Below are 72,089 nucleotides of genomic sequence, written 5' to 3'. Positions count from 1 at the left end.
AGCTGGGATGCTACTGGCTGTGGTATTGTTGTCGGTTCAGCATTAACACACTTATAGAGCAGACTCCCCACAGGCAGATTCAGGTGTCTCAGGCTCCCATTCAATTCCTCCTGTGAGTGGAATGCAGGAGTGGGAGGCAGGGGTGGACATTCTGGACGTTTTTCTGCATATTGGTCACTGGCCTTATGGTGTGTAAAGTCAATGCTGTTTAAAACCTGTTGGGGCTAGGGGGCAGTATTTTCACGGCTGGATGAAAAACGTACCCAATTTAAACAGGTTACTACTCTGGCCCAGAAAATAGAATATGCACATTATTAATAGATTTGGATAAAAAACACTCTGAAGTTTCTAAAACTGTTTGAATGGTGTCTGTGAGTATAACAGAACTCATATGGCAGGCAAAAAACCTGAGAAAAATTTAATCAGGAAGTGGGGGAAATTAGAAATGTAGTTTTTCTTTTGAATCCCTTGAAAAACTACAGTGACATAGGATTTACATTGCACCTCCTAACTCTTCCATTGGCTGTCAACAATCTTTAGGAACTGGTTTTATCCGTCACCTGTTACTGGGCAGAAAATTATGGCTTTGTCAATCACTGGCCAGTCTGAGGACAGGTGTCTTATGACGCGCATGCACGTGACTTCGTTGATTTTTATTTTTCTTCTGGGATGAATACCTATTGCCCGGTTGTAAAATTATCGCAATTTTACGTAAAAAAATACCCTAAAGGATTGATTATAAACATCTGTTTCTACAAACGGTAATGGAACTTTGAACATTTCGTCTATGGATTTGCGTCCACGCCACATGGCATTGTAAAGTGTTCTGGATGGGTCAACAAAACGGACGTATTTGGACATAAATGATGGACTTTGCAGAACAAATGAACATTTCTTGTGGAAGTGGGTGCCCATCCGAGTGCATTCCGCCGAAGATCAGCAAAGGTAAGTAAATATTTCGAACATATTTTTAGAGATTTGTCGACGTCGTGGTTGTAGGCTAACTGTATATCTTAGCATTGAAGGCTAAGTTCTGTACTCAGAATATTGAACAATGTGCTTTTTCCGTAAAGTTATTTTGAAATCTGACAAAGTGGTTGCATAAAGGAGTAGATTATCTCTAATTCTTTAAATAATTGTTATAAATTCTGTCAACTTTTATGAGTTCTTCTGTAAATGTATGTGCCTATTCACCGGGGGTTATGGGGAGAAAACATTTTCTGAACGTCACGCGCCAATGTAAAAATGGGGTTTTTGGATATAAATATAAACTTGATCGAACAAGTGCATGTATTGTCTAACATGATGTCCTAGGAGTGTCATCTGATGAAGATTGTCAAAGGTTAGTGCTTAATCTTAGCTGTATATCTGGTTTTGTGACGGCTATCCGTGCTAGGAAAATTGCTTTTTTTTTTTGCTAATGTGCTATGCTAAAATAATCTAATGTTTTGCTTTCACCGTAAAGCCTTTTTGAAATCCGACAATGTGATTGGATTAACGAGTAGAGTATCTTTAAAATGCCATATAATACTTGAATTTTAATTTTGAGATTATTATTGTTTTGAATTTTGTGTCGTGCTATCTCACTGGTTGTTGTCCAACCAATCCCGTTAACGGGATTTTATCCTCTAGAGGTTAACCGCTTTGGCTCAAGGTTCCTCCGAGTCCCTGCATTCCATTGTCGCTGCTCACTGGACACTGCATTCTGCACCTGTGATAGAATGTTTGTTACAAAACTACATTCAGAGAAAATCCCATTATTAACAATTGTGTGACTGAGGACTGTGTGATCAACTTAATCAAAACACATGCAAGTTTCATCATCAACTTACCTTGCTATTGTTCCCAATGAGATGAGGCCACTTATACTTACCATACTTTCGGCATTACTCCCAACCACAATGATATTTTACCAACCTTATTCACCCAGAAAAGCTATAACACTAAAGAAATACATGTGATGCTGACATGTTTAAATACATTGTATACCCTACTCACCAGGACTCCATAAACCTACCTTGCTTCCCCAACATGAGATTTGACAGGATACTTACAGATTCCTCACATTAATACAGCAGTTCTATTGATCCACAAATACATGTTATAACAACAATAAATCATGACATTCTCAATTCAGCATTCATCCAACAAAACGTTTGGTCTAACTGCTATGTTAAGCCTGACTCTGTTATCATTCTGTGTCTAGATAAGGCAGTACTGCACACTCATATATAAAAGGAACAAAGAAAATAGGCTATCAACATCAGTTACAAGAGCAAGTAACCCAGAGATTGATCCAAGATATCATCTGAGAACTCTATCATAAAGTTAGCCTATGGATTATAGTAACTGTCACAACAACACATGTAGGCTGAAATGCAAGTGACTCTGCTTATTTGCCAACCTTCCACAAAATTGAGGCTGCATGACTTTCCAAGGCCAACGATGCAAGCACATCCAGCCGTCTCTACTGATCCGTTGTTGGATACAAGTACCCAAGCAGAGTGGTAAGAGCTGCTTGATTGGCTGGGCTGAACATCGGCCTTCAAAAATACCAATCCTTTTCTCTCATCCTGGTGAAGAAGAACTCTGCCCACCTTACCGCTGTGGAGGTACTGATAGGTCTTTTTCATAGTGGAAACATCCGCTCCCAAGGAGAGCACAAGGTAATTCAAATTGTCCCCATACGTCATTTTATCCACCCAATGATTAATCATGGATGGATGGGGTATGGTGATACCATCCAACCTCGGAAGAGCCATTTGTGTGTGTTCCCAAATGTGAGCAATGTTTTGTTTTTGTTTATTTGTTAAGATGTGTTAATGATGCACGTTTTGAAATTATTAGCTAGCCACCGCTCTGAGGTAATTCGCTAGCATTGACGGAAGTTATAAAACGGAAACACAAACACAATCGCGTTCGAATGGAACTGGGTCAAGTGGGCGGGGCTACATGAGGAGAATTAACTGCCTTAATTTTGCTTTACCCCAGGAAAAGCTAATGGGGAACCATAATAAATACAAATACCTTAAATACAAATCAATGAGTTAAAGTACTATCCATATGATGCAGTCTTGACTTGATGGTGATGATGATGGTGATTATGATGATGATGATGATGATGGTGATATAATGATGATCATGATGATGGTGATGATCACATCAGCAGAGCTACCATCAGTTTCCTTTCAGACAATGTCTTCCTATAATCTTTTTGACATGTAGGGATGGATGGTTCTTCCATTTCCGGATCTCCCATTGTGACGTATATATTGTTCTAATAATCACTGATCAACTGCTGTTTCTTAGAGTTCACCCCTCTGCCCCTCTGTAGAAGTGAGCGTATTTGGTGAGGAGGTTTTTGTCATGGTGTGTATCACTGTGATATGTTCTCATTGCCATCATGCGATCTCTATTCTCTGTATACATCAATGATGTCGCTCTTGCTGCTGGTGATTCTCTGATCCACCTCTACGCAGACGACACCATTCTGTATACTTCTGACCCTTCTTTGGACACTGTGTTAACTAACCTCCAGACAAGCTTCAATGCCTTAACACTCTCCTTCCGTGGCCTCCAACTGCTCTTAAATGCAAGTAAAACTAAATGCATGCTCTTCAATCGATAGCTGCCCACACCTGCCCGCCCGTCCAGCATCACTACTCTGGACGGTTCTGACTTAGAATATGTGGACATCTACAAATACCTAGGTGTCTGGTTAGACTGTAAACTCTCCTTCCAGACTCATATTAAGCATCTCCAATCCAAAATTAAATCTAGAATCGGCTTCCTATTTCACAACAAAGCATCCTTCACTCATGCTGCCAAATATACCCTCGTAAAACTGACTATCCTACCAATACTTGACTTCGGCGGTGTCATTTACAAAATAGCCTCCAACACTCTACTCAGCAAAATCGATGCAGTCTATCACAGTGCCATCCGTTTTGTCACCAAAGCCCCATATATTAGCCACCACTGCGACCTGTATGCTCTCGTTGGCTGGCCCTCGCTTCATATTCGTCGCCAAACCCACTGGCTCCAGATCATCTATAAGTCTTTGCTAGGTAAAGCCCCGCCTTATCTCAGCTCACTGGTCACCATAGCAGCATCCACCTGTAGCACGCGCTCCAGCAGGTATATTTCACTGGTCATCCCCAAAGCCAATTCCTCATTCGGCCGCCTTTCCTTCCAGTTCTCTGCTGCCAATGACTGCAACGAACTGCAAAAACCACTGAAGCTGGAGACTCATATCTCCCTCACTAGCTTTAAGCACCAGCTGTCAGAGCAGCTCACAGATCACTGCACCTGTACACAGCCCATCTGTAAATAGCCCATTCAACTACCTCATCCCCATACTGTTATTTATTTTATTTATTTATTTTATTTTATTTATTTTGCTCCTTTGCACCCCAGTATCTCTACTTGCACACTCATCTTCTGCACATCTATCACTCCAGTATTTAATTGTTATATTGTAATTATTTCGCCACTATGGCCTATTTATTGCCTTACCTCCCTAATCTTACCTCATTTGCACACACTATTTATAGACTTTTTCTATTGTATTATTGACTGTATGTTTGTTACTCCATGTGTAACTCTGTGTTGTTGTTTGTGTCGCACTGCTTTGCTTTATCTTAACCAGGTCACAGTTGTAAATGAGAACTTGTTCTCAACTAGCCTACCTGGTTAAATAAAGGTGAAATGAAATAAAATAAAAATGTTTCTGACAGTAATACACTGCTGAGTCTGTCTCCTCCACATTGTTAATAATCAAACTATAATCTGATTTAGACTGATGATTAGATGTGAATTTAGGAGAGGAGAAACCAGAACCTACAGTTACTAGAATACACAGCCATAACCATGATACCAAAACAAAACATACTGAGGGACTCCTCCTGGAACCTGTTAATACCAAACAGCACTATTATCAACAGTCCCCAGGTTACAGTCCATAGTGGCCGTCTCTCCTTTCTTCACTGTCACAACAGGAGGCTTCTGTGTCACCACAGTCACACCGCTGACACCTGGGAAATAAGAAGATGACATGTAGTAAAGAGAAACATACAGACTCATTATTAATAAACCAGGAAGTTAAACCTCCAGGAAGTCAGACTCCTTATTATGTTAGAGCAGTGATGAGAGTGCAGAGTGTCCCCAGCATGTTGTCAGTGTGTGATGTGAACGGCCCTTACTGTCCAGCTGACAGATGAGCAGGGTTGGAGTGTGAGGAGAGGAGAGGCTGCAGGACCCACCTATAAGGAGACAGACAGGGAGGACCAGAGGGAGGGGCCTCTATATCTCAGCCTATCAGCTTCTGTAATGATGGACTTCTGATAAATTTAAATTACTGTAACTATTAAACTATAAAAATATCAATATTGTTTATTGGACTAACAAAAACCATATGGGATCATTTTGGTTACACGGAAATAGCAGTATTTAGTTTCATGTGAGTTATGTTGGTAAGTTTCCTTACAATCAGCATGTCATAATATGTATAATAATATCATTCTAATAATATTATCTGGATGGTGGGGTTCTGAACTAACAGTATATCACTAAATGACTGTTGATGTAATATGTCTCTACTGTAAACCAGGGGACTGACTATCATGGAGGTTATCTGATACATGGAGTCTTCTGTTAGGACGGAACCATCTGGAATATCACTTTATCTGTCATGGTTTGTGACAACTAGGTGTAATTATTAATGACAACATTCTACTAAATGTGTGAAAGGTTTTGTGTAAAACACAAGCATGTCATGTTCTCATACTGCAGACACACTGGTTCAGGATGACTTGACATTCAGTTAGTGTCTATATTCAGAACATCTGAAAGCAGAAGTGAGTGTATTTGGTGAGTAGGTGTTTGTCATGGTGTATCACTGTGATACGTATTCTTTAACAGAGTTGTCCCATGTATGACAGTAATATACTGCTGAGTCTGTCTCCTCCACATTACTGATTATAAACTGATAATCCTTATCAGACGTGGCTTTAGATGTGAAACGATCAGAGGAGAAACCAGATCCATATCGATCAGGAGAGTTACAAGTATGGTGAAATCTTAACACACACTGAGGACCTCCTCCTGGAACCTGTTTATACCAGAATACAAACTTCTTTTCATCTTTGGAAATGTCACAGTGAAAAGTGACAGTTCCCTTTGTACTGACAGTCAGTACTGAAGGTGTCTGTATCACTGCTTTCTGGCAACTGACATCTGTGGGAATTAAAAACACAATTTATTAAGACAATTTATCATTACATGAATGTAAAACTTCAATGGCATTGTTTTTAGATTCAGATTGAACAAACAGTAAATTCCTTACATGTTAGAGCAGTGATAAGAGTGCAGTGTCCCCAGCATGTTGTCAGTGTGTGATGTGTCCAGTTGAGAGATGAGCAGGGTTGGAGTGTGAGGAGAGGAGAGGCTGCAGGACCCACCTATAAGGAGACAGACAGGGAGGAACAGAGGGAGGGGCCTCTACAGTTAACCTTCCACAAGCTACTTTCATTGTTGATTGACATATCTGGGGCTTCACAAGACCAACAGACAGGTTTTAAAATAATAATGTTATATATCATATATTTGTATAATTATTATTTTTCACTGTCATTTCTCTGAATGGTCAAAGTGACCAGATTGTATGAGAGACCAAGTAGTATGATCATTGCTCTACACGAGATTTTGTCTTCATCACTGAATCATATTCTACCTCCATTAAACCATAACTGGGGTTTAATATGCTATACTAGTTCTACATAGGGACAACATAATGATGTGGTATCTAATCTCCTACCTCCATCAAACCATAACTGGTGTTTAATATCCTATACTAGTTCTACACAGGACCAACATAATGATGTGGTATCTAATCTCCTACCTCCATCAAACCATAACTGGAGTTTAATATCCTATACTAGTTCTACACAGGACCAACATAATGATGTGGTATCTAATCTCCTACCTCCATCAAGCCATAACTGGAGTTTAATATCCTATACTAGTTCTACACAGGACCAACATAATGATGTGGTATCTAATCTCCTACCTCCATCAAGCCATAACTGGAGTTTAATATCCTATACTAGTTCGATTGACCATTGGGTTCTTGGTCACCTTCCTCACCAAGGCCCTTCTCCCCAGATTGCTCAGTTTGGCCGTGCGGCCAGCTCTAGGAAGAATCTTGGTGCTTCCAAACTTCTTCCATTTAAGAATGATGGAGGCCAATGTGTTCTTAGGGTCCTTCAATGCTGCAGAATTTTTTTTGTACCCTTCCCCAGATCTGTGCCACGACAATATCCTGTATTGTAGCTCTACGGACAATTTATTCGACCTCATGGGTTGGTTTTGCATGTCAGAGCAAAAAAAAAGACCGCCGCCTGGCCAAACTTAAAAATCGGGGGAGAAGAGCCTTGGTCAGGAAGGTGACCAAGAACCCGATGGTCAATCTGAAAGAGCTCCTGCCCGGTCAACTGTAAGTGCTGTTATTATGAAATGGAAACATCTAGGACATGGGTTTCCATGGCCGAGCAGCCGTACACAAGCATAAGATCACCATGCGCAATGCCAAGCATTGGCTGGAGTGGTGTAAAGCTCACCGCCATTGGACTCTGGAGCAGTGGAAACGTGTTCTCTGGAGTGATGAATCGCGCTTCACCATCTGGCAGTGTGACGGACGAATCTGGGTTTTGCGGATGCCAGGAGAACGCTACCTGCTCCAATGCATAGTGCTAACTGTAAAGTTTGGTGGAGGATAAATAATGGTCTGGGGCTATTTTTCATGGTTCAGGCTAGGCCCGTTAGTGAAATTAACGCTACAGCATACAATGACATTCTAGATGATTCTGTGCTTCCAACTTTGTGGCAACAGCTTGGGGAAGGCCCTTTCCTGTTTCAGCAATGCCCCCGTGCACAAAGCAAGGTCCGTTTAGAAATGGTTTGTCAAAATGGATGTGGAAGAACATGACTGGTCTGCACAGAACCCTGACATCAACCCAAATCAAACATCTTTCGGATGAATTGGAATGACGACTGCCAGCCAGGCCTAATCGCCCAACATCAGTGCCCGATCTCACTAATGCTCTTGTGGCTGAATGGAAGCAATTCCCCGCAGCAATGTTCCAACATCTAGTGGAAAGCCTTCCTAGAAGAGTGGAGGCTGTTAAAGCAGCAAAGTATGAGCCAGGCAAAGGGGTGTCGTGTCTTTGGCTATGCCGGATTAAGTGATATGACATGCTAACCTATAAAATCCTTTCTCTGTCATTAATATTACCTGATTAAGCTAATCATGTAAATGTAATTAACTAGAAAGTCGGGGCACCACGGAAGAACGTTTATAGAGCCGTTATCTTCCGAATAAACTCTTAAAATACTTAGTAATATTTTACATCGATAGCAGTCAATATTAACCCTTATCTTATTTTCAGTCTCATAATGAAAGTTGTAAATTCTTGGCTATCTTCACGAACCCTGGCTAACAACTTGAATCAGCAATACAAAATTGGGTTTAATTATTTATTTACTAAATACCTAAACTAATCACACAGAATTACAAATACACCGAATACAAATGATGTCATACATGATGGCTGGTTACACAAAGGAAAGGGGGTTGGGCTTGAATGAAAGAGCGGGAAGACTTAGGAACAAAGAAACAGCAGCTATGCTATCGTAAATACATTATCTTATGCATTCTAAATTACCGCCCATTTGGAAAAGGAAAATGCAATAAATATTTACTCTGAGCTGCGCTTCGGTAGATTGGTCGTAGATGCTGGCCGGGTTGGCCAACAGATCTTCCTGTCCTCGGAAGAATGTCTCTGGTGGTAAATGGGATACGTGGTGGTATCTTTGTCTGTCTGTTAGACTGGATCCGTCGTCCGTCCTTTCCTAGCCCCCGTCTACAGCGGCTGCTGCTAACTCAACGGCTAGGAAGTATCACTTCTGTAGTGAATAAGCTCAAAGTTCATACCATTCGCCACCAAAGCTCACGCCGAGGTTGGCTTAGTTCTGTACTTGACGTGTGTCCTTCTAACGTAGAGGCTGCAGACCTCACGTACTGGAACATGGTTATCTTTTCGTCAAAGGCTTATATAGTGGAGAGGGGGAAGGATGTGTTTCATCGTTTATAACCCCTGTCTCTTCACAGGGGTGGGCCACTGATCAAGCAGGGCACTTTCCTTATGAAAACCCAATTCTCTCATTTGGAAGCTAAAATTACATTTAATCTCCTAACAAACAATTTCAATATCAAACATTTCAATTGCATAACAATTCCATGTTACTCTGATAACTAGAGGGTGTATACTTTCTCAGGTACAGTTTATGTCGCCCTGTCATTAGTCATAATGTCTCAGATGACAACCGAACTGACATCCATACTCATTACGTTCCCAAGCATATTTCCAACTGGTTTTATTACCAAAATATGGTTCCTTTTCCCCATTTGTTTGTGATTCCCAGACTCTCTATATTTAACACAGGCTATTCAAGTCCTTCAGTAGGGTCAGAAAGAGAGGGGAAGGGAGAAAGGTTTTTATGGGGGGGTCATAAACCTTACCCACAGGCCAACGTCATGACAGGGGGGACCAACTCCATATTAATGTCCATGATTTTGGAATAAGATGTTCGACGAGTAGGTGTCCACATACTTTTAGTCATGTAGTGTAGCTAGCTAGCAAGCTAGCCAACTTTGGCAAGTTGGCTTTGTGTGCTTGGTTGTGCAAGCATGCATTGTTGGCAGGCAAGCTACAGAAGAGCGAGTAGGCTACAATTCCCCATCCTTTATCAGTGCAATTTTGACGGCCAACTAACTGAAAGTTTGGGAGGGTTCATCTAATGTTCCTTCGTTAGATTTTAGCTAATCTTCAATAGGACTGTAAAGTTCCCAAATGTAAGAGGACTCCCAAGTGGCATTGACATATTTGCTGAAATCCATTCAGTTGACTTTTGGCGAATGCGTTCTAATGATCTAAAGTCACACTATTGAAACTACCTGTAAACACACAGTCCAGTTCAAAGTGAATGATGGCAGGCCTGTGTTGCAAATAAAGGCCTACTGTAGCTATGTTTGGCTACGGTGCACAGTCCACAAGATGGGCAAAGGCCACTCTGGGACCTACAGACAGTGCTGGACTGGCTGTGACCGGTTGTAAGGACACTCACCACTTGCTTACCTCTGCGTTTTAGTTGTTGTTGCTATTGACATAATCTGAAATTGACAAAGTTGAAATGGGATGCATATTTTTTTTAAGTGATTTGCCAAAGTTTGTTTTTTCTTTTTATAGTGTCCAGTTGAATCTTTGTTTCTCTGTATGCTAAGGGAGTGAAGTTCAGTGTCTGTATGAAGAGCCTTAGAAGCTTGTTTGAAGTTTCTCCTGGGGTCTTGTTAAGATCAACTACATCATGAACTCAACTAATTAGTAGTACATTTATGGCAGAATTACCTTCTGGAACATGTGAACTTTCATGTACCTTAATAACAAACTTGTACGCCATCTTTAAATACGAATACAATTGTTAACCTGTTGGGGGTAGGGGGCAGTATTGACACGGCCGGATAAAAAACGTACCCGATTTAATCTGGTTACCACTCCTGCCCAGTAACTAGAATATGCATATAATTATTGGCTTTGGATAGAAAACACCCTAAAGTTTCTAAAACTGTTTGAATGGTGTCTGTGAGTATAACAGAACTCATATGGCAGGCAAAAACCTGAGAAGATTCCAAACAGGAAGCGCCCTCTCTGACAAGTTGTTGTTCATCTTGGCTCTTTTTATTGAAGACTGAGGATCTTTGCCGTAACGTGACATTTCCTACGGCTCCCATAGGCTCTCAGAACCCGGGAAAAAGCTGAATGATATCGAGGCAGCCTCTGGCTGAAACACATTATCGCGTTTGGATAGTGGCTGGTCAGAGTACTCTGAGACTCACGCTCGTGCACGAGGGCACGAGATGTATTTATTTTCTCTCTCTTTGTACGTATACAGGCTTTCCCGGTCGGAATAGTATCGCTTTTTTACGAGAAAAATGGCATAAAAATTGATTTTAAACAGCGGTTGACATGCTTCGAAGTACGGTAATGGAATATTTCGAATTTTTTGGTCACGAAATGCGCCATGCTCACCACCCTTATTTACCCTTTCGGATAGTGTATTGAACGCACGAACAAAACGCCGCTGTTTGGATATAACAATGGATTATTTGGGACCAAACCAACATTTGTTATTGAAGTAGCAGTCCTGGGAGTGCATTCTGACGAAGAACACCAAAGGTAATCAAACTTTTCTAATAGTAAATCGGAGTTTGGTGAAGGCTAAACTTGCTGGGTGTCTAAATAGCTAGCCCTGTGATGCCGGGCTATCTACTGAGAATATTGCAAAATGTGCTTTCACCGAAAAGCTATTTTAAAATCGGACATATCGAGTGCATAGAGGAGTTCTGTATCTATAATTCTTCAAATAATTGTTATGTTTTTTGTGAACGTTTATCGTGAGTAATTTAGTAAATTCACCGGCAGTGTTCGGTGGGAATGCTAGTCACATGCTAGTCACATGCTAATGTAAAAAGCTGTTTTTTGATATAAATATGAACTTGATTGAACAAAACATGCATGTATTGTATAACATAATGTCCTAGGGTTGTCATCTGATGAAGATCATCAAAGGTTAGTGCTGCATTTAGCTGTGGTTTGGGTTTATGTGACATTATATGCTAGCTTGAAAAATGGGTGTCTGATTATTTCTGGCTGGGTACTCTGCTGACATAATCTAATGTTTTGCTTTCGCTGTAAAGCCTTTTTGAAATCGGACAGTGTGGTTAGATTAACGAGAGTCTTGTCTTTAAAATGATGTAAAATAGTCATATGTTTGAAAAATTGAAGTTTTTGCATTTTTGAGGTATTTGAATAACGCGCCACGGGATTACACTGGCTGTTGAGTAGGTGGGACGCAAGCGTCCCACCTAGCCCATAGAGGTTAAGGAGATGGAGAAGATTCTGGCATTAGGGAGTCGAAAAGAGAACACTGTTGTATAAAACACCTGTCTCAGGATTACATCTTCAAACTAAGGGCAACCATGGCATCTGTGACAGAGAGGGAGAAGCATTCATCCATGTATATGGATATATATTGACCACAATGACCATCACAGTGTTCGGACTTGAACCCTATTGAAAACCTGTGGTTTGAATTGAGGAGGGCAGTCCATAAGCACGGACCGAAGCATATCAAGGATGTGGAAAGTTTCTTTATAGAGGAATGGTCTAAGATCCATCCCAACGTTTTCTTACAATCTCATTAAACATTATAGAAAAAGGCTAAGTGCCATTATCCTTACAAGGAGAGGGTGCACAAAGTATTGAAAACAAGGGTGTCACAGTATCTAACGAAGGTGGGGCCCCTCCTCGGTCGGGCGGCACCCGGTCGTTGTTTCTGTGTCTTTTGGTTTTGTCTGTCTATTCCGCACCTGTTTTGTGTCTGTAATTAGTGGGGGGTTATTTAGTGTGTATTTTCAGTTGGGATTCTCGTGCGGGATTGTTTATTGTCTACTCTAGACAGTCTGAGTGTAGCTGTTCCTTTTTTCGCTGATTATTGTCCAGTGTATTGCCGGGCTGCGCCCCATGCGCTTTTTCCAAAGTGTTATTTTTTGGGAATGTGTTTTCCCCTGGCGGACTTCGTCACGCGCCCTGTGCCCTACGGCTATTGCGTTCTGCATTTATCATTAAAACACTGTTGCTCCGGCCCTCTGTCTCCTGCTCCTGATTCCACATCTCCACCGGTCCTGGACAACCGTGACAAAGGGAGTCCATTTTTTTTTTATTGACTTGTTAAACAAAGTATTTTTCTCAGCATTTCAGCATTTCTCAGTATTTTTCTAAGTATATTATTTTATGCATAAGCATGAAATAATATACTTTCCATTTTTTTTTTGAACATACAATAGACAATAGCTCAGTATTTGTAATGTTTTACAACATTGTTTGTGGACATTTTTATCGAGGGTGCCAAACATTCCCAATGTAACTGTAAGTCAATCACCACCATTTACCATGTATTGCATTCATGTCCAAATCATCTCAAAATATTTTTTTACCAATTCATTAAGTAACACATTCTATTCAAGAGATGTGCTGTCACACTTGCTTTTGTTTCATATGCTAATAGTACCTTCCCGTGTTTTTGCAGGTAACTCGGTATATCTGGGAGAATATCCAAGGGACTCGTCTGAAGGGAGACCCAGAGCTGTGTACTGAGCCAAAGCACTCTCTCACTGCCCAACACAGTGCTACCACCCTCAGCCACCCTGCTCCCCTGTGTGTAGGTACCAGGTTTTGCTGTACTATACTGATCCATTCTTCACCACAGACCTGGGTCCAATCTCAGGATGACCTTATCCTCTTGGGGCTAGGTGGGACGCTAGCGTGCCACCCGTGGTGCACTCCATCAACAGCAGGTGCATTTCAAGAGCGGCAAATTTGAATCCAAATAAATGTCAAAATTCAAATTTTTCAAAAATACAACTATGTTACACCATTTGAAAGATAAACATCTCCTTAATCTAACCACGTTTTACGATTTCAAAAAGGTTTTACGGCGAAAGCATAAATTTAGAGTATGTTAGGACAGTACATTTACAAGAGTTGTGTGTAATGTTTTGTCAAGTCAAAGACAGGGTCACCAAAACCATAAAACCAGCTAAAATGATGCACTAACCTTTTACAATCTCCATCAGATGACACTCCTAGGACATTATGTTAGACAATGCATGCATTTTTAGTTCTATCAAGTTGATATTTATATACAAAAACAGCGTTTTACTATGGCATTGATGTTGAGGAAATCGTTTCCCTCCAATAACCGGCAGTCAAGTCAGCGTCACAAATTAAATAATTAAAATTAGAAAACATTGGTAAAATATTATATTGTCATTTAAAGAATTATAGATTTACATCTTTTGAACGCAATCAACTTGCCAGATTTAAAAATAACCTTACTGGGAAATCACACTTTGCAATAATCTGAGCACTGTGCCCAGAAAAATACGCGTTGCGATACAGACTAGACGTCATGTTGGGGAGATCTAAAATCGAAAATACTATGTAAATAATCCATTACCTTTGATTCTCTTCATCAGATGTCACTTCCAGGTATCACAGGTCCATAACGAATGTAGTTTTGTTCAAAAAAGCTCATCATTTATGTCCAAAAATCTCCGTCTCGTTAGCACATGATGTAAGCCAGCCGGACTTCTCGTCATGAACGAGGGGAAAAAATATATTTCCGTTCGTTCAAACATGTCAAACGTTGTATAGCATAAATCATTAGGGCCTTTTTTAACCAGAACATGAATAATATTCAAGGTGGACGAATGCATAGTCTTTTATAACGTATTGGAACGAGGGTACCCAACATGAAGTAGCGCGCCAGGTGTCTAATGGGACATCACCGTTCCATGGCTCTTGTTCGGTCAGATCTCCCTCCAGAAGACTCAAAACACTTTGTAAAGGCTGGTGACATCTAGTGGAAGCAATAGGAAGTGCCAAAATATTCCTAAACCCCTGTGTTTTTCAATGGGATAGGTTTAAAGTCAATACAACACATCAGGTATCCACTTCCTGTCAGAAAATGTCTCAGGGTTTTGCCTGCCAAATGAGTTCTGTTATACTCACAGACACCATTCAAACAGTTTTGGAAACTTTAGAGTGTTTTCTATCCATATATAATAAGTATATGCATATTCTAGTTACTGGGTAGGATTAGTAACCAGATTAAATCGGGTACATTTTTTTTATCCAGACGTGCAAATGCTGCCCCCTAGACCCAACAGGTTATTGTCCAAATCCTCTTTCCCTCTCAAACGTGATTTCAGATAACTCTCAAATCCTCTTCCAGTCCTTTACATTCTGGGTGAGAATCTTCAGCAGGCTACTTCCTCATACTGGAATTCTGTGTCACAGCGGCGTGCAGCTGCAGTCCTCAAGAGCCGTGTTGATGTCACACTTTTCTCCAGCCCCACAGCAGCACACCTGATGAAACCAATTGTGGGCTAAAATTAAGATGAGTTATTAGTTCATTTGAATCAGGTGTTGTTGTGTTGAGCTAAAAAGTGTGATGCCAAGCAACACTGCCGAGGTTGATTCAGAGGGAAGCTAAAACCATTCACTTGTAGTCTTAGAGTTACATCCAGTGGTTCCCAGCTCTAAGTACCAAGAATCAATTCAAACTTAATGAGACATATAAGGTGTTGCCGGAAGCATCCGGAAAATTCTAGCTACATGTACATCAGCTCCAGGTGACATGTCAGTCCCAGCTAATTGATCTGACAGTAATTACAGCAGTGGAGGCTCCTCAGAGGAGGAAGGAGAGGACCACAAAAAAATTGTGAAACACTGAAAAAGTTATCCTTTTTAGATAAAACTATACCAAATATATTCATATGTCACCAAATAATTTATTAAAACACACTGTTTTGCAATGAAGGTCTATAGTAACTTCAATAGCACTCTCTGGGGTAGCACCATGGTGTAACCGGAGGACAGCTAGCTTCTGTCCTCCTCTGGGTACATTTAGTTCAATACAAAGCTTAGGAGGCCCGTAGGCCTTGTCCCGTTCCATAGACTTACATGGAAATGATGATCACTTGCGGAGGACGTCCTCCAACCAATCAAAGCTTTTTTAGTACGAACTGGCATGTTGATGTCCTCCATCCAATCATAGGATTAGGATCAGAGAATTAACCTAGTGTGTTGTATTGTGGTTGTGCCGCAGAGCATTATGGGGGGGGTGTTCTATGTGACATAATTTGAGTCAATTGGTGGTGTACCTGTGGATGTATTTCAAGGCCTAACTTCCAAAGTTATCTAGCTGAATAAACTAAGTTTGAGCCTATTCCTGGAAACATTGAACCACTGTAGTTTACATCAATTATAATTTCAAAGTGGAAGCTAGAAAGTTATATTTTAGTGCTCTCTCGCTTCCCCAGTTGTTTAGTTAATTTTCATGACAATCTCCTTTGCATTAGCGTAGCCTCTCCTGTAGCCTATCAACTATGTGTCGGTCTATCCCTGTTCTCTCCTCTCTGCACAGGCCATACAAACGCTTCACATCGCGTGGCCGTTGCCACTCTAACCTGGTGGTCCCAGCGCGCACGACCCATGTGGAGTTCCAGGTCTCCGGCAGCCTCTGGAACTGCCGGTCTGCGGCCAACAAGGCAGAGTTAATCTCAGCCTATGCTACCCTCCAGTCCCTCGACTTCTTGGCACTGACGGAAACATGGATTACCACAGAAAACACTGCTACTCCTACTGCTCTCTCCTCGTCTGACCACGTGTTCTCGCACACCCCGAGAGCATCTGGTCAGCGGGGTGGTGGCACTGGAATCCTCATCTCTCCCAAGTGGACATTCTCTCTTTCTCCCCTGACCCATCTGTCTATCTCCTCCTTTGAACTCCATGCTGTCACAATCACTAGCCCATTCAAGCTTAACATCCTTACCATTTATCGCCCTCCAGGTTCCCTTGGAGAGTTCGTCAATGAGCTTGACGCCTTGATAAGTTCCTTTCCTGAGGATGGCTCACCCCTCACAGTTCTGGGTGACTTTAACCTCCCTACGTCTACCTTTGACTCATTTCTCTCTGCCTCCTTCTTTCCACTCCTCTCCTCTTTTGATCTCACCCTCTCACCGTCCCCCCCTACTCACAAGGCAGGCAATACGCTTGACCTCATCTTTACTAGATGCTGTTCTTCTACTAATCTCACTGCAACTCCCCTCCAAGTCTCCGATCACTACCTTGTATCCTTTTCCCTCTCGCTCTCCTCCAACACTACGCACTCTGCCCCTACTCAGATGGTATTGCGCCGTCGCAACCTTCGCTCTCTCTCTCCTGCTACTCTCTCCTCTTCCATCCTATCATCTCTTCCCTCTGCTCAATCCTTCTCCAACCAATCTCCTGATTCTGCCTCCTCAACCCTCCTCTCCTCCCTTTCTGCATCCTTTGACTCTCTATGTCCCCTATCCTCCCGGCCGGCTCAGTCCTCCCCTCCTGCTCCGTGGCTTGACGAATCATTGCGAGCTCACAGAACAGGGCTCCGGGCAGCCGAGCGAAAATGGAGGAAAACTAGCCTCCCTGCGGACCTGGCATCTTTTCACTCCCTCCTCTCTACATTTTCCTCCTCTGTTTCTGCTGCTAAAGCCACTTTCTACCACTCTAACTTCCAAGCATCTGCCTCTAACCCTAGGAAGCTCTTTGCCACCTTCTCCTCCCTCCTGAATCCTCCTCCCCCTCCCCCCTCCTCCCTCTCTGTGGATGACTTCGTCAACCATTTTGAAAAGAAGGTCGACGACATCCGATCCTCGTTTGTTAAGTCAAACGACACCGCTGGTCCTGCTCACATTGCCCTACCCTATGCTTTGACCTCTTTCACCCCTCTCTCTCCAGATGAAATCTTGCGTCTTGTGATGGCCGGCCGCCCAACAACCTGCCCGCTTGACCCTGTCCCCTCCTCTCTTCTCCAGACCATTTCCGGAGACCTTCTCCCTTACCTCACCTCGCTCATCAACTCATCCTTGACCGCTGGCTATGTCCCTTCCATCTTCAAGAGAGCGAGTTGCACCCCTTCTCAAAAAAACTACACTCGATCCAGTATGCCTTCTTTCTTTTCTCTCCATTAAAAGTCATTAAAACAATATTTATTGGCCTTATGTGTCATCCTGTGGACCTCATTTCTTAATTTCACGTTTTCTTAATATCATCTGACCTGGATATCCTGAACTCTAGAAAGTGTTCATTTCTACACTTAATTGCCTTTAAAATGTTATTGTTTATGCATGGTTCTGTTCTTTGCTTAATTCTAAAATTTTTTTACTGGAGCCAAAAATGTCCCCTGTTCACTCACAGTACATATTCAGGGGTTCCCGAGTGGCACAGTGGTCTAAGACACTGCATCTCAGTGCAAGAGGTGTCACTGCAGTACCTGGTTTGAATCCAGACTACATGACATCCAGCTGTGATTGGGTGGCCCAGTGTCTTCCAGGTTTGGCAGGGGTAGGCCGTCATTGTAAATAAGAATTTGTTCTTAACTGACTTGCCTAGTTAAATATATACAAATTAGGACCACATTATTTCCTGGCCAATATTTGCTTGTACTATTTCACTGTATGATGAAATAACATGATATATTCAATATAGTTACAATATTCAATAGTGTTATAAACTTGCATCTTTCTACGATGTACAATAACATTTGAGTCATTCATATTTTTGCCTGCAGTTGGAAAGAGGAGAAACATATTGTAATACGCTGCCGCTTTGTGGCTAAAAGAGATGTACTTTTCTGCCACCAAAGATGTATTTCAACAGAATACACTGAGCGGACAAATCATTAGGAACATCTGCTCTTTCCATGCCATAGAGTGACCATGTGAATCCAGGTGAAAGCTATTATCTCTTATTGATGTCACCTGTTAAATCCACTTCAATCAGTGTAGATGAAGGGGAGGAGACAGGTTAAATACGGATTGTTAAACCTTGAGATAATTGAGGCATGGATTGTTCATGTGTATATTTACCAGCAGGGGGAAAGAGGAAAGAGTTGTATTTCAACAGTACATTTGTGAAGTAGTCCTGTAGTACCTTACTCTGTATTTGCCGTATTTACAGATACTATACACAGACATATTGAGTATGGATACACTTATTATAATATGAGATGATGAATCCAATTATTAGAACATTTCTAGACTACATTATGTCTATCACATATCATCAACACACACCATCAATATGAAATCATCACAAATGACATTATGGAAGGTTAGTGTACTGTATCTTTGTTGCCATTACAAAGCTCTCATCAGTTTTGTGTTGATCTGGTTCAGAGAGGAGTGGTGATGGAGTTGAAACAAAATCATTTTAACTAAGGTTTAGGGACCCTCCTTCCTCTGGTCCGAGTGGACAGGTGTCGTAGAGAGACTATATCAGTCTAATTTAGGTTTAGGCACCCTCCCTCCTCTAGTCCTCGTGGACCCTGGTCCCATTCTATTTCCTCTCTCTGTGTCCTCATCTGTTCCCTCACATCTGTGCTTGTTGGTGCCCTCACTCTTAAGTTTGGTCTTGTTCACATTGGGGAGAATCCTAACTTCCAGTTCAGTCACATTTTCACTTAGTGTCCCTTCGACATCAATGCATGACTAAATAAAAGTAATCTTAATTGGAAGTTAGGATTCACCCCATTCTGCCTCAGTGATCAGAATAGATTCTGCAGTTCTGTCAATGTACACCAGAGGAGGACATAGGACCTACAATAATGACGGAGGAAAGATCTACATGTACAGTCGTGGCCAAAAGTTTTGAGAATGACACAAATATTAATTTCCACAAAGTTTGCTGCTTCAGTGTCTTTAGATATTTTTGTCAGATGTTACTATGGAATACTGAAGTATAATTACAAGCATTTCATAAGTGTCAAAGGCTTTTATTGACAATTACATGAAGTTGATGCAAAGAGTCAATATTTGCAGTGTTGACCCTTCTTTTTCAAGACCTCTGCAATCCGCCCTGGCATGCTGTCAATTAACTTCTGGGCCACATCCTGACTGATGGCAGCCCATTCTTGCATAATCAATGCTTGGAGAATTTTGGCATTTTTCTTTGTCCACCCGCCTCTTGAGTATTGACCACAAGTTCTCAATGGGATAAAGGTCTGGGGAGTTTCCTGGCCATGGACCAAAAATATCAATGTTTTGTTCACCGAGCCACTTAGTTATCACTATTGCCTTTTGCCTCCATCATGCTGGAAAAGGCATTGTTCGTCACCAAACTGTTCCTGGATGGTTGGGAGAAGTTGCTCTCGGAGGATGTGTTGGTACCATTCTTTATTCATGGCTGTGTTCTTAGGCAAAATTGTGAGTGAGACCACTCCCTTGGCTGAGAAGCAACTCCACACATGAATGGTCTCAGGATGCTTTACTGTTTGCATGACACAGGACTGATGGTAGCGCTCACCTTGTCTTCTCCGGACAAGCTTTTTTCCGGATGCCCCAAACAATCAGAAAGGGGATTCATCAGAGAATTCCTGAGCAAGCTTTGTAGTGGTGGTGCCCCGATCCCGCAGCTGAATCAACTTTAGGAGACGGTCCTGGCGCTTGCTGGACTTTCTTGGGCGCCCTGAAGCCTTCTTCACAACAATTTAACTGCTCTCCTTGAAGTTCTTGATGATCCGATAAATGGTTGATTTAGGTGCAATCTTACTGGCAGCAGTATATATAGTGCACTATATATGACCAGTGACCTTTGGGTTCTGGTCAACAGTAGTGCACTATAAAGGGAATAGGGTGACATTTGGGACTCATATTGAGTACCTCATCATTATGTTGGTCCTGTGTAGATCTAGTATAGGATATTAAACTCCAGTTATGGTTTGATGGAGGTAGGAGATTAGATACCACATCATTATGTTGTCCCTATGTAGAACTAGTATAGGATATTAAACTCCAGTTACGGTTTGATGGAGGTAGAATATGATTCAGTGATGAAGACAGGATCTCATGTAGAGCAATGATCATACTAGTTGGTCTCTCATACAATCTGGTTACTTTGACCATTCAGAGAAATGACAGTGAAAAATACTAATTATACAAATATATGATATATAACATTATTATTTTAAAATCAGTCTGTTGGTCTTGTGAAGCTCCAGATATGTCAATCAACAATGAAAGTAGCTGGTGGTAGGTTAATTGCAGAGGCCCCTCCCTCTGTTCCTCCCTGTCTGTCTCCTTATAGGTGGGTCCTGCAGCCTCTCCTCTCCTCACACTCCAACCCTGCTCATCTCTGAGCTGGACAGTAAGGGCCGTTCACACCACACACTGACCTTATGTAGGGGACACTGCACTCTCATCACTGCTATAACATGTAAGGAATTTACTGTTTGTTCAATCTGAATCTAAAAACAATGCCATTGAAGTTTTACATTCATGTCTGATGAATTGTCTTAATAAATTGTGTGTTTAATTCACACAGATGTCAGTTGCCAGAAAGCAGTGATACAGACACCTTCAGTACTGACTGTACTGTACAAAGGGGACTGCTACTTATCACTGTGACATCACCAAAGATGAAAGTTATTATGTAATCTGGTATAAACAGGTTCCAGGAGGAGGTCCTCAGTATGTGTTAAGGTTTTACCGTACTCATCCCTCTCCTGATCAATATGGATCTGGTTTCTCCTCTGATCGTTTCACATCTAAAGCCACGTCTGATAAGGATTATCAGTTTATAATCAGTAATGTGGAGGAGACAGACTCAGCAGTATATTACTGTAAGACCTGGGACAGCTCTGTTAAAGAATACGTATCACAGTGATATACACCATGACAAAAACCTACTCACCAAATACACTCACTTCTGCTTTCAGATGTTCTGAATATAGACACTAACTGAATGTCAAGTCATCCTGAACCAGTGTGTCTGCAGTATGAGAACATGACATGCTTGTGTTTTACACAAAACCTTTCACACATTTAGTAGAATGTTGTCATTAATAATTACACCTAGTTGTCACAAACCATGACAGATAAAGTGATATTCCAGATGGTTCCGTCCTAACAGAAGACTCCATGTATCAGATAACCTCCATGATAGTCAGTCCCCTGGTTTACAGTAGAGACATATTACATCAACAGTCATTTAGTGAAATACTGTTAGTTCAGAACCCCACCATCCAGATAATATTATTAGAATGATATTATTATATATATTATGACATGCTGATTTTAAGGAAACTTACCAACATAACTCACATGAAACTAAATACTTCTCTTTTCAGTGTAACCAAAATGATCTCAAATGGTTTTTGTTCGTCCAATATAAAATATATAGATATTTTTGATAGTTTAATAGTTCGTCATTTAAATTCATCAGAAGTCCATCTTCTCAGAAGCTGATAGGCTGAGATATAGAGGCCCCTCCCTCTGTTCCTCCCTGGCTTGGTGATAGGTTAACTGTAGAGGCCCCTCCCTCTGGTCCTCCCTGTCTGTCTCCTTATAGGTGGGTCCTGCAGCCTCTCCTCTCCTCACACTCCAACCCTGCTCATCTCTCAGCTGGACAGTAAGGGCCATTCACACCACACACTGACAACATGCTGGGGACACTCTGCACTCTCATCACTGCTCTAACATGTAAGGAGTCTGACTTCCTGGAGGTTTAACTTCCTGGTTTATTAATAATGAGTCTGTATGTTTCTCTTTATTACATGTCATCTTCTTATTTCCCAGGTGTCAGTGGTGTGACTGTGGTGACACAGAAGCCTCCTGTTGTGACAGTGAGGAAAGGAGAGACGGCCACTATGGACTGTAACCTGGGGACTGTTGATAATAGTGCTCATTGGTATAAACAGGTTCCAGGAGGAGTTCCTCAGTATGTTTTACAGTGGTACTACTATAATTGGACCTCTGTAATATATGGTTCTGGTTTCTCCTCTCCTAAATTCACATCTAATCATCAGTCTATATCAGATTATAGTTTGATTATTAATAATACGGAGGAGGAAGACTCAGCAGTGTATTACTGTAAGACAAATGACTACTCTGTTAACGAGTGGGCTTCACAGTGATATACACTATGACAAAAACCTCCTCACCAAATACGCTCACTTCTACAGAGGGGCAGAGGGGTGAACTCTAAGAAACAGCAGTTGATCAGTGATTATTATAACAATATATACATGTCACAATGGAAGAACCATCCATCCCTACATGTCAACAAGATTATAAGACAATTGTGAAAAGAGATTTAGCCATTCTTGATGTAATCCTCATCATCATATCATCATCAAGTGAAGACTGCATCAAATGGATAGTGCTTCAATTCATGGATTGAAAAGGACCAGACACCAAAAGCAAAATATGATGCTATACTATATACTGTTAATTCATAGAGAGAAACTCTAGAAAAGCCTGAGATGTTTGTAGAGAGAGTGAAGCTGTCTGAATGGGATGTTTCAGGTCCTGTCCTCTCAGTAGAGAGGGTGAAGCTCTGTCTGAATGGGATGTTTCAGTTCTGTCCTCTCAGTAGAGAGAGTGAAGCTCTGTCTGAATGGGATGTTTCAGTTCCTGTCCTCTCAGTAGAGAGAGTGAAGCTCTGTCTGAATGGGATGTTTCAGTTCCTGTCCTCTCAGCAGAGAGAGTGAAGCTCTGTCTGAATGGGATGTTTCAGTTCCTGTCCTCTCAGTAGTGAGAGTGAAGCTCTGTCTGAATGGGATGTTTCAGTTCCTGTCCTCTCAGTAGAGAGTGAAGCTCTGTCTGAATGGGATGTTTCAGTTCCTGTCTGTCCTCTCAGTAGAGAGAGTGAAGCTCTGTCTGAATAGGATGTTTCAGTTCCTGTCTGTCCTTTCAGTAGAGAGAGTGAAGCTCTGTCTGAATGGGAAGTTTCAGTTCCTGTCCTCTCAGTAGAGAGAGTGAAGCTCTGTCTGAATGGGATGTTTCAGTTCGTGTCCTCTCAGTAGAGAGAGTAAAGCTCTGTCTGAATGGGATGTTTCAGTTCCTGTCCTCTCAGCAGAGAGAGTGAAGCTCTGTCTGAATGGGATGTTTCAGTTCCTGTCCTCTCAGAAGTGAGAGTGAAGATCTGTCTGAATGGGATGTTTCAGTTCCTGTCCTCTCAGTAGAGAGAGTGAAGCTCTGTCTGAATGGGATGTTTCAGTTCCTGTCTGTCCTCTCAGTAGAGAGAGTGAAGCTCTGTCTGAATAGGATGTTTCAGTTCCTGTCTGTCCTCTCAGTAGAGAGAGTGGAGCGGTGTCTGAATGGGATGTTTCAGTTCCTGTCCTCTCAGTAGAGAGAGTGAAGCTCTGTCTGAATGGGAAGTTTCAGTTCCTGTCCTCTCAGTAGAGAGAGTGAAGCTCTGTCTGAATCGGATGTTTCAGTTCGTGTCCTCTCAGTAGAGAGAGTGAAGCTCTGTCTGAATGGGATGTTTCAGTTCCTGTCCTCTCAGCAGAGAGAGTGAAGCTCTGTCTGAATGGGATGTTTCAGTTCCTGTCCTCTCAGTAGTGAGAGTGAAGCTCTGTCTAAATGGGATGTTTCAGTTCCTGTCCTCTCAGTAGAGAGAGTGAAGCTCTGTCTGAATGGGATGTTTCAGTTCCTGTCTGTCCTCTCAGTAGAGAGAGTGAAGCTCTGTCTGAATAGGATGTTTCAGTTCCTGTCTGTCCTCTCAGTAGAGAGAGTGGAGCGGTGTCTGAATGGGATGTTTCAGTTCCTGTCCTCTCAGTAGAGAGAGTGAAGCTCTGTCTGAACGGGAAGTTTCAGTTCCTGTCCTCTCAGTAGAGAGAGTGAAGCTCTGTCTGAATCGGATGTTTCAGTTCGTGTCCTCTCAGTAGAGAGAGTGAAGCTCTGTCTGAATGGGATGTTTCAGTTCCTGTCCTCTCAGTAGAGAGAGTGAAGCTCTGTCTGAACGGGAAGTTTCAGTTCCTGTCCTCTCAGTAGAGAGAGTGAAGCTCTGTCTGAATCGGATGTTTCAGTTCGTGTCCTCTCAGTAGAGAGAGTGAAGCTCTGTCTGAATGGGATGTTTCAGTTCCTGTCCTCTCAGTAGTGAGAGTGAAGCTCTGTCTAAATGGGATGTTTCAGTTCCTGTCCTCTCAGTAGAGAGAGTGAAGCTCTGTCTGAATAGGATGTTTCAGTTCCTGTCTGTCCTCTCAGTAGAGAGAGTGGAGCGCTGTCTGAATGGGATGTTTCAGTTCCTGTCCTCTCAGTAGAGAGAGTGAAGCTCTGTCTGAACGGGAAGTTTCAGTTCCTGTAATCTCAGTAGAGAGAGTGAAGCTCTGTCTGAATCGGATGTTTCAGTTCGTGTCCTCTCAGTAGAGAGAGAGTGAAGCTCTGTCTGAATGGGATGTTTCAGTTCCTGTCCTCTCAGTAGAGAGAGTGAAGCTCTGTCTGAAAGGGAAGTTTCAGTTCCTGTCCTCTCAGTAGAGAGAGTGAAGCTCTGTCTGAATGGGATGTTTCAGTTCCTGTCCTCTCAGTAGAGAGAGTGAAGCTCTGTCTGAATGGGATATTTCAGTTCGTGTCCTCTCAGTAGAGAGAGTAAAGCTCTGTCTGAATGGGATGTTTCAGTTCCTGTCCTCTCAGCAGAGAGAGTGAAGCTCTGTCTGAATGGGATGTTTCAGTTCCTGTCCTCTCAGTAGTGAGAGTGAAGCTCTGTCTGAATGGGATGTTTCAGTTCCTGTCCTCTCAGTAGAGAGAGTGAAGCTCTGTCTGAATAGGATGTTTCAGTTCCTGTCTGTCCTCTCAGTAGAGAGAGTGGAGCGCTGTCTGAATGGGATGTTTCAGTTCCTGTTCTCTCAGTAGAGAGAGTGAAGCTCTGTCTGAACGGGAAGTTTCAGTTCCTGTCCTCTCAGTAGAGAGAGTGAAGCTCTGTCTGAATGGGATGTTTCAGTTCGTGTCCTCTCAGTAGAGAGAGTGAAGCTCTGTCTGAATGGGATGTTTCAGTTCCAGTCCTCTCAGCAGAGAGAGTGAAGCTCTGTCTGAATGGGATGTTTCAGTTCCTGTCCTCTCAGTAGTGAGAGTGAAGCTCTGTCTAAATGGGATGTTTCAGTTCCTGTCCTCTCAGTAGAGAGAGTGAAGCTATGTCTGAATGGGATGTTTCAGTTCCTGTCTGTCTTCTCAGTAGAGAGAGTGAAGCTCTGTCTGAATAGGATGTTTCAGTTCCTGTCTGTCCTCTCAGTAGAGAGAGTGGAGCGCTGTCTGAATGGGATGTTTCAGTTCCTGTCCTCTCAGTAGAGAGAGTGAAGCTCTGTCTGAATGGGATGTTTCAGTTCCTGTCTGTCCTCTCAGTAGAGAGAGTGAAGCTCTGTCTGAATAGGATGTTTCAGTTCCTGTCTGTCCTCTCAGTAGAGAGAGTGGAGCTCTGTCTGAATGGGAAGTTTCAGTTCCTGTCCTCTCAGTAGAGAGAGTGAAGCTCTGTCTGAATGGGATGTTTCAGTTCGTGTCCTCTCAGTAGAGAGAGTGAAGCTCTGTCTGAATGGGATGTTTCAGTTCCTGTCCTCTCAGTAAAGAAAGTGAAGCTCTGTCTGAATGGGATGTTTCAGTTCCTGTCCTCTCAGTAGAGAGAGTGAAGCTGTCTGAATGGGATATTTCAGTTCCTGTCCTCTCAGTAGAGAGAGTGAAGCTCTGTCTGAATGGGATGCTTCAGTTCCTGTCCTCTAAGTAGAGAGAGTGAAGCTCTGTCTGAATGGGATGCTTCAGTTCCTGTCCTCTCAGTAGAGAGAGTGAAGCTCTGTCTGAATGGGATGTTTCAGTTCCTGTCATCTCAGTAGAGAGAGTGAAGCTCTGTCTGAATGGGATGTTTCAGTTCCTGTCCTCTCAGTAGAGAGAGTGAAGCTCTGTCTGAATGGGATGTTTCAGTTCCTGTCCTCTCAGTAGAGAGAGTGAAGCTCTGTCTCAATGGGATGTTTCAGTTCCTGTCCTCTCAGTAAAGAGAGTGAAGCTCTGTCTGAATGGGATGTTTCAGTTCCTGTCCTCTCAGTAGAGAGAGTGAAGCTGTCTGAATGGGATATTTCAGTTCCTGTCCTCTCAGTAGAGAGAGTGAAGCTCTGTCTGAATGGGATGCTTCAGTTCCTGTCCTCTAAGTAGAGAGAGTGAAGCTCTGTCTGAATGGGATGTTTCAGTTCCTGTCCTCTCAGTAGAGAGAGTGAAGCTGTCTGAATGGGATATTTCAGTTCCTGTCCTCTCAGTAGAGAGAGTGAAGCTCTGTCTGAATGGGATGTTTCAGTTCATGTCCTCTCAGTAGAGAAAGTGAAGCTCTGTCTGAATGGGATGTTTCAGTTCCTGTCCTCTCAGTAGAGAGAGTGAAGCTCTGTCTGAATGGGATGTTTCAGTTCCTGTCCTCTCAGTAGAGAGAGTGAAGCTCTGTCTGAATGGGATGTTTCAGTTCCTGTCATCTCAGTAGAGAGAGTGAAGCTCTGTCTGAATGGGATGTTTCAGATCCTGTCCTCTCAGTAGAGAGAGTGAAGCTCTGTCTGAATGGGATGTTTCAGTTCCTGTCCTCTCAGTAGAGAGAGTGAAGCTCTGTCTCAATGGGATGTTTCAGTTCCTGTCCTCTCAGTAAAGAGAGTGAAGCTCTGTCTGAATGGGATGTTTCAGTTCCTGTCCTCTCAGTAGAGAGAGTGAAGCTGTCTGAATGGGATATTTCAGTTCCTGTCCTCTCAGTAGAGAGAGTGAAGCTCTGTCTGAATGGGATGTTTCAGTTCATGTCCTCTCAGTAGAGAGAGTGAAGCTCTGTCTGAATGGGATGTTTCAGTTCCTGTCCTCTCAGTAGAGAGAGTGAAGCTCTGTCTGAATGGGATGTTTCAGTTCCTGTCCTCTCAGTAGAGAGAGTGAATCTCTGTCTGAATGGGATGTTTCAGTTCCTGTCCTCTCAGTAGAGAGAGTGAAGCTCTGTCTGTATGGGATGTTTCAGTTCCTGTCCTCTCAGTAAAGAGAGTGAAGCTCTGTCTGAATGGGATGTTTCAGATCCTGTCCTCTCAGTAGAGAGAGTGAAGCTCTGTCTGAATGGGATGTTTCAGTTCCTGTCCTCTCAGTAGAGAGAGTGAAGCTCTGTCTCAATGGGATGTTTCAATTCCTGTCCTCTCAGTAAAGAGAGTGAAGCTCTGTCTGAATGGGATGTTTCAGTTCCTGTCCTCTCAGTAGAGAGAGTGAAGCTGTCTGAATGGGATATTTCAGTTCCTGTCCTCTCAGTAGAGAGAGTGAAGCTCTGTCTGAATGGGATGTTTCAGTTCATGTCCTCTCAGTAGAGAGAGTGAAGCTCTGTCTGAATGGGATGTTTCAGTTCCTGTCCTCTCAGTAGGGAGAGTGGAGCTCTGTCTGAATGGGATGTTTCAGTTCCTGTCCTCTCAGTAGAGAGAGTGAAGCTCTGTCTGAATGGGATGTTTCAGTTCCTGTCCTCTCAGTAGAGAGAGTGAAGCTGTCTGAATGGGATGTTTCAGTTCCTGTCCTCTCAGTAGAGAGAGTGAAGCTCTGTCTGAATGGGATGTTTCAGTTCCTGTCCTCTCAGTAGAGAGAGTGAATCTCTGTCTGAATGGGATGTTTCAGTTCCTGTCCTCTCAGTAGAGAGAGTGAAGCTCTGTCTGTATGGGATGTTTCAGTTCCTGTCCTCTCAGTAAAGAGAGTGAAGCTCTGTCTGAATGGGATGTTTCAGTTCCTGTCCTCTCAGTAGAGAGAGTGAAGCTGTCTGAATGGGATATTTCAGTTCCTGTCCTCTCAGTAGAGAGAGTGATGCTCTGTCTGAATGGGATGTTTCAGTTCCTGTCCTCTCAGTAGAGAGAGTGAAGCTGTCTGAATGGGATATTTCAGTTCCTGTCCTCTCAGTAGAGAGAGTTAAGCTGTCTGAATGGGATATTTCAGTTCCTGTCCTCTCAGTAGAGAGAGTGAAGCTCTGTCTGAATGGGATGTTTCAGTTCCTGTCCTCTCAGTAGAGAGAGTGAAGCTCTGTCTGAATGGGATGTTTCAGTTCCTGTCCTCTCAGTAGAGAGAGTGAGGAGGTTTTTGTATGGTCTTGTATACAAACTGAATCACTGTGGTATTCGGACAAGGAACCAAGCTCATTGTCAGTGGTGAGTACCCTTTCTTTTAACCTTATATTTTTTAATTCAAGGTTTTTTTGTAATACATAATAGTTAATATAATTAAATATTTAACATTATATTCTTATTTCATGTTTATTTAGTGTAAATAACCTACTTTGTGGACTGATTATTAAGTGTCATGGACACATTGTGACATCTTCATAGCCTACAGTGTATCTGTAGTTGTTGATTTCACGTTTAAACTTTAAAAAATGTATTGCACTATTTGACCATGTAGGTTACTGTTGTCACTTGACAACACTACTCATTTATAATGTCTCATACAATAATAATCTATTTACTCAGAGGTAGATTTGAATGTGAATGCTACATCAAGTTGTATCAACCTTTAAAATGTTGGTCCTACGTTATATTAAATAATGATAAAACCATGTATATGGTAGTTACACACAATGTTGCTACATGATTCATTACATTGCAGGCTACTACATTACAGTTCTCTGTTTGCTGGTTGACTTGAAGTAGGATATATGTTTGATTGTATCCCTCATTTAGCAAATCTGACTACTTGATTATGTTTAAACTTAGAGATCTGAACTCCTTATCCACTTGCACAGAAATCTGCTTCACCTCTGAAAAGTCACATATGGAGAGTTACTTAGAAAGTTTTAAAATGAGACCAGGTACAAACAGAGATTTGTGAGTAACATGTAATGATAGAATTACATGGTTTTAGTGCCTTTTCATTTTTTTGAGCCCAAAATGTTAATTGTTTGTAGCCTTTGAGAAAACGTTATATTTTTTATTCTACAGTATCATGCACACAACCCTGTGTCATTCTACTAATATATCAAAGTATTTTGTGTAATATTTATCCTGCTCATTCCATTGGTCCAGACTCTACCCTCCCTCCGCCTGTCTTGACCATCCTCCCTCCGTCCAGCGATGAGTTGAAGTCCAGCAAAGTCACCCTGGTGTGTCTGGCCAGTCAGATGGCCATTGGCTACGCCGATGTCAGCTGGGCAGTGGGAGGGAATCCGGTCACCGGCAACATCGCGACAAGTGGCCCGGTGCCGCAAGTCGACAAGACGTTCCAATTCAGCAGCTGTCTGACCGTTGACACGTCAGAATGGAACCAGGACAAAGTGTTCTCATGTAAAGTCACTGCGGGCTCCAAGTTCGCTGAGAAAGGCATCAAGAAGTCTGAATGCAGCACTGAATAGCCTGAGAACCATTGTAATGTCAATTTGATATTCTACATCGCTTATCAAGTTATTGTATATGCATTAGAAGGTTTACCTGCATATAGATATATACATTATGTTCCATTAAAGAGAGAAATATCCACTAATACTGATATCGTAGGCTATATGATAAGTATACTTTTTATATTTGAAATTGGTTGCTTTGCAGATGTATAATAGAGGAATAGTTAGAGCTTTGCTGCATTGTGGATATTCAATAAAGAGCATTCTAAATAACAAGTGTTTGTATTTGATCATGTTGATGAGCATCAGTGTTAGCAGCACTAAATGAGGGTGAATTTAACTGAACTCAAATAGAGCAGCCTGCTCTCTGACTTTAGTCCAGCTGCAGAAATGATTGATCCAGATATCCAGGATGTAGGGCAGGTTTACTGTAATGTTAATGAATAACCAGAGATGGACTAGAGGTTTAGTTTAAATTAGAACTTCACATTATTGAGAACCTTCATTAGTGTGATATGATTGTTTTATAAACTGGGTTGTTCGAGCCCTGAATACTGTATCAGACAGCATACCAAAACATTTATTTGTACCGCTTTAATTACGTTGGTAACCAGTTTATAATCACATTAAGGCACCTCGGGGGTTTGTGGTATATGGCCAATATACTATGGCTAAGGGCTGTATCCAGGCACTCCACGTTGCATCTTGCATTAGAACAGCCCTTAGCCGTGGTATATTGGTCATATACCACACCCCCTCAAGACCTTACTGCTTAATTATAAGATAATTCTGAAAGTACCTATTTAATTATTATCCATATCTATCTAAAGAGAACTGTTGATTTGTAAAGAAAGCATGTGATTGGGGATCACATTATTTCCTGTACAATATTTCCTTGTACTATTTCACTGTATGATGAATTAAAACAACAGTACAATAACATGATATATTCATAGTTTATAGTTACAATATTCAATAGTGTTATAAACTTGCATCTTTCTACGATGTACAATACCATTTTAGTCATTCATATTTTTGCTAGCAGGTGGAAGGAGAAGAGAGAAACATATTGTAATATGCTTCCACCTTGTGTCTCAAAGAGATGTTTTTCAACAGTATATACTGAGTGCACAAATCACTAGAAACATCTGCTCTTTACATGACAGACTGACCAGGTGAATCCAGGTGAAAGCTATGATCTCTTATTGATGTCACTTGTTAAATCCACTTCAATCAGTGTAGATGAAGGGGAGGAGACAGGTTAAAGATGGATTTTCAAGCCTTGAGATGATTGAGGCATGGATTGTTCATGAGTATATTTGCCAGCAGGGAGAAAGAGGAAAGAGTTGTATTTCAACAGTATATTTGTAATGTAGTCCTGTAGTACCTTACTCTGTATTTTCAGTATTTACTAGGGGTGAAACGGTACGTGTATTCGTATTGAACCGTTCGGTACAGGGTCCACGGTGCATGGGGTTCGGTAGGCACTGTGAACCGAACAATACATTAATCATATATTATAGCTAGGAATATATATATATATTTATATTTTTCATAGTAAAAAATATATTATTGCATAAACCAAGGGCGTATAAATTAATGTCGGAAAAATATCCACATAGCAACAAAGTTGTCTTTAAAACAAAAAGTTATTTTGTCTCGTAGCTGATTAGTTATTTCACTCCAGCAAGAACAGAGCTGAGAGATCGTCGTAGCAGCAGTTAGCTTATGAAGGAATTAGCAGTTAGCTAAATGCAAAGGAGCAACATGGCAAACATTGGCGAGCCAGGGCAACAATATGCGGCTGACTCCGGTAGGGCTAAAGAAATCAACGCAGCGAAAGCAAAATTCATAGCGGCAGATGGTTGAGAGATACCTTGAGCAGAAAGTTGCGGTGCATTCAACACTGACTGATCAAGCTGTGAGGAAGAATGTCAAAGATATTGTGACTTTGTCTGAAAATGACATAAGACTAGCAGAGGTGCAAACCTCTCAAAACAGTCACAACACTGACATGCACTGAGAACATTCCATCAGTTTCCATGGTCCTGCCTATGAAAACAATGATCCTGAAATCAATGGTGGCATCTGATGAAGATGAACCCGCAATAAGGGATGTCAAGACTACTATCAGAGTTAACCTGGAGCCTAGATAAGCTGACCCTGGTGTCCAAGACTTCTTACCCAAGAGCACCGCTTTGGACCCCCGGTTCAAGTCCCTGCTGCACCTAGATGCTACTGCTCGTCTGCAGAGATTGTGACCAATATACAACAGGTATTGTATTTATTTTGTTAATGTGACATTTATTATTTTATTAATTAGTGATTTAGCAATTGTCATAAGAGTGTCTGATATACATTTCTAACAAGAAATCATATTTTTTAAGCCACTTCAGAGAGAGTCATTTTAATCTAATTTAATTCTGCAGGGTCAAGCCACAGATACCACAGGAGCCAACCCCTCTCCAGAGAGGGCAGACAACAGGGGTTCTCCTCCAGAAAAGAAGTCTGCCATGGCTGTGCTTTTTGGAGAGTTGTTCACGACCCAGGAGCAGGGAACCAAGTCAAAGGTCAAGGTCATAGAGGAGGAGGTGACCTCATACAGGGAAGTGGACTGTATTCCCCTGGATGCTGATCCACTTACATGGTGGAAGACCAAAGAGTTAATATACCCTCATGTTGCCATGTTAGCAAGGCGCTACCTGGCTGTGTCTGGGACCTCTGTCCCTAGCGAGAGGGTATTCTCCACAGCGGCTGACATTGTCACAGCAAGCCGATCTGTGCTCACTGCAGATAATGTCGATAGACTATCTTCTTAATACCTGTTGAGGATAGGGGGCAGTATTTTCACGGCCTGATGAAAAAACGTACCCAAATTAAACTGGTTACTACTCTTTCCCGGAAACTAGAATTTGTATATTATTAGTAGATTTGGATAGAAAACACTCTGAAGTTTCTAAAACTGTTGGAATGGTGTCTGTGAGTATAACAGAACTCATATGGCAGGCAAAAAGCTGAGAAAAAGTCAACCAGGAAGTGGAGGATCTGTGAATTGTAGTTCTTCTTTCTTGTCCCTTTTGAAACTACAGTATTTGTGGGGTCCCGTTGCCCTTCCTAAGGCTTCCATTGGCTGTCAAAAGCCTTCAGAAAGTTGTTTGAGCCTTCTCCTGTCACTGGGCAGAGTATAGGAGCTCAGTTACTGAGTGGACTGCCTGGGGACAAAGAGATTGGATATGCGCGGTCCCGCGAGCACGCTGTTCCTTCTTTTTCTCCTTGAATGAATACGCTATTGTCTGGTTGGAATATTATCACAATTTTACATTAAAAATACCATAAAGATTGATTTTAAACAGCGTTTGACATGCTTCTAAGTACGGTAATGGAACATTTTTACTTTTTGTGTCTCGAATTGTGCTCGCGCGTTAGCCTTTGGATAGTGACCTGAACGCACGAACAAAACGGAGGTATTTGGACATAAATATGGAATGTTTCGAACAAAAACATTTCTTGTGGAAGTAGCAGTCCTGGGAGTGCATTCTGATGAAGATCAGCAAAGGTAAGAGCATATTTATAATACTAATTCTGAGTTTTGGTTGCTCCGAACTTGGCGGTTGTCTGTATAGCTCGCTGTGATGGCGAGCTATGTACTCAGAATATTGAAAAATCTGACACAGCGGTTGCAAGTGTATCTTTAAAATGGTGTAAAATAGTCGTATGTTTGAGAAATTGAAATTATTGGATTTTTGAGGTTTTGTATTTCGCGCCACGCTGTTCCATTGGATATTGGCTAGGCGTTCCGCGATATGGTACAGTGACACCACTGTACCGTATCGTGCCGAACCGTGAGTTTTGTGAACCGTTTCACCCCTAGTATTTACAGATACTATACACAGACATATTGTGTATGGATACACTTATTACAATATGAGATGATGAGTCCAACGATAAGAACATTTCTAGACTACATTATGTCCATCACACATCAACACAAATCATCAATCACAAATGATAATGTTAGTGAAAGTTAGTGTACTGTATCTCTGTTGTCAGTACAAAGCTATCATCAATTCTGTGTTGATCTGGTTCAGAGAGGAGTGGTGATGTAGTTGAGACTAAGGACGATAGCTATAATGATAAACTATTCATAACTATAAAACATTGGCGAGCATCCACACTAGATTAGTTTATACAGTACCACTGTCAATCATTGACTAAGGCCTAGGGACCCTCCTTCCTCTAGTCCCTGTGGACCCTGAATCCATGCCGTTTTCCCGGTCTGGAGTCCTCATCTGTTCCCTTATCTGTGCCCTTGGTGGTGCCCTCACCTCTCCTCTTAACGGTTCCCTCATCTCTGCCCTCAGTGGCATCCTCAGCGGAGGCCGGGGAGCGACCCTCCGTACGGGGCGTTGAGGAGGGGTCCACACAGGGGGCCGGGGGAGTTTCCCAGCCTGCAGGTCATCTACGAAGCCCTCCATCCTGTCGAACTTGGAGCTGAGCCTTCCCAGCTCATCCTTTAGAGAGTTGAACTGTTTGTAGAGATCCCCCAGGGCCTCAGACAGGGGCTGAATTCTGGAGAGAGAGAGAGAGAGAGAGAGAGAGAGAGAGAGAGAGAGAGAGAGAGAGAGAGAGAGAGAGAGAGAGAGAGAGAGAGAGAGAGAGAGAGAGAAGTCGTGTCACTGATTTGCTACCCACTGGGCAAAAACTGGTTGAATCAAAGTGGTTTCCACATGATTTCAACCAAAAAGACCTATGTGATGACGTTGAATCAACGTGGAAAACTGATTGGATTACAAAAACGTCATTAAATTTGGGTATGTCATTTTAGGCAAAAAAAATTTGAAAGGGTCCGCTCCTTAAATTAACGCAAGGGAGTCTTTTTTCATCCAACTTTTAACCTACATTTTTTTTGTTTATTTCCCGTTAGTTGACAACTCATTCAAATGTAAATCAAAACTAGACATTGAACTGATGTCTGTGCCCAGTGGGTAGGTGCTGGTGGTGCAGCTGGCTAGTAACCAGAGGGTCACTAGTTCTAGCTGTGGTAGGAACAGGGACAGTGAAGGAAGCTATACTGTTACTAGTACAGTGGTGCCGGTTACAGAGGTCAGTAAGGGAACAGGGACAGTGAAGGAATCTATACTGTTAGCAGTACAGTGGTGCCGGTTACTGAAGATGGCGCCGATGGTAAGACCTTGCGTCTAGCTCTTAGGAAACTTTGCAGTATTTAGTTTTTTTTCTGTACTATTTTTTACATTATTAGCTCAGGAAATGATTTGTCTCATTATATATAGCCGGGAAGAAATATTGGAGATTAGAGCGACGGTAACTCACCAGAACTACCAGCATTACGACCAGGAATACGACTTCACCGATGCAGATCCTTTGTTCGCTCTTCCCAGAGCAATTGAATTTATTCCAGAGGCCGACCCAAAACATTGGCGGCGGAGGAGAGGCACTTGAGGCGGCCTGCTGGTTCGACTTAGGAGGCGCGCACACCTCCCCCCGCATCAGAGTATATTAGTCGCTAATATTCAGTCTTTGAATAACAAAGTTCACGAGCTCAGGGCAAGGATTTCTTTTCCAGAGAGACATCAGGGCCTGTAACATACTTTCACGGAAACATGGCTCTCTCGGGATACTCTGTCGGAATCGGTCCAGCCAGAGGGATTCTCAGTCCATCGAGCAGACAGGAATAAATATCTCTGCGGGAAGCAGAAGGGCGGAGGTGTGTGTTTCATCATTAATGCCTCATGGTGTAATTGTAGTAACATACAGAAACTCAAGTCCTTTTGTTCACCCGACCTAGAATACCTCACAATCAAATGTTGACCGTATTATCTCCCAAGAGAATTCTCTTCAGTCATAGCCACAGCCGTTCATATCCCCCTCAAGCCGATACCACGACGGCCCTCAAAGAACTTCACTGGACTTTATGCAAACTGGAAACCAGATATCCTGAGGCTGCATTTATTGTAGCTGGGGATTTTAACCTGTTGAGGATAGACGTTCCGCTAGCGGAACCCCGTTACGCCTGCGGAACCCCAAGCCAACAGCCAATGGCATCGCACGGCATGAAATACAAAACCAACTAAAATACCACAATTCAATTTTCTCAAACAATCAACTATTTTACACCATTTTAAAGATATATCGGACAATGTGGTTAGATAAGACTCTCGTTAATCTAACCACATTGTCCGATTTCAAAAAGGCTTTACAGCGAAAGCAAAACATTAGATTATGTTAGGAGAGTACATAGACACAAATAATCACACAGCCATTTTCCAAGCAAGCATATATGTCACATAAACCCAAACCACAGCTAAATGCAGCACTAACCTTTGATGATCTTCATCAGATGACACTCCTAGGACATTGTGTTATACAATACATGCATGTTTTGTTCAATCAAGTTCATATTTATATCAAAAAACTGATTTTTACATTAGCATGTGATGTTCAGAACTAGCATACCCACCGAAAACCTCCGGTGAATTTACAAAATTACTCATGATAAATGTTGACAAAATACATAACAATTATTTTAAGAATTATAGATACAGAACTCCTTTATGCAATCGCTATGTCCGATTTTAAAATAGCTTTTCGGCGAAAGCACATTTTACAATATTCTTAGTACATAGCTCGGCCATCGCGGCTAGCTATTTTGACATCCGCCAACTTCGGGGTCACCTAAACTCAGAATTACTATTAGAAAATTGGGTTACTTTTGCTGATCTTCGTCAGAATGCACTCCGAGGACTTCTACTTCAACAACAAATGTTGTTTTGGTTCCAAATAATCCATAGTTATATCCAAATACCTCCGTTTTGTTAGTGCGTTCAGGTCACTATCCAAAGGGTAATGCGCGAGCGCATTTCGGGACAAAAAATGTAAAAATATTCCATTACCGTACTTAGAAGCATGTCAAACGCTGTTTCAAATCAAATAATATTCCAACCGGGCAACGTTGTATTCATTCAGAGACTGAAAGAAAAACATGGCGAGTTCTCGTGACCGTGCATCTCCAGTCTCACTGTCTCCAGTCTCACTGTCCCCACTGTCCCCAAACTCTGCAGACACCCTATTCCACTTTCTGGCGGCTTTAGAGAGCCAATGGAAGACTTAGAAAGTGTCACGTTACAGCACAGATGCTGTAATGTCGAAAGAGATGCAACAGAAGGACAACAAATTGTCAGACAGGGCACTTCCTGTATGGAATCTTCTCAGGTTTTGGCCTGCCATATGAGTTCTGTTATACTCACAGACACCATTCAAACAGTTTTAGAAACTTTAGAGTGTTGTCTATCCAAATCTACTAATTATATGCATATTCTAGTTTCTGGGCAGGAGTAGTAACCAGATTAAATTGGGTACGTTTTTTATCCGGCCGTGAAAATACTGCCCCCTATCCCAAAGAAGTTAACAAAACAAATTTGAGGACTAGGCTGCCGAAGTTATATCAACATATCGTCTGTAGTACTCGCGCTGCTAAAACTCTCGACCATTGCTATTCAAACTTCCGGAATGCTTATAAGGCCCTCCCCCGCCCTCCTTTCGGCAAATCTGATCACGTCTCCATCTTGCTCCTCCCTTCCTATAGGCAGAAACTCAAACAGGAAGTACCCGCGCTAAGGACTATTTAACGCTGGTCTGACCAATCGGAATCCACACTTCAGGATTGTTTTGATTACGCGGACTGGGATATGTTCCAGGTAGCTTGCTAAAATTATCTAGACATATACTGATACGGTGACTCAGTTTATAAGGAAGTGTATAGGAGATGTAGTACCCACTGTGACTATTAAAACCTACCCTAACCAGAAACCATGGATAGATGGCAGCATTCACGCAAAACTGAAAGCACGAACCACTGCATTTAACCATGCAAGGTGACTGGGAATATGGCAGAATACAAACAGTATAGTTATTCACTCCGCAAGGCAATCAAACAAGCTAAGCATCAGTATAGAGACAAACTCGAGTCGCAATTCAACAGCTCAGACACGTGAAGTATGTGGCAGGGTCTACAGACAATCACGGACCACAAAAGGAAAACCAGTCACCAACGTCTTGCTTCCGGAAAAGCTAAACACCTTCTTTGCCCGATTTAATAACACATTGCCACCGACGCAGCCCGCTACCAAGGACTGTGGGCTCTCCTTCTCCGTGGCCGGCGTGAGTAAAACATTTAAACGTGTTAACCCTCGCAAGGCTGCCGGCCCAGACGGCATCCCTAGCCACGTCCTCAGAGCATGCGCAGACCAGCTGGCTGGTTTGTTTACGGGCATATTCAATCTCTCCCTATGCCAGTCTGCTGTCCCCACATGCTTCAAGATGGCCAGCATTGTTCCTTGGCCCACGAAGGCAAAGGTAACTGAACTAAATGACTAAATGGCCCGCAGCACTCACCTCTGTCATCATGAGGTGCTTTGAGAGACAAGTCAAGGATCAATCGCCATCACTCTGCACAGTGCCTTATCCCATCTGGACAAGAGGATTACCTACACTACTGGTCAAAAGTTTTAGAACACCTACTCATTCAAGGTTATTTTTACGTTGTAGAATAGTAGTGACAACATAAACTATCAAATAACACATAAGGAATCATGTGGTAACCAAAAGTGTTAAACAAATCAAAATGCATTTTATATTTGAGATTCTTCAAATAGCCACCCTTTGCCTTGATGACAGCTTTGCACCCTCTTGGCATTCTCTCAATCATCTTCATGAGATAGTCACCTGGAATGCATTTCAATTAAAAGTTAATTTGCGGAATATCTTTCCTTCTTAATGCGTTTGAGACAATCAGTTGTGTTGTAACAAGGTAGGGGGGTATACAGAAGATAGCCCTATTTGGTAAAAGACCAAGTCCATACTATGGCAAGAACAGCTCAAATTGGCAAAGAGAAATGACAGTCCATCATTAATTTGAAACATGAAGGTCAGTCAATATGGAAAATGTCAAGAACTTCAAAAAGTTTCTTCAAGTGCAGTCGCAAAAACCATCAAGCGCTATGATGAAACTGTCTCTCTTGAGGACCGCCACAGAAATGGAAGACCCAGAGTTACCACTGCTGCAGAGAATAAGTTCATTTGAGTTACCAACCTCAGAAATTGCAGCCCAAATAAATGCTTCACAGAGTCCAAGTAACAGACACATCTCAACATCAAGTTTTTATCTGAGAATGTGTGAATCAGGCCTTCATGGTCGAATTGCTGCAAAGAAACCACTACCAATAATAAGTAGAGACTTCCTTGAGCCAAGAAACACGAGCAATAGACATTAGACCAGTGGAAATGTGTGTTATGGTCTGGAGTCCAAATTGGAGATTTTTGGTTCCAACAGCCGTGTCTTTGTGAGACGCAGAGTAGGTGAACAGAAGATCTCTGCATGTATATTTCCCACCGTAAAGCATGGAGGAGGAGGTGTTATGGTGAGGGGGTGCTTTGCGGGTGACACTGTCTGTGATTTATTTAGAATTCAAGGCACACTTAACCAGCATGGCTACCACAGCATTCTGCAGAGATACGCCATCCCATCTGGTTTGGGCTTATTGGGACAATCATTTGTTTTTCAACAGGACAATGACCCAACACACCTCCAGGCTGTGTTAGGGCTATTTGACCAAGAAGGAGAGTGATAGAGCGCTGCATCAGATGACCCGGCCTCCACAATCACCCGACCTCAATCCAATTGAGATCATTTGGGATGAGTCCGACAGCAGAGTGAGGGAAAAGCAGCCGAAAAGTGCTCAGCATATGTGGAAACTCCTCCAAGACTGTTGGAAAAGCATTCCAGATTAATCTGGTTGAGAGGATGCCAAGAGTTTGCAAAGCTGTCATCAAGGCAAAGGGTCGAATATAAAATATATTATATTTGTTTAACACTTTTTTTGTTACTACATGATTCCATATGTGTTATTTCATAGTTTTGATGTCTTCACTATTATTCTACAATGTAGAAAATAGTAAAAATTAAGAAAAACCCTTGAATGAGTAGGTGTTCTAAAACCTTTGACAGGTAGTGTATGTAAGAATGCTGTTCATTGACTACTGCTGTTTTATATCTCAGCATTCAACACCATAGTACCCTCCAAGCTCATCATTAAGCTTGAGGACCTGGGTCTGAACCCCACCCTGTGCAACTGGGCCCTGGACTTCCTGACGGGCCGCCTCCAGGTGGTGAAGGTAGGAAACAACACCTCCACTTCGCTGATCCTCAACACTGGGGCCCCACAAGGGTGCGTGCTCAGCCCCCTCCTGTACTCCCTGTTCACCCATGACTGGGTGGCCAAGCACGCCTTCAACTCAATCATCAAGTTTGCAGATGACACAACAGTAGTAGGCTTGATTACCAATGATGACGAGACAGCCTACAGGGAGGAGGTGACGGCTCACAACCTCTCACTCAACGTCAACAAAACAAAGATCATCGTGGACCTCAGGAAACAGCACAGGGTGCACCCCCCTATCCACATCAACGGTGCCGCAGTTGAGAAGGTGTAAAGCTTCAAGTTCCTTGGTGTACACATCACTAACAAACTGAAATGGACCACCCACACAGACAGTGTGGCGAAGAAGGTGAAATAGAGCCTCTTCAGCCTCAGGAGGCTAAAAACATTTGGCTTGGCACCTAAAACCCTCACAAACTTTTACAGATGCACAATTGAGAGCATCCTGCCGGGCTGTATCACCGTCTAGTACGGCACCTACACTGCTCGTAACCGCAAGGCTCTCCAGAGGGTGGTGCGATCTGCCCAACATATTACCGGGGGCAAACTACCCGCCCTCCAAACTACCTACAGCACCCGATGTCACAGGAAGGCCAAAAAGATCATCAAGGACATCAACCACCTGAGCCACAGCCTGTTCACCTCGCTATCATCCAGAAGGCGAGGTCAGTACAGGTGCATCAAAGTTGGGACCGAGAGACTGAAAAACAGCTTCTATCTCAAGGCCATCAGACTGTTAAACAGCCATCACTAGCAGATTAGAGGCTGCTGCCTATAGATATAGACTAGAAATCACTGGCCACTTTAAGAAATGGAACACTATCTTGCATTACCCATCTCAAATGTATATACTGTATTCTAGTCTATTCTACTGTATCTTAGTCCATGCCGCTCTGACATCGCTTGTCCATATATGTATATCGTCTTAATTCATTCCTTACTTCTATTTGTGTGTTTTGGGTAAATGTTGTGTAATTCTTATATACTACTTGCTAGATATTACTGCACTGTTGGAGCTAGAAGCACAAGCATTTCTCTACACCCGCAATAACATCTGCTAGACATGTGTATGTGACCAATACAATTTGATTTGATTTGATTTGATGTTAACAGCACAGTGTGCCGGTTACAGAGGTCAGTAAGGAAACAGGGACAGTGAAGGAATCTATACTGCTAGCAGTACAGTGGTGCCGGTTACAGAGGTCAGTAAGGGAACAGGGACAGTGAAGGAATCTATACTGTTACTAGTACAGTGGTGCCGGTTACAGAGGTCAGTAAGGGAACAGGGACAGTGAAGGAAGCTATACTGTTACTAGTACAGTGGTACCGGTTACAGAGGTCAGTAAGGGAGCAGGGACAGTGAAGTAATCTATACTGTTACTAGTACAGTGGTGCCGGTTACAGAGGTCAGTAAGGGAACAGGGACAGTGAAGGAAGCTATACTGTTACTAGTACAGTGGTACCGGTTACAGAGGTCAGTAAGGGAGCAGGGACAGTGAAGTAATCTATACTGTTACTAGTACAGTGGTGCCGGTTACAGAGGTCAGTAAGGGAACAGGGACAGTGAAGGAATCTATACTGTTACTAGTACAGTGGTGCCGGTTACAGAGGTCAGTAAGGGAACAGGGACAGTGAAGGAATCTATACTGTTAGCAGTACAGTGGTGCCGGTTACAGAGGTCAGTAAGGGAACAGGGACAGTGAAGGAATCTATACTGTTACTAGTACAGTGGTACCGGTTACAGAGGTCAGTAAGGGAACAGGGACAGTGAAGTAATCTATACTGTTAGCAGTACAGTGGTGCCGGTTACAGAGGTCAGTAAGGGAACAGGGACAGTGAAGTAATCTATACTGTTACTAGTACAGTGGTACCGGTTACAGAGGTCAGTAAGGGAACAGGGACAGTGAAGGAATCTATACTGTTAGCAGTACAGTGGTGCCGGTTACAGAGGTCAGTAAGGGAACAGGGACAGTGAAGTAATCTATACTGTTAGCAGTACAGTGGTGCCGGTTACAGAGGTCAGTAAGGGAACAGGTACAGTGAAGGAATCTATACTGTTACTAGTACAGTGGTACCGGTTACAGAGGTCAGTAAGGGAACAGGGACAGTGAAGGAAGCTATACTGCTAGCAGTACAGTGGTACCGGTTACAGAGGTCAGTAAGGGAACAGGGACAGTGAAGTAATCTATACTGCTAGCAGTACAGTGGTGCCGGTTACAGAGGCAGAGGCCCAGCACATCTACACAGGAGAGGACCAACAGAGTGGGAATAGTCTAGATCGGGCCACTGTCATGAAGGGGTCAGTCAAAGAACTATGGGCCTGTTTCCCGGATACAGTCCTGCAATAAAAAAGCAAGATCAAAGGAGAATCTCCATTGAAAATGTTTTTTAGTCCAGAATAAGGCTTAATCTGTGTCCGGGAAACCACCCCAATATGCTTTGAACTACAAATGCAACTGAAATGTTAGTGCACTAAATTATGACACCATGAAGTCTACACACTGCTTTACACCCTGCTTTACACACTGCTTTACATGTTGTGAAATCCTAACTACAATCTAATGGAATGAAACCAACGTAGTCTACACACTGCTTTACACACCGCTTTACATGTTGCTTTACACAATGCTTTACACCCTGCTTAACACGTTTGTGAAATCCCTACTACAATCTAATGGGCCACGCAGCTATGAGGCTAGACTATATTAAAATAAAATACGATGGAAAACATCTCATTGTGTCATTTACAGGAAACATCAGGACAGAAGACATGGGAAGCTAGAGCCTCATTAAACATCAATGACATTCTTCATCAATGAGAGATGTTTTCTGGCTTTATGTCAAGCTATGTTATTGGGCACTGCAGACTATCCAGGCACACACACACACACACACACACACACACACACACACACTGACTGTGCACTGCAGCCCCCCCCCCCTCATTCTACACACAGTACCCCATAATGGCAAAGCAACATTTTGTTTTGCAAATTTATTCTAAATTAAAAACTGAAGGGTCTCCAGCGGTCTAAGACACTGCATCGCCTCAGTGCTAGAGGCGTCACTACAGACCCGGTTTCGATCCCAGGCTGTAACACAATCGACCGTGATTGGGAGTCCAAAGGGCGGCGCACAATTGGCCCAACGCTGTCTGGGTTAGTCCCGTCTGGCTCAGTTGGTAGAGCATGGTGTTTGCAACGGCCAGGGTTGTGGGTTTGATTCCCACGGGGGACCAGTACGGGGAAAAAAAGTATGATATGTATGCATACACTACTGTAAGTCGCTCTGGATAAGAGCGTCTGCTAAATGACTAAAATGTAAATGTAAAAATGGGATGGTTTGGTCGGGGTGGCTTTACTTGGCTCATCCCGCTCTAGCAAATTCGTATGGCGGGCCGGGCGCTTAAGGGCGGACCTCAGTCGTCAGTTGAACTATGTTTCCTCCGACACAATTGTGCGGCTGGCTTCCGGGTTAAGCAGACAGGTATTAAGAAGCACATTTTGGCGGGTCATGTTTCTGAGGTTTGGCAGGTTATGTTTCCGGAGCCCGGAGGCGAAATAGGGGGCAAAATATATATATTTTAAATTAACGGAAATAACCATTTACATATGTATTCAGACCCTTTACTCAGTACTTTATTGAAGCTCCTTTGGCAGCGATTACAGCCTAGTCTTCTTGGGTATGACGCTACAAGCTTGGCACACCTGTTTTTCGGGAGTTTCTTCCATTCTTCTCTGCAGATCGATTCGCACTCTGTTAGGTTGGATGGGGAGCATCACTGCCCAGCAATTTTCATGTCTCTCCAGAGATGTTTGATCAGGTTCAAGTCCGGGCTCTGGCTGGGCCACTCAAGGACATTCAGAGACTTGTCCCGAAGCCACTCCTGCATTGTCTTGGCTGTGTGCTTAGGGTCGTTGTCCTGTTGGAAGGTGAACCTTTGCCCCCAGTCTGAAGTCCTGAGCACTCTGGAGCAGGTTTTCATCAAGGATCTCTCTGAACCTTGCTCCGTTCATCTTTTCCTCGAAGCTGACTAGTTTCCCAGTCCCTGACATGGAAAAACATCCCTACAGCATGATGCTGCCACCTCCATGCCTCACCGTAGGGATGGTGCCAGGTTTCCTCCAGATGTGACGCTTGACATTCAGGACAAATAGTTCAATCAAATAGTTCAATCAGACCAGAGAATCTTGTTTCTAATGGTCTAAGAGTCCTTTAGGTGCCTTTTGGCAAACTCCAAGCGGGCTGTCATGTGCCCTTTACTGAGGAGTGGCTTCCATCTGGCCACTCTACCATGGTTTTGATTGGGTGAGTGCTGCAGAGATAGTTGTCCTTTTGGAAGGTTCTCCCATCTCCACAGAGGAACTCTGGAGCTCTGTCAGAGTGATCATCAGGTTCTTGGTTACATCCCTGACCAAGGCCCTTCTCCACCCAATTGCTCAGTTTGGCCGGGCGGCCAGCTCTAGGAAGAGTGTTGGTGGTTCCAAACTTCTTCCATTTCAGAAGGATGGAGGCCACTGTGTTCTTGTGGACCTTCAGAAATGTTGGGGTACCCTTCCCCAGATCTGTGCCTCGACACAATCCTGTCTAGGAGTTCTACAGACAATTCCTTCGACCTCATGGCTTGGTTTTTGCTCTGACATGCAACTGTGGGACCTTATATAGACAAGTGTGTGCCTTTCCAAATCATGTCCAATAAATTGAAGTTACCACAGCTGGACTCCAATCAAGTTGTAGAAACATCTCAAGGATAATCAATGGAAACAGAATGCACCTGAATTCAATTTAGAGTCTCATAGCAAAGGGTCTGAATACTTGTGTAAATAAGGTATTTCAGTTTTTTTTATATTACATTTGCAAAAATGTCTAAAAACCAGTTTTTGTTATGTCATTATGGGGTATTGTGTGTAGATTGATGAGATTGTTATTTTTTAAATCCATTTTAGAATAAGTCTGTAATGTAACAAAATGTGGGAAAAGTCTGAATACTTTCCAAATGAACTGAATATCAATTGTTTAGCTGGAATGGAATGTTCGTATCCTGATCACTGTATCTCTCTTTCATATCTCTCTTTCTGACACGTGGTGATGATGTCATCTACCTGACGTATTCTGGCAGGACAGAGGTGTGATCGTTGATCAGCAGGTCCTTCACTTGGTTCATGATGGCATACTTCCAGTTGTCCAGCACCTGGGTCAGGTTGGAACAGATCTTCGTCTGGCTTTTATCTGCTGGAGATGACATGGGAATGTTCATTCACCCCTCAGAAACAGAAGGTAGACTATACTGTATTGTACCACTGGCTGATCATGTCTTGAAGATAACAAGCTATTAGAACACAATATCATTCAATATTAATGGATGTATAGAACATACTGCTGAAAGTGTGCTACATAAGAGACTCTACAAACACATACAGGAAGTATATGACATACTAGTGACTGTGTCTGGGCTGCCTTACCTCTATCCAAGAGACTTTACAAGCACATACAGGAAGTAGATACATACTAGTACTGTGTCTGGTCTCCCTTACCACTATCAAAGAGACTCTACACATACAGGAAGTTGATTACATACCAGGACTGCCTTACCTCTGTCAAAGAGACTATACACATACAGGAAGTAAATTACATACTAGTGATTGTGTCTGATCTCCCTTACTTTCCTTACCTCTACCTTTACCAAAGAGTCTTTACACGTACAGGAAGTAGACCACATACTAGTGACTGTGTCTGGTCTGCCTTACCTCTATCAAAGAGACTCTACACATACAGGAAGTAAATTACATACTAGTGATTGTTTCTGTTCTGCCTTACCAAAGATACTCTACACATACAGGAAGTAGACTAGATACTAGTGACTGTGTCTGGTCTATCTTACCTCTATCAAAGAGACTCTACACATACAGGAAGTAGATGACATATGTTTACAAAATGACATTTGTGACAAAAGGCTACAATTCCATTTACTTTGATACTTAAGTATTTTTAAAACCAAATACTTTTACACAAGTAGTATTTTACTGGGTGACTTTGTGTTTTACTTGAGACATTTTCTATTAAGGTATCTTTACTTTTACTCAAGTATGACAATTCAGTACTTTTTCTACAACTGCATACAGGAAGAAGATTACATACTAGTTATTGTGTCTGGGCTGTCTTACTGTACCTCTATCAAAGAGACTCTACACATACAGGAAGTAGATTACATACTAGTGACTGTGTCTGGTCTGCCATACCTCTTTCCCACTCTGATGTCTCCTGCTTCGACTTCTGAGAGACACACAGAGAGAGCAGGGACAGCATGGCTACAGCCCTCCTCATCGTCATCTTCATCAGAAAAAAAAGAAAAGTTACTGGTCACATGCAGCAAATACAACAGGTGTAGACTTTACAGTGAAATGCTTACTTATGAGCTCATTCCCAACAACAACATCATTATCAGTCATTCAACCCCTCCACTATGTCTGACAGAGACAAGTCAATACCTCAGGACAACCTCTCAGTGACAAAGGGTGCAGAACACAGTACAAACATCATACATGCTGAACTGGTTTTTATTTTACCTTTATTTAATTAGGCAAGTCAGTTAAGAACAAATTCTTATTTACAACAACAGCCCAGGAACAGTGGGCTAACTGCTTGTTCATGGTCAGAACAACAGATTTTTATCATGTCAGCTCAGGGATTTGATCTAGCAACCTTTTGGTTCCTGGCCCAACACTCTAACCACTAGGCTACCTGCCACCACTTCCTTGTCACGTCCTGACCAGTAAAATGGGTTATTTGTTATTGTAGTTTGGTCAGAACGTGACAGGGGTGTGTTTGTTTTGTGTTGTCAGGGTTTTTTGGGTATTGTTCTATGTTTTGTATTTCTATGTTCGTATTTCTAGTTGTTCTATTTCTATGTTAGTTTTGGGAACGACCTCCAATTAGAAGCAGCTGGTTGTCGTTGCTTCTAATTGGAGGCCATATTTATATGGGTTTATTTTCTCTTGTGTTTGTGGGTGGTTGTTCCAAGTGTGGCTGTGTGCCGCACAGGAATGGTTTATTGTTGTTGGTTTGATTAAGTGTTTATTTTGGTTTTCTTCATAATAAAGATGCGTATTCACATTCCCGCTGCGCCTTGGTTCCATCTTTACGACGTACGTGACATTCCTGTTAATATCTCATAGTTGATGACTAGATGAGATTGGACCTGGTTCTGTAGACGATTAGTCTGTGTCTTAGTAGTCCAACACTCAGACACGAGTGGTGATTATTAGAGAATAGTCTCTCTTTGCAAAAGCAGATAAAACACCATCATTATGTGATTGGTTTAACTGGAAGTTGTTACTTCAGCTTGGCACAGAATAACCCCCCATCAGTTAGATGAAGAATCAATATACTATCTTAAGTTGATGTGATGTTAACCTGTCATATTATTTACACATTCATTCATTTCAGACTAGTTCATGTTCACATTCCATTTCACATGCAGATATCCAGTGGATGATGGTTTCACAATAGAAATAATTTTCCTCTGTAAATACATCTAATATCAATCAATCAATATTGAATATTGATCACTAATATCCAGTGATCTCTGCTAGTGTATCTGTAGATACACAATCAATAAAATATATTTATTTTTACATCAGCTGATTTCACAAAGTGCTATACAGAAAACCAGCCTAAAACCCCCCAAACAGCAAGCAATGCAAATGTAGAAGATACTCTACCTGACTGTGAAGCTGAGCTGTGAGCTGGTTTATGCCCAGACCAGATTAAACCAGACCAGACCAGTGTGAGGTAGTAATCCAGTATGACTGAAGTTCTGTAGGAGAACAGGATGTGGACAGCTCTCTTATAAACTCCCTAAACCAACCCCCACCTGCTGGGCTCCTCCCCTTTATAACCAGGACACCACTCTGTAAGCATATATATATATAAACACACACACACACACACACACACACACACACACACACACACACACACACACACACACACACACACACACACACACACACACACACACACACACACACACACACACACACACACACACACACACACACACACGGAAAGAAAGAAACGCTGGTCTGGAGGTCTGTAGTGTTACAGTGAAATGACATCTCTAAAGTCTGTCAGGAGGTCTGTAGTGTTACAGTGAAATGACATCTCTAAAGTCTGTCAGGAGGTCTGTAGTGTTACAGTGAAATGACATCTCTAAAGTCTGTCAGGAGGTCTGTAGTGTTACAGTGAAATGACATCTCTAAAGTCTGTCAGGAAGTTTGTAGTGTTACAGTGAAATGACATCTCTAAAGTCTGTCAGGAAGTCTGTAGTGTTACAGTGAAATGACATCTCTAAAGTCTGTCAGGAAGTTTGTAGTGTTACAGTGAAATGACATCTCTAAAGTCTGTCAGGAGGTCTGTAGTGTTACAGTGAAATGACATCTCTAAAGTCTGTCAGGAAGTTTGTAGTGTTACAGTGAAATGACATCTCTAAAGTCTGTCAGGAAGTTTGTAGTGTTACAGTGAAATGACATCTCTAAAGTCTGTCAGGGGGTCTGTAGTGTTACAGTGAAATGACATCTCTAAAGTCTGTCAGGAAGTTTGTAGTGTTACAGTGAAATGACATCTCTAAAGTCTGTCAGGAAGTTTGTAGTGTTACAGTGAAATTACATCTCTAAAGTCTGTCAGGAAGTTTGTAGTGTTACAGTGAAATTACATCTCTAAAGTCTGTCAGGAAGTTTGTAGTGTTACAGTGAAATGACATCTCTAAAGTCTGTCAGGAGGTCTGTAGTGTTACAGTGAAATGACATCTCTAAAGGCTGTCTGGAGGTCTGTAGTGTTACAGTGAAATTACATCTCTAAAGTCTGTCAGGAAGTTTGTAGTGTTACAGTGAAATGACATCTCTAAAGTCTGTCAGGAAGTTTGTAGTGTTACAGTGAAATTACATCTCTAAAGTCTGTCAGGAAGTTTGTAGTGTTACAGTGAAATGACATCTCTAAAGTCTGGTCCCAGATACAGTGGAGGTATTTGATGTGGAAGCAGCATCCCTCCTCCTCCCCCCTCCTCCTTCCTCCTCCTCCTCTTCCTCCAGTACTACATTCCTGAAGCCTACAGTAATCATCTGTGGAACATCTGGGCTCTGCCTGCAGCCCGACCAGCTCCGACCCCTCTCTAATACACTTTTCACACTACTGAACTGAACTGAACTGAGTCAAACCAAGCTGAGACAAGCTGAGAGGTTAACCCAGTCTTACAACCAGGGAATCACATACACACAATGACAGCTCATGAAGTTATAATAAAAACATTATTCAGCCAGTAAACTTAGGATAATAATACGTTACATCATTGTTTGGGCCGAGTCTGAATCATGTGATGGAGGAATGAAACACGTAACAATTTAATGAAAAAACGACACGTATACGCAGTTCATGTTCACAGAAAAGAATACACTTTGTTGTTGTCATGTTGTTGCAGTTTCCATGGTTATACACAGTGTTGCCTCATATTCCAGATGATGTAATAACCTATAGTTCAATAAAGATCCCATGGAGTTAACCAGACATCATGACAGAAACCAGATGATTTAATAACCTATAGTTCAATAAAGATCCCATGGAGTTAACCTGACATCCTGACAGAAACCAGATGATTTAATAGACTATAGTTCAATAAAGATCCCATGGAGTTAACCTAACATCATGACAGAAACCAGTACAGAAACACACAGCTTGTTTATTACTCTTGGTAGCATGTGATCATCCTGGCACAGTTATAAATGGATCTAATGATCTTGACATAACATGTTTCAATTCAAACATTACCGTACCAGAAAAACAGAGAATCGTTCCCTCTGGTGCTGGGCTGAGGAGAGGAAAGGAGGGGAGAGGAGAGGCAAGGAGTGGAGGGGAGGGGAGGGGAGAGTCTGTGGCCCAGTAAGGGCCAGCCCAGAGCCTGAGCCAGCTGGGTCTGGACATCCCTGCAGTGCAGAGAGCATCATGGAGTAGTGAGAAGAGATTCATGACTCCTGTGAGATATACTGTTTGTCTTCTGTGTTTCTTGACTCTGAAATGTTACAAACAGGTGTAGGAACTTTTGAGGAGAGAAAAATAAGAAACAGTTTTGATTTAACTTCTCACCAGAGAACAACATTGATGTATTGGAACCTGACAGACCAATGCTCTCTTTGGGACAGCGTGGGTTCCCCAGGAAGAACAGTTGAATGTTGACACTAACCTTTTTTGTCACAGGAACCAAAGCACTGACTGGAAACCAAAAGATTTGTTCCTAACAGAGACTCAATAAAATAGACCATGTATCAGTGAAACACAGTCTCTATTGAAATAGCAAGGAAGGGAAAACATTTAGCCACCCTACAACACTTTAAATAGCAGGCGGATGGAAAACATTTAGCCACCCTACAACACTTTTAATAGCAGGCGGATGGAAAACATTTAGCCACCCTACAACACTTTAAATAGCAGGTGGACAGGAAACATTTAGCCACCCTACAACACTTTTAATAGCAGGCGGATGGAAAACATTTAGCCACCCTACAACACTTTAAATAGCAGGCGGACAGGAAACATTTAGCCACCCTACAACACTTTAAATAGCAGGCGGACAGGAAACATTTAGCCACCCTACAACACTTTAAATAGCAGGCGGACAGGATACATTTAGCCACCCTACAACACTTTAAATAGCAGGCGGACAGGAAACATTTAGCCACCCTACAACACTTTAAATAGCAGGCGGACAGGATACATTTAGCCACCCTACAACACTTTAAATAGCAGGCGGATGGAAAACATTTAGCCACCCTACAACACTTTAAATAGCAGGCGGACAGGAAACATTTAGCCACCCTACAACACTTTAAATAGCAGGCGGACAGGAAACATTTAGCCACCCTACAACACTTTTAATAGCAGGCGGACAGGAAACATTTAGCCACCCTACAACACTTTAAATAGCAGGCGGATGGAAAACATTTAGCCACCCTACAACACTTTAAAAAGCAGGCGGATGGAAAACATTTAGCCACCCTACAACACTTTAAATAGCAGGCGGATGGAAAACATTTAGCCACCCTACAACACTTTAAATAGCAGGCGGATGGAAAACATTTAGCCACCCTACAACACTTTAAATAGCAGGCGGATGGAAAACATTTAGCCACCCTACAACACTTTAAATAGCAGGCGGATGGAAAACATTTAGCCACCCTACAACACTTTAAATAGCAGGCGGATGGAAAACATTTAGCCACCCTACAACACTTTAAATAGCAGGCGGACAGGAAACATTTAGCCACCCTACAACACTTTAAATAGCAGGCGGATGGAAAACATTTTGCCAGCATCCATCACATATTAAGACCAAAGGTTTACAAGTTATCTTATGATGATTTATCACAGAAAAGTGGTAATGTCCAGTGTTACAACAATAAGCTTTTTTGGTAAAAGCTTTTCAGGTAATTTGCGAGCAAAAATATAGCCCCTTTGACTGCATTCAGGTTATTCTACTGGCAGAATATTCCTGTACTGAGAGACCAGAGATGTAGAAACCAGATAGAACCCATTCCATGCAGCCACATGCTGTAGAAATAACCTGATCCCATTTATCACTGTGCAGGAATCTGACTGGACAGTACTGGCATGAGCACCAGAACAGATACGTATTGCAATGTGTGGAAAACTGACTACACATCAGAGCTATGCTTATTTATCCACAGATACGACAAGCTAAGACAAGATAAACTAACTGTATACTTCTCCAAAACATTGGTCCTGTTGTCCACTGAGATGGTACACCTCTAGCTCATAACACATGATGACTGGGTCCTGTCTATTGGCCCTGTGGACTACTGAGATGTACCATACACATGATGACTGGGTCCTGTCTATTGGCCCTGTGGACTACTGAGATGTACCATACACATGATGACTGGGTCCTGTCCACTGGCCCTGTGGACCACTGATATGTACCATACGCATGATGACTGGGTCCTGTCTATTGGCCCTGTGGACTACTGAGATGTACCATACGCATGATGACTGGGTCCTGTCCACTGGCCCTGTGGACCACTGAGATGTATCATAGACATGATGACTGGGTCCTGTCCACTGGCCCTGTGGACCACTGATATGTACCATACACATGATGACTGGGTCCTGTCCACTGGCCCTGTGGACCACTGAGATGTACCATACACATGATGACTGGGTCCTTAATAAGAGAATGATCTAATAAAGGTAAATGAATCAATAAACCATGATGAATTATTAGTCATACAGCATGGTTAATGAATAATCAATGTAATGATCAATGTAGGGATCGATTAGTCTGATTAGTTCCGGAAAGTCCAGGAACCACTGGAGAGGGAAAGAAATGTGTGTATGCAATTAGTATAGAGAGATAGAGAACCAGATGGTCAAGGGAGTAAAACCTCAGAGAGTTCCTAACCTTGAAGGAAAGGAACAGGCTGAGCCAGAAGGTGATAAACAGTGTGAGAAGTTTATGGGGGTTGCAGGTCACCAACGGATTGTGTGTAAATGCATGTGCGTAAGTAAGCAAGAACTATATAATGACTGTATTGTTATCCTGACGCCAGAACGTTCTCATGAATAAAGCTACAGAAACCTTTTGCAGAAAGCTGAGTCCTTGCCTAATTATTTTAACCCATCGTCTTACAAACCTTGGGCATTAGTCAAGGCGAATTGATTTTTGATTATTATCATCGAGATATTAAATTCCTTCAACAGTCCTGTCTATTGGCCCTGTGGACCACTGAGATGTACCATACACATGATGACTGGGTCCTGTCTACTGGCCCTGTGGACCACTGATATGTACCATACACATGATGACTGGGTCCTGTCCACTGGCCCTGTGGACCACTGAGATGTACCATACACATGATGACTGGGTCCTGTCCACTGGCCCTGTGGACCACTGAGATGTACCGTACACATGATGACTGGGTCCTGTCCACTGGCCCTGTGGACCACTGAGATGTACCATACACATGATGACTGGGTCCTGTCCACTGGCCCTGTGGACCACTGAGATGTACCATACACATGATGACTGGGTCCTGTCCACTGGCCCTGTGGACCACTGAGATGTACCGTACACATGATGACTGGGTCCTGTCCACTGGCCCTGTGGACCACTGAGATGTACCATACACATGACGACTGGGTCCTGTCCACTGGCCCTGTGGACCACTGAGATGTACCATACACATGATGACTGGGTCCTGTCTACTGGCCCTGTGGACCACTGAGATGGGAGGTGTGTTGTGTTCCAGTCAAGGACAGACACTGAGCCATGTGTGTGAAGGAACCTGCTGTGGGTGACAGACATGTATTACCTGCTGTTTCAACACTAGTGAGATTTCATGAACAGTTAATAAGGAGAGAAGGGTTATACCATCATTATAACAAAGAATTGCAGCTTATTTCAAAATCATTTACTTTTCTACTCATTTTAACAGCTAGGACAACGTGACTATGAAGTATCTCATTTTAACAGCTAGGACAACGTGACTATGAAGTATCTCATTATAACAGCTAGGACAACGTGACTATGAAGGATCTCATTTTAACCGCTAGGACAATGTGACTATGAAGTATCTAATTTTAACAGCTAGGACAACGTGACTATGAAGTATCTCATTATAACAGCTAGGACAACGTGACTATGAAGTATCTCATTATAACAGCTAGGACAACGTGACTATGAAGTATCTCATTATAACAGCTAGGACAACGTGACTATGAAGGATCTCATTTTAACCGCTAGGACAATGTGACTATGAAGTATCTAATTTTAACAGCTAGGACAACGTGACTATGAAGTATCTCATTATAACAGCTAGGACAACGTGACTATGAAGTATCTCATTATAACAGCTAGGACAACGTGACTATGAAGGATCTCATTTTAACCGCTAGGACAATGTGACTATGAAGTATCTAATTTTAACAGCTAGGACAACGTGACTATGAAGTATCTCATTTTAACAGCTAGGACAACGTGACTATAGAGTATCTCATTTTAACAGCTAGGACAACATGACTATAAAGTATCTCATTTTAACAGCTAGGACAACGTGACTATGAAGTATATCATTTTAACAGCTAGGACAACGTGACTGTGAAGTATATCAATTTAACAGCTAGGACAACGTGACTATGAAGGATCTCATTTTAACAGCTAGGACAACGTGACTATGATGTATCTCATCTTAACAGCTAGGACAATGTGACTATGAAGTATCTCATTATAACAGCTAGGACAACGTGACTATGATGTATCTCATTTTAACAGCTAGGACAACGTGACTATGATGTATCTCATTTTAACAGCTAGGACAACGTGACTATGAAGTATATCATTTTAACAGCTAGGACAACGTGACTATGAAGTATATCATTTTAACAGCTAGGACAACGTGACTATGAAGTATATCATTTTAACAGCTAGGACAATGTGACTATGAAGGATCTCATTTTAACAGCTAGGACAACGTGACTATGAAGTAAATCATTTTAACAGCAAGGACAACGTGACTATGAAGTATCTCATTTTAACAGCTAGGACAATGTGACTATGAAGTATCTCATTTTAACAGTTAGGACAACGTGACTATGAAGTATATCATTTTAACAGCTAGGACAACGTGACTATGAAATATCTATGATCATCCAGAAAACATTCCTTACCCCAGGATACTTCAACTGGTAACTATAATTCCTTATGGCAGGATACTTCAACTGGTAACTATCATTCCTTACCCCAGGACATTTCAACTGGTAACTATCATTCCTTACCCCAGGATACTTCAACTGGTAACTATCATCCCTTACCCCAGGATACTTCAACTGGTAACTATCATTCCTTACTCCAGGATACTTCAACTGGTAACTATCATTCCTTACTCCAGGATACTTCAACTGGTAACTATCATTCCTTACTCCAGGATACTTCAACTGGTAACTATCATTCCTTACTCCAGGATACTTCAACTGGTAACTATCATTCCTTACCCCAGGATACTTCAACTGGTAACTATCATTCCTTACCCCAGGATACTTCAACTGGTAACTATCATTCCTTACCCCAGGATACTTCAACTGGTAACTATCATTCCTTACTCCAGGATACTTCAACTGGTAACTATCATTCCTTACTCCAGGATACTTCAACTGGTAACTATCATTCCTTACCCCAGGATACTTCAACTGGTAACTATCATTCCTTACTCCAGGATACTTCAACTGGTAACTATCATTCCTTACTCCAGGATACTTCAACTGGTAACTATCATTCCTTACTCCAGGATACTTCAACTGGTGGCTATCATCCCTTACCCCAGGATACTTCAACTGGTGACTATCATTCCTTACCCCAGGATATTTCAATTGGTAACTATCATCCCTTACCCCAGGATATTTCAACTGGTAAATATCATCATTTCTGGGTAGATCTGATAGATTTATTGATGGGACAAGTAAACAATCAGCTGACATTTCAGCATGAATCACCTTCATTAGAGCCTATCTATGATCATCCATATGAATGAGGTGTGAGGCACAGGGAGTCCAGCCTTGGTTCTTCCCACCCTGGCCTGAGCTGGTGGTTCTTCCAACCCTGGCCTGCTTGATCCTGAGCAGTAAAACTATAATCCCTTCCAGAGCCCTGGGTGCAGGGCCAGCTCCAGCAGCTTCATCAAGCACCTCACTACAGCCCAAACCAACGCAGCACAGACCTGACGGGGAAAGATTGACAGCACAGGACCAAGGTGCCAAGGAGAAGGGGGATATCACACCATCTCTTTCGCTCTCATATTGTTCACTTCACCTTCTCACCATCTCTCTCTGCCTCTCATCATGCTCCTGTTTGTTGGTGATGGCAAGACATTTCAGTCTAGCTGATGGATTTAACAGACTTAGAAAACTAGGTCTCAGTCCTATACTGGAAAACAATATCCTCTGTGTTCTAACTCTGTGGACCCAGGCAGCCTCTGTATTCTAACTCTGGGGACCCAGGCAGCCTCTGTATTCTAACTGGGGACCCAGGCAGCCTCTGTGTTCTAACTCTGGGGACCCAGGCAGCCTCTGTGTTCTAACTCTGGGGCCCAGGCAGCCTCTGCGTTCTAACTCTGGGGCCCAGGCAGCCTCTGTGTTCTAACTCTGGGGACCCAGGTAGCCTCTGTGTTCTAACTCTGGGGCCCAGGCAGCCTCTGTGTTCTAACTCTGGGGACCCAGGCAGCCTCTGTGTTCTAACTCTGGGGCCCAGGCAGCCTCTGCGCTCTAACTCTGGGGCCCAGGCAGCCTCTGTGTTCTAACTCTGGGGACCCAGGCAGCCTCTGTATTCTAACTGGGGACCCAGGCAGCCTCTGTGTTCTATCTCTGGGGACCCAGGCAGCCTCTGTGTTCTAACTCTGGGGCCCAGGCAGCCTCTGCGTTCTAACTCTGGGGACCCAGGCAGCCTCTGTGTTCTAACTCTGGGGCCCAGGCAGCATACGAGAAGACACACTTCAGCAGAGACCCAGGCCTCTCTTCCTTGAATGGCATCCTATTCCCATATTGGACTATGTTTGACCAGGGCAAAAGAAGGGAAATGCCAGATTGAGGCCAGATAGAGAGAAATGGACACCTGTGACTTATGGTGGAGGATTTTCCATAACCCTGGACTAATCCTACACACACACAGGAATACACATTACTACACAGGAAGAGACAGTACTACACAGAAAGAGACAGTACTACACAGGAAGAGACAGTACTACTCAGGAAGAGACAGTACTACACAGGAAGAGACAGTACTACACAGGAAGAGACAGTACTACACAGGAAGACATTTACATTACATTACATTTAAGTCATTTTGCAGACGCTCTTATCCAGAGCGACTTACAAATTGGTGCATTCACCTTATGATATCCAGTGGAACAACCACTTTACAATAGTGCATCTAAATCTTTTAAGGGGGGGGGGGGGGGGGGTTAGAAGGATTACTTTATCCTATCCTAGGTATTCCTTAACCTGTTAGGGCTAGGGGGCAGTATTTGCACGGCTGGATAAAAAAAATGTACCCGATTTAATCTGGTTACTAATCCTACCCAGTAACTAGAATATGCATATACTTATTATATATGGATAGAAAACACTCTAACGTTTCTAAAACTGTTTGAATGGTGTCTGTGAGTATAACAGAACTCATTTGGCAGGCAAAACCCTGAGACATTTTCTGACAGGAAGTGGATACCTGATGTGTTGTATTACCTTTAAACCTATCCCATTGAAAAACACAGGGGCTGAGGAATATTTTGGCACTTCCTATTGCTTCCACTAGATGTCACCAGCCTTTACAAAGTGTTTTGAGTCTTCTGGAGGGAGATCTGACCGAACAAGAGCCATGGAACGATGATGGCCCATTAGACACCTGGCGCGCGAGTTCATGTTGGGTACCCTCGTTCCAATACGTTATAAAAGAGTATGCATTCGTCCACCTTGAATATTATTCATGTTCTGGTTAAAAAAGGCCCTAATGATTTATGCTATACAACGTTTGACATGTTTGAACGAACGTAAATATATTTTTTCCCCTCGTTCATGACGAGAAGTCCGGCTGGCTTAGATCATGTGCTAACAAGACGGAGATTTTTGGACATAAATGATGAGCTTTTTTGAACAAAACTACATTCGTTATGGACCTGTGATACCTGGAAGTGACATCTGATGAAGAGAATCAAAGGTAATGGATTATTTACATAGTATTTTCGATTTTAGATCTCCCCAACATGACGTCTAGTCTGTATCGCAACGCGTATTTTTCTGGGCGCAGTGCTCAGATTATTGCAAAGTGTGATTTCCCAGTAAGGTTATTTTTAAATCTGGCAAGTTGATTGCGTTCAAGAGATGTAAATCTATAATTCTTTAAATGACAATATAATATTTTACCAATGTTTTCTAATTTTAATTATTTCATTTGTGGTGTTGACTTGACTGCCGGTTATTGGAGGGAAACGATTTCCTCAACATCAATGCAATAGTAAAACGCTGTTTTTGGATATAAATATGAACTTGATAGAACTAAAAATGCATGCATTGTCTAACATAATGTCATCTGATGGAGATTGTAAAAGGTTAGTGCATCATTTTAGCTGGTTTTATGGTTTTGGTGACCCTGTCTTTGAATTGACAAAACATTACACACAACTCTTGTAAATGTACTGTCCTAACATACTCTAAATTTATGCTTTCGCCGTAAAACCTTTTTGAAATCGTAAAACGTGGTTAGATTAAGGAGATGTTTATCTTTCAAAGGGTGTAAAATAGTTGTATGTTTGAAAAATTTGAATTTTGACATTTATTTGGATTCAAATTTGCCGCTCTTGAAATGCACCTGCTGTTGATGGAGTGCACCACGGGGGGGACGCTAGCGTCCCACCTAGCCCATAGAGGTTAAAGAGGTGGGGTTTCAGGTGTCTCCGGAAGGTGGTGATTGACTCCGCTGTCCTGGCGTCGTGAGGGAGCTTGTTCCACCATTGGGGTGCCAGAGCAGCGAACAGTTTTGACTGGGCTGAGCGGGAACTGTGCTTCCTCAGAGGTAGGGGGGCCAGCAGGCCAGAGGTGGATGAACGCAGTGCCCTTGTTTGGGTGTAGGGCCTGATCAGAGCCTGAAGGTATGGAGGTGCCGTTCCCTTCACAGCTCCATAGGCAAGCACCATGGTCTTGTAGCGGATGCGAGCTTCAACTGGAAGCCAGTGGAGAGAGCAGAGGAGCGGGGTGACGTGAGAGAACTTGGGAAGGTTGAACACCAGACGGGCTGCGGCGTTCTGGATGAGTTGTAGGGGTTTAATGGCACAGGCAGGGAGCCCAGCCAACAGCGAGTTGCAGTAATCCAGACGGGAGATGACAAGTGCCTGGATTAGGACCTGCGCCGCTTCCTGTGTGAGGCAGGGTCGTACTCTGCGAATGTTGTAGAGCATGAACCTACAGGATCGGGTCACCGCCTTGATGTTAGTGGAGAACGACAGGGTGTTGTCCAGGATCACGCCAAGGTTCTTAGCACTCTGGGAGGAGGACACAAGGGAGTTGTCAACCGTGATGGCGAGATCATGGAACGGGCAGTCCTTCCCCGGGAGGAAGAGCAGCTCCGTCTTGCCGAGGTTCAGCTTGAGGTGGTGATCCGTCATCCACACTGATATGTCTTACAGACATGCAGAGATGCGATTCGCCTCCTGGTTATCAGAAGGGGGAAAGGAGAAGATTAATTGTGTGTCGTCTGCATAGCAATGATAGGAGAGACCATGTGAGGATATGACAGAGCCAAGTGACTTGGTGTATAGCGAGAATAGGAGAGGGCCTAGAACAGAGCCCTGGGGGACACCAGTGGTGAGAGCGCATGGTGCGGAGACAGATTCTCGCCACGCCACCTGGTAGGAGCGACCTGTCAGGTAGGACGCAATCCAAGCGTGGGCCGCGCCGGAGATGCCCAACTCGGAGAGGGTGGAGAGGAGGATCTGATGGTTCACAGTATCAAAGGCAGCAGATAGGTCTAGAAGGATGAGAGCAGAGGAGAGAGAGTTAGCTTTAGCAGTGCGGAGAGCCTCTGTGACACAGAGAAGAGCAGTCTCAGTTGAATGCCCAGTCTTGAAACCTGACTGATTAGGATCAAGAAGGTCATTCTGAGAGAGATAGCAGGAGAGCTGGCCAAGGACGGCACGTTCAAGAGTTTTGGAGAGAAAAGAAAGAAGGGATACTGGTCTGTAGTTGTTGACATCGGAGGGATCGAGTGTAGGTTTTTTCAGAAGGGGTGCAACTCTCGCTCTCTTGAAGACGGAAGGGACTTAGCCAGCGGTCAAGGATGAGTTGATGAGCGAGGTGAGGAAGGGGAGAAGGTCTCCGGAAATGGTCTGGAGAAGAGAGGAGGGGATAGGGTCAAGTGGGCAGGTTGTTGGGCGGCCGGCCGTCACAAGACGCGAGATTTCATCTGGAGAGAGAGGGGAGAAAGAGGTCAAAGCACAGGGTAGGGCAGTGTGAGCAGGACCAGCGGTGTCGTTTGACTTAGCAAACGAGGATCGGATATCGTCAACCTTCTTTTCAAAATGGTTGACGAAGTCATCCGCAGAGAGGGAGGGGGGGGGAGGGGGAGGAGGATTCAGGAGGGAGGAGAAGGTAGCAAAGAGCTTCCTAGGGTTAGAGGCAGATGCTTGGAATTTAGAGTGGTAGAAAGTGGCTTTAGCAGCAGAGACAGAAGAGGAGAATGTAGAGAGGAGGGAGTGAAAGGATGCCAGGTCCGCAGGGAGGCAAGTTTTCCTCCATTTCCGCTCGGCTGCCCGGAGCCCTGTTCTGTGAGCTCGTAGTGAGTCGTCGAGCCACGGAGCAGGAGGGGAGGACCGAGCCGGCCTGGAGGATAGGGGACAGAGAAAATCAAAGGATGCAGCAAAGGAGGAGAGGAGGGTTGAGGAGGCAGAATCAGGAGATAGGTTGGAGAAGGTTTGAGCAGAGGGAAGAGATGATAGGATGGAAGAGGAGAGAGTAGCGGGAGAGAGAGAGCGAAGGTTGGGACGGCGCAATACCATCCGAGTAGGGGCAGAGTGAGAAGTGTTGGATGAGAGCAAGAGGGAAAAGGATACAAGGTAGTGGTCGGAGATTTGGAGGGGAGTTGCAATGAGATTAGTGGAAGAACAGCATCTAGTAAAGATGAGGTCAAGCGTATTGCCTGCCTTGTGAGTACGGGCGAAGGTGAGACGGTGAGGTCAAAAGAGGAGAGGAGTGGAAAGAAGGAGGCAGAGAGGAATGAGTCAAAGGTAGACGTGGGGAGGTTAAAGTCACCCAGAACAGTGAGAGGTGAGCCATCCTCAGGAAAGGAACTTATCAAGGCGTCAAGCTCATTGATGAACTCTCCAAGGGAACCTGGAGGGCGATAAATGATAAGGATGTTAAGCTTGAAAGGGCTGGTAACTGTGACAGCATGGAATTCAAATGAGGAGATAGACAGATGGGTCAGGGAAGAAAGAGAGAATGTCCACTTGGGAGAGATGAGGATTCCAGTGCCACCACCCCGCTGGCTCGATGCTCTAGGGGTATGCGAGAACACGTGGGCAGACGAGGAGAGAGCAGTAGGAGTAGCAGTGTTATCTGTGGTAATCCATGTTTCCGTCAGCGCCAGGAAGTCTAGGGACTGGAGGGTAGCATAGGCTGAGATGAACTCAGCCTAGTTGGCTGCAGACCGGCAGTTGCCGAGGTGGGACCACCAGGTTAGAGTGGCAGCGGCCACACGGTGTGAAGCGTTTGTATGGCCTGTGCAGAGAGGAAAGAACAGGGATAGACAGATACATAGTTGACAAGCTACAGAAGTGTTGTTTCTTGTTTTATTGTCTCTTGTGTCTTTAGAGAACTGTTTCACTTTGATATCCTTTTTCTTCTGTCCTGATTTTCTCTTTCTTTTCTTCTGTTAACTAGATATTCTTTGTTGTTCTTCGTTAGCTAGCTAGCTTCTTCCAAAATAGTCCCTAGCAACTGCTTAGCAACTGGTAAACAATTCAGCTAGCTAAGATAACTACAATTTTATGAAAAATAGTTATTTTTCAAAAGCCTATCTTCTTTGTTTGTTGCTTGTTTTTTCTCCTATTCAGTCTTGCAGTTTTCTTTTGCTTTTTTCCGATGTACTTCACTCTAAAAACCATGTAAATTTCAATATTTGTAGGAGCTCATTTTTCAGCTGCTGCTGCTCAAATTGGAGTTCCGGAACAAAAGAGACAGTACTACACAGGAAGAGACAGTACTACACAGGAAGAGACAGTACTACACAGGAAGAGATAGTACTACACAGGAAGAGATAGTACTACACAGGAAGATACAGTAGTACACAGGAAGATACAGTACTACACAGGAAGATACAGTACTACACAGGAAGAGACAGTACTACACATGAAGAGACAGTACTACACAGGAAGAGACAATACTACACAGAAATAAACAGTACTACACAGGAAGAGACAGTACTACACAGGAAGGGACAATACCACACAAGAAGAGACAGTAATACACAAGAAGAGACGGTAATACACAGGAGGAGACAGTACTACACAAGAAGAGACTTAACTACACAGGAAGAGACAGTAATACACAGGAAGAGACAGTACCACACAGGAAGAGACAGTGCTATACAGGAAGAGGCAAAGGAGCTGATCATGGACAACAGGAAAAGGCGGGCCGAACAGGCCCATTAACATCGACGGGGCTGTAGTGGAGCGGGTCGAGAGTTTCAAGTTCCTTGGTGTCCACATCACCAAAGAACTATCATAGACCAAACACATCAAGACAGTTGTGAAGAGGGCATGACAAAACCTTTTCCCCCTCAGAAGACTGAAAAGATTTGGCATGGGTCCCCAGATCCTCAAAAAGTTCAATAGCTGCACCATCGAGAGCATCCTGACCGTTTGCATCACCGCCTGGTATGGCAACTGCTCGGCATCTGACCGTAAGGCGCGACAGAGGGTAGTGCGTACGACCCAGTACATCACTGGGGCCAAGCTTCCTGCCATCCAGGACCTATATTATAGGCGGTGTCAGAGGAAAGCCCATAAAATTATCAGAGACTCCAGTCACCCAAGTCATAGACTGTTATCTCTGCTACCGCACAGTAAGTGGTACCGGAGCGCCAAGTCTAGGACCAAAAGGCTCCTCAACAGCTTCTACCCCCCAGCCGTAAGACTGCTGAACAATTAACCAAATGTTCACCGGACTATTTACGTTGACATTTTTTTTGTACTCTGCTGCTTCTCGCTGTTTATTATCTATGCATAGTCACTTCACCCCTACCTACATGTAATCTGTACCCCCACACACTGACTCTGTACCGGTACCCCCTGTATATAGCCTCGTTATTGTTATGTCATTGTGTAACTTTTATAATTACATTTTTTTGTATTTTTGTATTTAAAAAAAAATAATAGCAATCTTTATATATATATATATATATATATATATATAATTATTATTATTTTTTTACTTTAGTTTATTTCGTAAATATTTTCTTAACTCTTCTTGAACTCCACTGTTGGTTAAGGGCTTGTAAGTAAGCATTTCACAGTAAGGTCTAAACTTATTGTTGTTGTATTTGGCTCATGTGACAAATAAAGTTTGATTTGATTTACTACACAGGAGAGACGTCCTCCTTTGTAGAGAGCAGGTAGGTCAGCTACTGTAATCACCAATAGATTAATTCTCCAATAAGATAATGTACAGTCCTGTGTGTGTGTGTGTGTGTGTGTGTGTGTGTGTGTGTGTGTGTGTGTGTGTGTGTGTGTGTGTGTGTGTGTGTGTGTGTGTGTGTGTGTGTGTGTGTGTGTGTGTGTATTGGGGAGGGAGAAGAGTCCATATACTATAGAAATTACTTTTCCCTCGTTCCCAAAGGTCCATTATAAAGAATAGACCACTAGATTGTAGAGTGTGTAAATAATTGAACGTTTTGTTTACAGTCAAATTCTAATTTGTTCACATTGGAAGCATCTGAAGACTAGACTGATTAAATGGTTCAGGTGTTGATGTTTTGAAATATTGCAAACCCTGTTGAAGAGTTGGACAGAGTGAGGAGACCTGTGGGAGCTGCTAATAGAAATCAGTATGGAGTTGTTTATGTCCTCCTCTGAAGGAGCACTGAGCTGCATAGTGCACGCACACACACACACACACACACACACACACACACACACACACACACACACACACACACACACACACACACACACACACACACACACACACACACACACACACACACACACACACACACACACACACGGCTTCTGGAGTCAGACAGGTTCCATGCTGAGAGGTGAACATGTTCATATACAGTTGCTATAACAACACACACTAGTCAGCTCTGTAACATGTTTATATACAGTTGCTATAACAAAACACAGTAAAGTTAGCCATTTCGACCTCTCTTGATAGCTGTTTGGATCCCTTCGTTCTATGGGTGGAAATGTGTGTGACTGTGGTGGTCTCAGTGGAAACTCTCTGTCATTCACTGGCGAGGTGAGCCCGTAATTCCAGTAGAATAATTGTCTTATTAGAGCAGACTGAATCTGGTCACTGTAACTCACGTTCACCTCAAATCATTTATGGTCAATTGGAGGGACAATCAGTTCCAGAGAGAGTATAATCTACATATTTCATGACTCTAGTTGACTGGCCATGAGGAGGAAGGTGTTGAGTTGGTCAGCAGTCCCAGAACATTAGAAAACATTTAAAAACCTGGAAGATCTACACATATTCCTCTCCTCAGGATATCTACCTCAACTGCACTGAGATACCCTGAACCAAAACAGGATCCAAAGCAACAAGAAGAGCCAAGACAAATAGAGGATGGGAGGACTGGGAGTAAAACTACAGGAGACCTGGACCTGAGACCTACCAGCTACCTACTGGGACAAACCTGGACCTGAGACCTACCAGCTACCTACTGGGACAAACCTGGACCTGAGACCTACCAGCTACCTACTGGGACATACCTGGACCTGAGACCTACCAGCTACCTACTGGGACAAACCTGGACCTGAGACCTACCAGCTACCTACTGGGACATACCTGGACCTGAGACCTACCAGCTACCTGCTGGGACATACCTGGACCTGAGAACAACCAGATACCTACTGGGACAAACCTGGACCTGAGACCTACCAGCTACCTACTGGGACAAACCTGGACCTGAGACCTACCAGCTACCTACTGGGACAAACCTGGACCTGAGACCTACCAGCTACCTACTGGGACAAACCTGGACCTGAGACCTACCAGCTACCTACTGGGACAAATCTGGACCTGAGATCTACCAGCTACCTACTGGGACAAACCTGGACCTGAGACCTACAAGCTACCTACTGGGACAAACCTGGACCTGAGACCTACCAGCTACCTACTGGGACAAACCTGGACCTGAGACCTACCAGCTACCTACTGGGACAAATCTGGACCTGAGATCTACCAGCTACCTACTGGGACAAACCTGGACCTGAGACCTACCAGCTACCTACTGGGACATACCTGGCCTTGGAGCCTGGAGGTGTCAACTCTGAGGTGATGGATGACTGGATCTCAGAGGTGGACTGCAGCACTTCCAATACAATGCTACACCTGATTCCGATATAAACATGCTTCTGAATACATTAAATACATGAATCCATTGCAGCCCTATATTGGTGTTGTGGGATTGACAGTGTTAACAATGTGTAATCACTGATTGACAGTGTTCACAACAGAGATAAAGTAGATATGTAAATACTGTGTTGTTGACTGACTGATTATTGAAGCAGAACAACAGAATTCCTCTGAGCAACTCCTGTGGAGGCCATCTACAGTCAATACAAGCTGTTAGGTTAGCACTACTGCCCCCTGCAGGTGATATGAAGGAAGTGTTACTTCAATTGTAAAGAAACTGATCACTAGCAGTCCTCCAACAGGCCAGGTGGAAGTTCATAGACTTCACATACAGCATCATAATAATTACTTTCATACACTCTTATACTCTCTAGATCTCTATTATTCAGATGAGCTATCTGTTGGGACTGAGTCCAATCTGACAGCCTCTGATAGTTTCATGATTTTGGGGTGGCAGGTAGCCTAGCGTTTAGAGCCAGTAACCGAAAGGTTGCTGGATCGAATCCCCGAGCTGACAAGGATTTCAAGAGGATAATTTTTATTTATGGGCTGGCATATCTAGCCATAAGAGATTCACTTTTAATGCCAAAGTAGATTTTAAAGAGACAAGGTGGAGGTATTTTTCTGCGTAGAGAGAGAAATAGAACACATCCCTGACCATACTGTGATAAAATGAAGCCTTTCCTCCTCCTTACCCTACAGATCCTTAACGTGCTGGAATTGCTTTTTGTTGTGTCCCGGGGTGGAATTAAAAAAGTTATTCTGGAAACTCAGCACTGTAAAATAAATAACCATGGGAATTCAACTAAAATAATATACTAAAAATAATATTTTGTGTCTATATGTGGCTTTGGGAAATTGGTTTCCCTCCATTTCCACCCCTGGTTAAATTGGTTTCCATGCGTTCCCTCCATTTCCACCCCTGGTTAAATTGGTTTCCATGCGTTCCCTCCATTTCCACCCCTGGTTAAATTGGTTTCCATGCGTTCCCTCCATTTCCACCCCTGGTTAAATTGGTTTCCATGCGTTCCCTCCATTTCCACCCCTGGTTAAATTGGTTTCCATGCGTTCCCTCCATTTCCACCCCTGGTTAAATTGGTTTCCATGCGTTCCCTCCATTTCCACCCCCTGGTTAAATTGGTTTCCATGCGTTCCCTCCATTTCCACCCCCTGGTTAAATTGGTTTCCATGCGTTCCCTCCATTTCCACCCCCTGGTTAAATTGGTTTCCATGCGTTCCCTCCATTTCCACCCCTGGTTAAATTGGTTTCCATGCGTTCCCTCCATTTCCACCCCTGGTTAAATTGGTTTCCATGCGTTCCCTCCATTTCCACCCCTGGTTAAGTCTAAAGTTTGCTATTGTTTTCACTTCATTCTTTTTGAATTCATTTAGTCTACCATAGATACACTCATTGGCTAAAACACACAACATGCTCACAACATTCTCACAATTCTGTATTATGATGTCATTCCACAGCATCATCACATGGCTGTTGTGGATCAAAGTGCGGTCTGTTCCCTGAGCATCTCTTCTTCCTGTAACACTCGGGTGAAGTTGCCCTGAGTAGACGCTGATCTTGGGTCAGTTTGGCATTTTCCCCACTAATGGTTAAGGTTAGGATTGGGGTGGCTAAGCTGATCTTAGATCTGTACCTAGGGGAAACTTCACCCTGGAGTGTAACAGTCATTGAGGCGTGATCTGATTACTTAATCGCCTGCACTGTGACTCTCACATGATGCTCCTAGAATCCCTGGGAGCCCTGGGCTATATTCATTAGGAACCAAACAGACTAACCCTAACCTTAACCCTCACACATGATGTTGCTGGAATCCCTGGGAGCCCTGGGATTTATTCATTAGGATCCAAACAAAAGCAACGGGTCGAAACAGGGAGGAATCTACATGAATTTGACCAATAAAAAACTCTAGTTCCGTTACAAGTTATTTTGTTACAGTGTAGACTAATGAATACACACTTCTGGCTGCTGGAGCCCCGCGCTAACTACCCACCCACCACACCACACTGCATAGAGCTGTACTGACCTGGCTTCCACCACCTCAACTCTCTCCCTTTCCCCTCAGACAGTCTCCTTTCCTCTCCTCTAGTCTCTTAAACTGACCGGAAGACAGGGAGAACAGCCTCTCACACATTGATTAGTTGAGAGGACAAGGGAAGAAAAGTTTCTGAGAGGACAGGAGAATAATATTTTCTGAGAGGACAAGGGAAGAAAAGTTTCTGAGAGGACAGGAGAATAATATTTTCTGAGAGGACAAGGGAAGAAAAGTTTCTGAGAGGACAGGAGAATAATATTTTCTGAGAGGACAGTGGAAGAATAGTTTCCTAGAAGACAGGAGAATAATATTTTCTGAGAGGACAAAGGAAGAAAAGTTTCTGAGAGGACAGGAGAATAATATTTTCTGAGAGGACAAGGGAAGAAAAGTTTCTGAGAGGACAGGAGAATAATATTTTCTGAGAGGACAAGGGAAGAAAAGTTTCTGAGAGGACAGGAGAATAATATTTTCTGAGAGGACAAGGGAAGAAAAGTTTCTGAGAGGACAGGAGAATAATATTTTCTGAGAGGACAAGGGAAGAAAAGTTTCTGAGAGGACAGGAGAATAATATTTTCTGAGAGGACAAGGGAAGAACATTTTCTGAGAGGACAGAGGGAGAACCGTTTCCTGGCAGCTAGGAAGATGAGGAGGTTGCAGTCCATGAGATGGTTTTGTTTTCCCTGGTTGAGGAGAGAGAACACACAGACTGAGACCAGCCCACTCATACCAAAGGTACAGTAACTGTATGTCTGTCTGACAACCTGTATACTGTTAGTTATGTACTCACTGTACATCATAATGAATAGAGTTTACAGTCCCATCAACGTTGCAAGCATAGAAAAATAATTCAATAAAAGGACTTGCAACCTTTAACCCTGTCAGTTTGACTGGTAAAGTCATGCGTAAACTGCAATGGCTACCAGTTACCCATTATGCAATTCTTGATTTGGATGGGGAGACCCGTTCTATAGATTCTAATTATATGGTTACAAGTAGGCTAAACCTAAAGACAACGACTACTGTACGTAGTCTGAATTTGATGAGTTGTTTTTGTCTCAGTGAAATCTCATTGTTTATTGTCTGTCCTGTTTCCTCTTTGAAGACAGACACAGATAGAGAGTTGTCAGGAGTCCTTCAGGGGACTGAGGAGAGCAGCACAGAAGAACAGGCTCCAGAACCAGGACCAAATGATGGACCAGGGAACCAGGGTAGAACCAGGGAGGTAAAACCCAGAGCCTATAGCAGTCCTTTCTCCCTGAGAGACCTCCTTCTCAAGTACCCCCTGTTCTTCAGCAACCTCCTCTTCACAGTGCTAGGCCTGGTGGTCCTGGCCCTGGGACTGTGGGGCCTCATCAACAAGGAATCCTTCGCTCAGGACAAAATAGGACAGATCAGCACCGACCCCATGCTGGTGTTTGTGATGCTGGGCTTGGTGCTGTCTACCCTCTGCCTGTCAGGCTGTGTGGGGGCTCTGAGAGAGAACTGCTGCCTGCTCCAGGTCTCCTCAGCCACCGTGCTGGTCCTGGTAGCAGCCCAGGTCCTAGCGGCCATCGTGGCCTACAGCCTGCAGGGACAGATAGATGGATACCTGAGGTCAGGTATGCTGGCTGCCATGGTACGTTACCAGGATGACCTGGACCTGAGGTTCATCACAGATGAGATCCAGATAGGACTGCAGTGCTGTGGGGCCGACAAGTACAGAGACTGGGAGGTCAACATGTGAGTGAGATGTGACTGACCAGACCATTGACATGATGACTTGTGATGACATGGTCCATTGACTGACACACAGCCTTATGAACTGATGTCTGTCAATGAGGGTTGTTAGTATCATTTTGATAGTTTTGTTCGTTATGAGCAGGTTTCTCTTGTAAAATAGATTTCATCTCAGAGAATTACCTGTATGAACAAAGACGAAATTAAATGTATAAAATATAAATCTGTCAAAGATGATATGTTACATAACTAGGGTTATTGCTTTTATGTCACATAACATTATCCAAGCAGGCAATTTAATTGGTTACAGTCCTTGCTTTTCTCCTCCCATGTCCTCTTCATCCCAGGTACTATAACTGCTCTGCCCCGGGGGTGCTGTCCTGTGGGGTCCCTGCTACCTGCTGTGTGGACCCCCTGGGGAACGGCACGGTGTGGAACTCCCAGTGTGGAGTAGGATCCCAGCAGCTGGATGAATTCTCTGCCCAGAGCGTCATCTTTCTGGGGGGCTGTCTGGGGGGCATGTCCCGCTGGATAGAGCAGCACACAGGCCTGATAGGAGCCGTGGGTATCGTCCTACTGGGGATTCAGATCATCCCTCTGTTCCTCACCACACGACTGATGGATAACATCCAGTGCAGTAAAGCTACAAGATAATAACATATAGTGGAGTAAAGCTACAATTTAACATCTAGTGGAGTAAAGCTACAAGATAATAACATATAGTGGAGTAAAGCTACAAGATAATAACATCTAGTGGAGTAAAGCTACAAGATAACATCTAGTGGAGTAAAGCTACAAGATAATAACATATAGTGGAGTAAAGCTACAAGATAATAACACCTAGTGGAGTAAAGCTACAAGATAATAACATAAAGTGGAGTAAAGCTACAAGATAATAACATATAGTGGAGTAAGACTACAATTTAACATCTGGTGGAGTAAAGCTACAATTTAACATCTGGTGGAGTAAAGCTACAATTTAACATCTGGTGGAGTAAAGCTACAATATAATAACATATAGTGGAGTAAAGCTACAAGATAACATATAGTGAAGTAAAGCTACAAGATAACATATAGTGAAGTAAAGCTACAATATAATAATATCTAGTGGAGTAAAGCTACAGGATAATAACATATAATGGAGTAAATCTACAAGATAACATTTAGTGAAGTAAGCAAGAAGATAACCTATAGTGAAGTAAAGCTACAAGATAATAACATATAGTGGTGTAAAGCTACAAGATAATAACATCTAGTGGAGTAAAGCTACAAGATAATAACATATAGTGGAGTAAAGCTACAAAATAATAATATCTAGTGGAGTAAAGCTACAAGATAATAACATATAGTGGAGTAAAGCTACAAGATACCTTCTAGTGGAGTAAAGCTACAAGATAATAACATATAGTGGAGTAAAGCTACAAGAAAATAACATATAGTGGAGTAAAGCTACAAGATAATAACATCTAGTGGAGTAAAGCTACAAGATACCTTCTAGTGGAGTAAAGCTACAAGATAATAACATATAGTGGAGTAAAGCTACAAGAAAATAACATATAGTGGAGTAAAGCTACAAGATAATAGCATCTAGTGGAGTAAAGCTACAAGATAATAACATCTAGTGGAGTAAAGCTACAAGATAATAACATCTAGTGGAGTAAAGCTACAAGATAATAACATCTAGTGGAGTAAAGCTACAAGATAATAACATATAGTGGAGTAAAGCTACAGGATAATAACATCTAGTGGTGTAAAGCTACAAGATAACATCCATAATGCTAGCTGGACTCTTATTATCACTATGTGCTGATGGACAAAAACTGTAACCATGGAAATGTATTATGATGATTACACAGTAAATGTCCTTGCTAGTGTGTTAGTGGAACACTACAATGTACTGGCTAGTGTGTTAGTGAATACTACAATGTACTGGTTAGTGTGTTAGTGGAACACTACAATGTACTGGCTAGTGTGTTAGTGGAACACTACAATGTCCTGGCTAGTGTGTTAGTGAAACACTACAATGTACTGGCTAGTGTGTTAGTGAATACTACAATGTACTGGCTAGTGTGTTTGTGGAACACTACAATGTACTGGCTAGTGTGTTAGTGGAACACTACAATGTACAGGCTAGTGTGTTTGTGGAACACTACAATGTACTGGCTAGTGTGTTAGTGGAACACTACAATGTATTGGCTAGTGTGTTAGTGGAACACTACAATGTATTGGCTAGTGTGTTAGTGGAACACTACAATGTACTGGCTAGTGTGTTAGTGGAACACTACAATGTATTGGCTAGTGTGTTAGTGGAACACTACAATGTATTGGCTAGTGTGTTAGTGGAACACTACAATGTATTGGCTAGTGTGTTAGTGGAACACTACAATGTACTGGCTAGTGTGTTAGTGGAACACTACAATGTACTGGCTAGTGTGTTAGTGGAACACTACAATGTACTGGCTAGTGTGTTAGTGGAACACTACAATGTACTGGCTAGTGTGTTAGTCGAACAAGACAATATAGTTGGCAAACAGACTAATGTGAAGTACAGTAGAGACACCAAACATGTCTACCATGATATCAGAGATGGAACGTGTCCACTTTGGATTCAGGAGACCACAACAATACAAACCAACAGTCAGGCAGCCTCCAAAATATATTGTTGTTGTTTGACTCTGATCAGTCCAAATTCTGCTGTGATTGATCCAGTTGCAACTAGATCACAGACTCCCTCTGTAAATCCCTCTGTTATTGAAGCTGACGACAGACAGAGAGGATTGTGGGTGTTGTACTCTCTATGCTCAAGAGCAGTGTTCAGTTAGGAGTCAGTTAAGATTCAGTTAGGAATCAGTTAGGATTCAGGTAAGATTCAGTTAGGAATTCAACATGAAATTCCATCGGGGACTACGTTGGAAACAAGTTGAATCTATTTAACATGTGAGTCCCTTCTTGTATTGTTGTTAAAGACAGGAAGCTGTAATAGTCTAGAATGTGTCTGCCAACAGAGAGATCTTACCAGTACCAAGACCATCCATCCCTGGAATATCATTTCCAAACCTGAGGAAAACAATCAACATCACTTTGTTATTATAGAACATTATTAGGACAAC

The 72,089-nt window shown here is 42.9% G+C and overlaps 2 protein-coding genes and 1 pseudogene across 4 annotated transcripts; 2 read left to right on the top strand and 1 right to left on the bottom strand.

Moving 5' to 3' along the window:
* Positions 1-22,058: 22,058 nt before the first annotated feature.
* Positions 22,059-30,170, top strand: LOC106601906 (immunoglobulin lambda-1 light chain). Its single transcript, XM_045715727.2, has 4 exons — positions 22,059-22,195; positions 22,292-22,614; positions 28,575-28,611; positions 29,482-30,170. The coding sequence occupies exons 1-4, from the start codon at positions 22,156-22,158 to the stop codon at positions 29,805-29,807; spliced, it is 726 nt and encodes a 241-aa protein (XP_045571683.1). The 5' UTR covers positions 22,059-22,155; the 3' UTR covers positions 29,808-30,170.
* Positions 30,171-30,734: 564 nt separating this feature from the next.
* LOC145877422 (uncharacterized) lies at positions 30,735-47,838 on the bottom strand. 3 transcript variants are annotated; one of them, XM_082972881.1, is made up of 4 exons: positions 47,749-47,838; positions 46,267-46,357; positions 45,130-45,259; positions 30,735-34,361 (listed from the first exon to the last, which is right to left on the bottom strand). In XM_082972881.1, exons 2-4 carry the CDS (start codon positions 46,355-46,357, stop codon positions 34,004-34,006), a joined length of 579 nt encoding a protein of 192 aa, XP_082829007.1. In that variant the 5' UTR covers positions 47,749-47,838; the 3' UTR covers positions 30,735-34,003. The 3 variants fall into 3 exon arrangements, with proteins under 3 accessions (XP_082829007.1, XP_082829008.1, XP_082829006.1); XM_082972882.1 differs by having other exon boundaries at positions 45,130-45,256; XM_082972880.1 differs by lacking the exon at positions 47,749-47,838 and having other exon boundaries at positions 46,267-46,363.
* Positions 47,839-64,027: 16,189 nt separating this feature from the next.
* On the top strand, positions 64,028-69,633 carry LOC106601907 (tetraspanin-10 pseudogene; annotated as a pseudogene).
* The last annotated feature ends 2,456 nt before the right edge of the window (positions 69,634-72,089 follow it).

This window comes from Salmo salar, chromosome 03 (assembly GCF_965601325.2).
Source record: "Salmo salar chromosome 03, fSalSal1, whole genome shotgun sequence".
In the NCBI taxonomy this organism is placed as follows: Eukaryota; Metazoa; Chordata; class Actinopteri; order Salmoniformes; family Salmonidae; genus Salmo; species Salmo salar.
The sequence above is the reverse complement of the archived record's forward strand: the minus strand, read 5'-3'. Positions and strand labels throughout refer to the sequence as shown.

What these genes read in the sequence shown, in the direction of transcription:
- LOC106601906 (XM_045715727.2), top strand. Translation starts at nt 22,156, where the DNA reads ATGCTGGGGACACTCTGCACTCTCATCACTGCTCTAACAT. An exon ending in TCTCATCACTGCTCTAACAT is followed by an intron (nt 22,196 to 22,291) that starts GTAAGGAGTCTG and finishes CTTATTTCCCAG; the next exon opens with GTGTCAGTGGTGTGACTGTG. An exon ending in AACCAAGCTCATTGTCAGTG is followed by an intron (nt 28,612 to 29,481) that starts GTGAGTACCCTT and finishes CCATTGGTCCAG; the next exon opens with ACTCTACCCTCCCTCCGCCT.
- LOC145877422 (XM_082972880.1), bottom strand. Translation starts at nt 46,363, where the DNA reads ATGAAGATGACGATGAGGAGGGCTGTAGCCATGCTGTCCCTGCTCTCT. An exon ending in GACATCAGAGTGGGAAAGAG is followed by an intron (nt 45,260 to 46,266) that starts GTATGGCAGACC and finishes TGTCATCTCCAG; the next exon opens with CAGATAAAAGCCAGACGAAG. An exon ending in GTCCTGCCAGAATACGTCAG is followed by an intron (nt 34,362 to 45,129) that starts GTAGATGACATC and finishes CTCTCTCTCCAG; the next exon opens with AATTCAGCCCCTGTCTGAGG.